Source organism: Macaca mulatta, chromosome 17 (assembly GCF_049350105.2).
Source record: "Macaca mulatta isolate MMU2019108-1 chromosome 17, T2T-MMU8v2.0, whole genome shotgun sequence".
Taxonomy (NCBI): domain Eukaryota; kingdom Metazoa; phylum Chordata; class Mammalia; order Primates; family Cercopithecidae; genus Macaca; species Macaca mulatta.
Genome location: NC_133422.1, coordinates 86,088,925 through 86,161,013, shown reverse-complemented (window position 1 = coordinate 86,161,013; position 72,089 = coordinate 86,088,925). Strand labels below are relative to the sequence as shown.

The 72,089-nt window shown below is 37.3% G+C and overlaps 1 protein-coding gene and 4 non-coding genes across 5 annotated transcripts; all 5 read right to left on the bottom strand.

The window, feature by feature from the left end:
• Nucleotides 1-37,487: 37,487 nt before the first annotated feature.
• On the bottom strand, nt 37,488-37,558 carry MIR20A (microRNA mir-20a). The gene has a single exon (NR_032079.1). It is a non-coding gene; the product is annotated as a microRNA mir-20a (primary transcript).
• A 92-nt stretch (nt 37,559-37,650) lies between these two features.
• MIR19A (microRNA mir-19a) lies at nt 37,651-37,732 on the bottom strand. The gene has a single exon (NR_032078.1). It is a non-coding gene; the product is annotated as a microRNA mir-19a (primary transcript).
• Nucleotides 37,733-37,801: 69 nt separating this feature from the next.
• MIR18A (microRNA mir-18a) lies at nt 37,802-37,872 on the bottom strand. Its single transcript, NR_032077.1, has one exon. It is a non-coding gene; the product is annotated as a microRNA mir-18a (primary transcript).
• Nucleotides 37,873-37,934: 62 nt separating this feature from the next.
• MIR17 (microRNA mir-17) lies at nt 37,935-38,018 on the bottom strand. The gene has a single exon (NR_032076.1). It is a non-coding gene; the product is annotated as a microRNA mir-17 (primary transcript).
• A 789-nt stretch (nt 38,019-38,807) lies between these two features.
• On the bottom strand, nt 38,808-44,300 carry LOC144336292 (uncharacterized). The gene is made up of 2 exons (XM_077974263.1): nt 40,698-44,300; nt 38,808-38,937 (listed from the first exon to the last, which is right to left on the bottom strand). Exon 1 carries the CDS (start codon nt 41,472-41,474, stop codon nt 40,776-40,778), a length of 699 nt encoding a protein of 232 aa, XP_077830389.1. The 5' UTR covers nt 41,475-44,300; the 3' UTR covers nt 38,808-38,937; nt 40,698-40,775.
• Nucleotides 44,301-72,089: the final 27,789 nt, after the last annotated feature.

Genomic DNA, 72,089 nt, shown 5'->3' with positions numbered 1-72,089 from the left:
AGTTCCCTTTACTTTTATCTAAATTCACTCTTCTTCCTACATAAACCCTCTGTTTCTTCTGGAGGCACAAAAATCCACCACTTATCTTCCCTAAAATGTACCTTGCTTATTTAAACTTGAAGCATCACTTAAGCCTGGAATACTTCCTTCTTGCTCTCCACCTCTCTTTTGTTAAAAGCTCCACTCAAGTTACTTACTCATCACAAGGACTTTTCCAGTCATGCAATTCCACACTATTGTCTTCCACCTCTGGGTTCCTATCACATGTTATTGTGCCAGTTACTATGTACTGATTAATTGTATGTCATTATTTAAGTAAACATGCAGTTATGGTTTGTTTCCTTAAGAAAATCTTAAGCTGCTCCAGACTCTGCACAGGATCTAGTGCGTAACAGGAATTCAGCAAACGTTTTCTAAATTAGTGCTTGAAAGAAAGGCCAGGGGCAGCATCTTGAAAAGCTCACAAATGCATATAGGAGACTCAGATGTAGACCACCTTGTTAGGAAGTACACTAATGGGGATGGATACTTATATTCCTATTCATTCCACTTGAGTACAACTATGAAGGTTGACTGATGATAATGTAACAATGATACCATGTGTTATATTTGATCTTCAGGAATGTGAGAGCAGATAACCAGGCTTAAACTATTAAAGTTATTTTTTCTACTAGTCTAATAGCCCCTGAATTATTGCTAATACAACAAAACTGGACTAACAAGCTAAAAAAAATTATGTTGATAAAAGTACAATTTAAAAATTAAAACCATATCTGTATTCATTATTCACTTCTAAATATAAATCATTGCATTCACTCTGACCAATATTTATTGAGCATTGCTATGTATTATGCAAATCAAAATATTGATTACCTGACCTATGGCACACTAACCATGGAAATTAAACATAGAATGATCTCTATTGCTCTTTATGCAGATAGAGCATAAATATTCTGAAGAGAAATATCTACAACACACACATTGTACCAGCCTGCTTTATTTTCTTAAATCCATATCAACATAAATAAACACAACAGCACTTTAAGAAACTTTCTTTTTCTCCTTTTTTCTGAGACACAGTATTGCTCTGTCACCCAGGCTAGAGGGCAGTGGCATGATCTCAGCTCACTGCAGCCTTCATTTCCCACACTCAAGTGATCCTTCTTCCTCAGCCTCCCAAGTTGCTGGGACTACAGGCCTGCACCACTACACCAGATAACCCTTTTTTTTTTTTTTTTTTTTTTTTTAAGTAGAGACTAGGTCTCCCTATGTTGCTCAGGCTGGTCTTGAACTGCTGAACTCAAGTAATGTTCCCACCTCAGCCTCCCAAAGTACTGGAATTACAAGTATGAACCACCAAGCCTAGCAAGAAACTTTGTCTACAAAGGAACATGTGTTTTCAAACTGTGCCTAGGCTTTCACTAATTAACATATTCTTCTCTCAGAAAAAATGTGTAATATATGTTACAAACTTCAGAATTCAAAACACACTCCTTGTATTCTCTTGTCCTTATTCTCACTTCGGAGATGTTACATACAGAAAATTTGGAAAAACAATCATACTAGCTCTCCCCAATATCACCTCTGCTCATACATTTAATACAGCGAATGTTTCCTCAGAATCCAAAAAGCATTACCTAAACCATTGATTCAGAGCAAACCCCACTGACTTCTGTATCAACTCTCAGTATGCCCTGAATCACTTCAATGATACACTGAAACATCAAAGCACTTATATACATGCCAGGCTCTATTCCAAGCCCAGAATTAGGGATGCAGAGCTGGATCAAATTCTGTCCCTGCCCTCAAAAAAATGTACAATTCTGAAAACTAGAAAGGCACAAAAACAAATAGGGACCATAAAAGGTTACAGATGTCCTAATCAGAGTACTCAAAGAAAGGCTACAACACCTTCACAAAGCACAAAACCTGAGAAGTAAGCTGTGTTTCTTGTGTGATTGCTTAACGTCTGATGTTCTTAATATTTCAAAATGTATAGAAATCTTTAAGAACATATATCTCCTTATAATAAGTCATTTATATAAGGGGGAATGTTGAAAATCATAGGGTTTGGAAAGTACAGACTCATGTTTTCACTCATAGCACTTATAAAAACAGTCCACATACCACATCATCAATATGATGGAAAGGAATGTAGTCAATAAAAATCACATTTTAAATGTTTCTAAAAACTTGAGGGCTGTCAGATGAGAAAACAAAGATTAGAAACATATACAGTCCCAGCTAGTCAGAAGGCTGAGGTGGGAGGACTTCTCAATGTAGCTGACTCTGTCTCAAAAAAAAAAAAAAAATAGAAAAGAAAAGAAAAAGAAGTGTACATAAAGTATAATAGATGCTGCACTATAAACTGCATAGAAAAAAAGCGGTGATAAAAATATACTAAAAATGCTAATTGGTTGTTTCTAGTTTATTACTTTTTTTTATACTTTCAAGTATTTTCCAAATTTACAGTTAAAATCTGAAAATGGACATTTTATGCAAATAAAATTCTACAGTCTTTAAAAAAATTCACCTTTCCCAATATTATAGAAAGAAAAGGCAGCATATACAAAGATGAGTGGAAGAAAAATGCACTAAAATAAAGGCTAGCACTTGCCTTCCATCCCCATCACAAGAGATTTTAGTGGGAGCTTATAACTGCTCATTGTGCAGATTAGTATATTTCTAATTAGTATATTTCTAACAAAGATGAACCCTTATATCCAAATTAATTAGTATGCCTTAATTCGATTTCAGGAGCTGAAGTCAGTGGGCAGTACTAGTTAAGTGGAAGCCCACCAGGCCCTTCAGATTATTAAACAATGTGAACTCCCCCTCTCCCTTTCTTGCCTGTGGTTTCCTCCACTGCTCATGTCCCTTGCTCCTATTCACTCAGCCTCAGCATTTCCCCGTCATCCAGCTACTTGGCTGCCTAGGAGTCAGTGAGGTAGGTGACAGAGAGGGGGTAAAACCAACTCAGTCTAGACAGCCAGTGGTGGAAATATAAATAGTGCATATGAACAATTATTCTAGAAGGGCCAAAGAGACCACAGGATAAGTGTTATTGACATTTTCATACTGTTTGTATGTTAATTTGGATAGTGCTATAAGTAAAATAAAATATTGTCCTTGCACTTTATTACTACATGACTAAAAAATCTTCAAACAAAAATAACGACGGGGAGGGAAAATTATCAGCCCTTGGATATAATCTAAATTTTCCTGCATTTTCAGTACTCTGTGACCTTGAGCCATTCACCAAGCTCTCAGAGCTTCTGGTTTCCCTAGAGAGACTGAGCTAAATGGTCTGTTATGTCTCTTGCAGCTGTGAAAGTCTACAAACTTTAATAAGAGAGATAGTTATTGCTTTTAAACAAGGGCTCTTGAAAAACAATAAGCAGAAAAAATTTAATTGCTCAAAATGAATTAAGGCATTTATTCTCGCTATTTAGGTAGATTTTTAAAATATCATATATAATTAATTTTTTAGTCTTCATATTCTACAAGTATAAAAAGACAGCCCCCAAATTATATATAAATCTAAATAAGATAGACAGCCTTAGGGATAAAACAGAAAATAAGCTTAGCTCTGCAACAGAATGATGGGGATGGTTTTGCCTCATGATTTGGGTAATTTAGGAATTAAGACAATTTCACATAATGTAAAAGTTAAGACTATTTTATTGTATTTATTAGTAATCACATTTTGTTTTACCACTTACTATATATACTAGAGTCTGTGGTAAGTGTTTTAACACTCATTTTTTCATTTGATCCACATTACAGCTTGCAGGTACAATTATCATCCCCGTACACATGAAAGAAATCAATACTCAAATAGGTTAAATGATTTGCCTGAGATCACAAAGCCAGTGAGTGGCAGAACCAGATCCAGAACACAGGTCTGGGTTTACAGATTAACCAGAAAAATAAATGAGAGTAAAAATGTTAAAGCAACTTTTCTTTGATGAAACTTTAACATTATTAAATAAAACATTTTATCCAAGGTCTTAATAATTGTGAGAATCAGAAATGTAAAATAAAAAGTTCCATGGACCAAGTTGAACTTTCTCCATATTTCAGTGAAAACTAACCAAAATTTAAAAAATAATCTTCTCAGCTTTTCTTTAAGAGCCGGTGGTGGGCAGGGAGGGAGGGGGAGATTTGCCTGTGCCCCTAACTACTTCCACTCTGCGCAATGACACACCACAGTCCCTTACTCAACCTACCATTCCAGATCGTTCTTGAGCTGAGTCCAAACCTAGTTCTTTAGAATTGTTTTCCACCATTCCCTTTTACATGAACTTCATTCAAGCCAAACTGAATAATTTCTTCTTCTCATCTTTGTGCCTTTGCCTAAGCCGTTCGTTCCTAGACTTTTATTCCCAGTCCCTAAACATGTCTCAAATTAAAACCATTGTTCATGAAACCAGCTTGTCTTATATGAAAGCCATGATCCTCTCCTCAATTCTCATCTCACTTCTCTTGTATGGCATTTATCACCTCATTATTGGGTATTATATTTCATGTCTTGATTTATCACCTCTGCTACAGTAAAGTCCTTGTATACAGACTCAGTGAAGAGTTCGTTTGTGTATCATCAAGGCATTTAGTACAAGAGGGAATGTGTTTGGTTTAGAATATAACTATTTGTTCTCAGATAATCAGAAAGTTTAAATATGGTTGTTTTGTTTTAAGGTCCAGTAGCATGTAACAGAACTGGAACTCCTTCCCCTCTCTCTCTCTCTCTCCTTCCCCTTTCTCTCTCTCTCTCTCTCCTTCCCCTTCCTCTCCCTCTCTCTCTCTCCCCCCTTCCCCTTCCTCTCCCTCTCTCTCTCTCTCTCTCTCCTTCCCCTTCCTCTCCCTCTCTCTCTCTCTCTCTCCTTCCCTTTCCTCTCCCTCTCTCTCTCTCTCCCCCCTTCCCCTTCCCCTCTCTCTCTCCTTCCCCTTCCTCTCTCTCTCTCTCTCCTTCCCCCTCTCTCTCCTTCCTCTCTCTCTCTCTCCTTCCCCTCTCTCTCTCTCTTTCCCCTTCCTCTCTCTCTCTCTCTCCTTCCCCTCTCTCTCTCTCTCCTTCCCCTCTCTCTCTCTCTCCTTCCCCTTCCTCTCTCTCTCTCTCTCCTTCTCCTTCCTCTCTCTCTCTCCTTTCCCTTCCTCTCTCTCTCTCCTTTCCCTTCCTCTCTCTCTCTCTCCTTCCCCTTCCTTTCTCTCTTTGTTCCCTCTCTCTCCCTCCCCTCCTCCCCCCACCACTTCTCTGTCTTCCCCACTTCCCCTCTCTCCCTTAAAGAAAAGCTGAGAAGATTTTTTTTAAATATTGGGTTAATTCTCACTGAAATATGGAGAAAGTCGACATGCACCATGAAACTTTTCATTTTATAATTCTGATTCTTATGACAGTTATTAAGACCTTGGATAAAACATTAAATATGTTAAAGTTTCATCAAAGAAAAATCACTTGAACATGTTTACTCTCATTTATTTTTCTGGTTAATCTGTAAAACTCAAGGTAAAACTGCGGTAGTGCCTGCACAGTAAAAATATCTATGCATAAATTATTTTGAAAATTAAATCTTTTTTTCTTACTATAAGATTTTAATTACAAGCAGAAAACATTGATCAAATGAACTTTCAATGTACTCACAGAATTTATCTGTCCTCACACCCATGAAGTTCTATTGTGGGGAGTCCATAGCCAGTAGTTAGGGCTCACAAAAACAAAACAAAACAAAAAAAAACCCAAAACTATGTTATCAAACAGTGCCTTGACTCTGTTTTCTGCTTACAGTATGTTCATTTTTGCCTGCCTGCCTGCTTCACTTCCCTAGAAGCCTCTTCAACAGCTGAATCCATCAGACTTTTACTCCCCAGATAGCAATGCTCTCATCATTAAAAAAAAGAAAACCATCTTATCCAAATGTCTTGGTTTTCACACCTTCACCACAATATCACTGGTACTTATTCCTCTTTTAATATATGTAGTCAATCATTGTCGTCAATTCTCCCTCCCAAAGTTTTCTGAGATTTACACTTTCTGTTTCTTACTTCCTTCAGCCTAATTCAAGCTTCAACTTCATAGGCCATTCATTCTGCAAAGACTTCTGTGAGCTACAATATGAAACTTTCCACTTCAGAGAACGTGATGATTAAATACAAAAGAGTTGCAAATATTTCCTAAGGAAGTTAAAAGATCTCAGGTGCCTCCACATTGTTGAATGTAGAGATTTATAATCTATTCATTAATATTTTAATGAAATGGAGAATTAAAACATGAATAAGGTATATATTTACAATTTTATCTTAAGTTAGTGTACCTGATATACTTCATAATATGTTGCTTGTCCCTAACGTATTCCACATTTTTACTGTTTGTAGTATATCTAACATCTGTGGCCACAGAGGGTAAATGCTTATCAGTTGAAAATCCCAGATTCTGATGATTACACACATATTCTTCTAGTAGTTGTTTTTGGAATTGTTACCAACTTATTGGTTTTCATTTTTTCCTCCCCAGATCATTGTTCCTAAATTAGAGTTTGGCAGATGGTACAGATTACTTGTTTTTCCAGATGTTCTAAATTTTCTTAATGTGAAAGCTGCTTTACAATTGAGAAAGTAATAAACATTCTTAACTAGCTTCAAAAACGTGTTCGATTTTGATGAGATTAAGCAGCAACTGGAGATTACGCTCCAAGACTCAAAACTACTTTGCTGTGCTTAAACTTTTTAAATGCCTCATTTTCTCTGACATCCCAGTACCACAATCGTATCACAACCATTACCCGATAAATACATTGTATAGCTGTACAGACGAGCTACACTATAAAAAGGTTCCTCTTTGCCTTTCTTAGCAACAGAATAGATACTATATAATAACGAATGAACAGCTTTAGAGGAAATCATGTACTTGGTCTAAAACAACATTTTCCAGAAAGCTGTTCAGAGCCATGCATCTTAGTTCCTGTGCTTTTCAGCACTTTCTTGGTGAAATATTCTGAAGATTCTACCCTCTACTCTGAGAAAAGACAACCTAGATTCCATTTTATTAAGTTAACTGTGTAAATAAGAAACAATTTTCAATGAAATGTCTCACTCTGCAAAAAAAATAAAGGCCTGGTGTCAAGTCATTTTATTTTTGTTAAATATGACAAAATTGATAGGAGGACAATAGTACCTATTACAGAATCTACACATGTGTAGGTTGGTGTTTACTGTGTTTATCATGTACTAGATATTTGGCATTAATACATTTGGTTTATCTTCACTAAAACCCATGAATCACATATTATACTCTCTACATTTTTTAGATGTTAAACGATGCACAAGTATGTAAGTAGTCCAAGGTCACACGGCTTGTCAATGGAGGAGCCAGGACTCAAACCCAGGTAGTCTGATTCCAGAAGCCATGTTCTTTACAATCTAGATGATAACAACAGCCAGTAAAGGGTAATCACTAATATTAGTACACTTCGGAATTCACAAATAAAATAAGATGGTGAGTTAAATTCTGGAAATGTGAAAGGGAGGAACCAGAAATGGAAGTCAAGCATGGGATAAATTGTATGATATGCCTAAAATATTAACGAAAAAACGGCTCTACAGAGATCTAAGAATTCTTTGGTAATACAAAGCTCTCAAAAAGTTAATACTGCAATACTAATATGCTGCTAGCTAAGCCACATATTTCATTCCTATGTCATCAAAATTGTGAAGCAAGCCTTCTGGATGATTTTCTATGGGAAAAGAACTTCAAGTTTAGAACTAAAATTGGTGCAAAAATAGTTTCTTTACAGAATTTCACTTATAAAAATCACTCTCCATCAAATATTAATAGGATCCATCTAATGTGAATAGAAGGGTTGCCCCTTGCTACGTTAGATCTGAGCTCACCTATATTGGAGCCACTAGCCGCAGCAGCTACTGAGCACTTCTAGTCCAATGGACACATGCTGTAAGTATTAAATTAACACTGGGTGTTGAAGACTTAAGACCAACAAAAGAAAAGCACATAAAATATCTCATCAGTAATTTTTATATTATGTCATTGAAATAATATTTGAGGCATATTATATTAAATATATTATTAATATTAATTACCCACCCCTTTTTATTCTTTTTTCACGTGGCTACTAGAAAATTTAAATTTAGGTATGTGGCTCATATTATATTTCTATTGGAACACTTTAGATCTTTTAAGTGCACACAGTGAGGTCGTTGTAATATGTATTCATATTACCTAGTCTGAAGCATATGTTAGTATTAAAACTTTCCTTCTCAATTCATATCTGATAAAACTTTTAATTTCTGATAAAATACACTATATTTACTCAAATGTATTTTTTGTTATCAACTTCTGCAATGAACAGTTAAAAGACAGTTATCTTATTTTTGGTATCACACTTGCAAGACAGTTGCAAAGCACTGGAGCCACCAACTGTTCAAAAGTGGCAATACCCAGGTAATTGACTCTTACAGAACAAGAAATAAGTATCTGTAAGAAACACAATTCTGTGAAGGAAAAAATGTTGAATAACATGTAGACAATGTGTATTATTTATATTTTAAAGCAATGTGATTTATCCATTGAGGAAAAATACATTGGCTCACATGTCAGTAAGTTCTGTTTGGAAAATAGATGGAAATATTTGATGATAAAAGAATACTGATAAGTACATTAAAAACTGTATAAAAATCAAAAAAATTCTAACAAATATTGAGTAATATATAGTTATGCTATTTGAAAATTTTAATTAGCAGAAATCAGAAAATAACATTTGATATTTTACATAACAGGAAATAAAGCAGATTATGCATATTTTTAAATGAATGCTTATAAGTTTGAGAACTTTTTTAAGATTAAAAAAAATGGATCCATGTCTATGGGATATGATGCTTTAAGGCCCCTTCTAATATAGTAGTGTTGCTAATGACAATTATGACTGTTATCAGTTCCCCCAAATTCTAGCTGGTGCTTCATTTAGGACTCATAGCCACTCCATGTGGCACCTGAGGCCTAATGAGCCCTCTTGGCTCCCATGAGAGATGCAGAATCCCTTGACTGTCTTGGTGGAAAATTTTTTAAGTAGCTTGATCTGAAGAATAAGGAGATACATGCTTTCTACCAGGGGCTGAAAGATAGAGGGAAAACAACAAACTTAGCAAACGTAAACCTTCAAATGTTAAACCTTAGGGCAGAGTCCCTGTAATAGAATTCACGTCATCCAGTTTGTCTTTCATGGTGTTTGACAAGCCTAAAAAGGATGTCACCACAGTTCTGGGGAATTTTCTACAAAGAAGGGCAGGCCATTACTCTTATCTGTAGTAGCTATGGCCAAAGAGAAACCTGAAATTCTCCAGGATCATCCAGATATGAACTACTGCCAAACACTACTCTTATTTTTTGCTAAGAAAATGAACTTTATAGATGTGGTGAAATCTGAAAGAAATGTCCCAATTGCTGTGCTTAGAGAATATCAAAATGAAACATGATGGCATTAGACAAGGTTTGCAAGAAGAGGTAGCCTGAGTTCACAAGCCTGTATAGGAGAAAGGCATGAAAACTTAAGCAACTTTATTTTGAAATATACATACCTTTAGGCAAACCTAATAATTTCAACATTTAAAGAAATTTTTGCTGTTTTAATAATACTGTACAACCTTATGTTGTCCCTTGTGGACTCAAATCAAGTTTCTGGGAAATTTAACATTTTAGGTTTTCTAATTCTGGCTTGAATTATATGAAAAATAAATCTTCCTTTAGAAAGTTTCTTAGAACTATCAGTTAGTTGCTAACGGTCTATATTCAAAAGTACTTAGTATGTTTAAAACTGGATGCCATCTCAAAAATCATCTTCTGATTTAATGTATTTTAAATGTGTCATTTGAAACATCTTGTTTTAAAATTTTTAACTTATAGTGTCATTTTGCAGTAAGAATTATTCTTACAAAAAAAACAGTAGCTTATGGGTAGCCAATACATGTGAAAGTTTTGCAACATATAACAAGTTACCCATCAATACAATTTCAAATGGAAAAACAATAAAGTATTGAAGTAGACTTTACAGGTGGAATAGAGAGCCCAGGCTTCTTGTGTCATACAGAGGAGTAGAGATTTGATTTCTACCCTAATGAAAATTACAGACTAGTTGTAGAGACAACACTGACACCTATAGCACCCGAATGAAAATTATGGAAAAAGTGTGGGTGTTAAACTTCGTAATTAGTGCCAACCACTTCAGAGAACTTTGATGCAGCAGAGAAGTTTTGCACTAAAGGGGAGAGGCTGTGAGGGCTCTAAAGAATATATATATATAATGAATATATATATATTATATATATATGAATGTTATATGAATATATATATTCATTATATATAGATGAATATATATATTTTATATATAATGAATATATATAAAATGAATATATGTGTGTGTGTGTGTGTATATATATATATATATATCAGATAAATACAAGAGAAAGAGAAAGACATTCCAAGAAATGGGAACAAAATGAGAGTAGAAAAACAGAAATTTGATTTGCCTGTTGGATAATGAGTACAAGAGTTTGACTATTCTAGAAGGAATGTTGAGAAATAGTAAAATGACAAAAATAATATTGAATGATTATCCTTAAATGGAGTCAGGATCTCAACACAGCCAATCTGGCTGTAGCACCTGTGTAATTTCCACCATATTAAATATAACCAATAGGTTGAAAAAGTCAAAAGGGAAAATCAGTGTCCCAGAAGGAAGAGGAAGGCAAAGTGTCAACCTTTTTGCCAGGGCAAAAATGAAACATGACTTGTTCATTCATTTATTTACCAAATGTTCTTGACCATCTACCATGGAAAGCTTCTATGCTCCACATCAGAAAAACGCAAGTGAAAAAGATACACTCCCTGCCATCAAAGAATTCACAGACCCACTGAGGAGACACACAAGTAAATAGGCATTGTTTCATTTTCAGAAAGGAGGAAGGCTACTACTTCCTCAAAGACAATGTTCTCTCTTTTCTTTCTTTCCCCTTCCTTCACTTCTTTACCTCTCTCCCTTTCTTCCTCCAACCCTCTCTCTTATCCTTTCCCCTTCTCTTCCTTCTTTCCTCTCTTGCTTTTTCTTTTCTCAGTACTTGCCTCAAGTAGTATATTAAGTTGCAGGAAAAACAATGTATTACAAAATTCTTTATACAAATGCAAAAGCAAGTTTTCAAGCAGTGATGTCTTGTAGTGACAAGATGTAAATTTGAAAATGTAATATTTAAACCAAAATTTGAGAAGGTGATTCTGAAGAGATACTATTATTGATATTAGAAGAATAGATGTGGCCCTCAGAAGCTTGCTATTTGTCACTACTTCTTTATTGCAAAGTCCTCTGTATAGTAAAAATTGATACCATTAGGAGTATACCAATTTTCTAAAATATGCATTAGTACATAAGTAACATGAATAATACTAATTTAATCACTAAGAGGGAATTTAAGATATTTCCTGTGCAGGAATCAATATTCTAAAGTCAATAATAAAAGCATTTACTATAGGAAGTATAGTTATTCATTGAACACTATTATTCACAAACCAGAAGCATAGATCATATTCAAAAATAATATTTGTTCTGAAAGTTGACAATTTTACATTCAGCTAAGTAAAATTATCAACCGTTCCAAAATGATAGAGTACATGTTTACCACTTTGGTATCTCAAGGAGATATGCCATATATCTCAAACAAATTGAACATCCTCTTATATTTATATAAATATCAAAACTTTCTGCTAATAGTATCCCCCTTTGCCTTCCGCTGTGATGTAAGCTTCCTGAGGCCTCCCCAGAAGTGGAGCGGATGTTGGTTCCATGATTTCTGTAAAGCCTGCAAAACCATGAGCCAATTTAACCTCTTTTCTTTAAAAAAAAAAATTCTAATGGAAACTATAACAAAAAAATTATTATAGTGTCTTTCCAAGTACCTTATTTGAAATTGTTGTCATTCTAGAAACAGTCATTAAATGTTATTAAAATCATTGAATTCAGTCATGTATGTACTTAAGCATAATCAAAACAAATTATAATATTTGCATATTTTAAATTTAAATTAATTTTAGTAATTGTTATTTTTCCAACTTACAATAGGATGAAAACATATTAACAGTGCAGTCCGCTCCTGGTTTTGTCCATGTTGAGGCTCGCTATTGTTCTGCCTGACTCTGCTTTTTCTGCATGTAAACTCCTCTGCCCTCTCCACATTGTGGAAGACACGGCCACCCACAGCTCAGGAACCTCAACTGAAAGACCTAACACTTCCCCAACAGTTGTGGAAGCAGAGTCTCGTGAATTCTTGTGTCAAATGCTTATCCCACTCCCCATCATTCTCACTCAGACTGGTCAGATACCCACTCTCATGACCAGAGATGATAGGGATGATCTCTGTCTCACTCATTCCCCACATCTAAATGGAGTTCTCTTACCAGAAATCAAGTAGGAAAAGTACAGATATATCCACAGTCTACCTAGGAAAAACACATCCTTTTTGTTTGAGACGGAGTCTGGCTCTGTCGCCCAGGCTGGAGAGCAGTGGCGCAATCTCGGCTCACTGCAAGCTCCGCCTCCCGGGTTCACGCCATTCTCCTGCCTCAGCCTCCCGAGTAGCTGGGACTACAGGCGCCCGCCACCACGCTCCGCTAATGTTTTGTATTTTTAGTAGAGACCGCGTTTCACCACGTTAGCCAGGATGGTCTCAATCTCCTGACCTTGTGATCTGCCCTCCTCAGCCTCCCAAAGCAAGCACAACACAAGGACTGTGATCACAGTGAAGATTACGTCGCATCTTGTATCCTAGGTTTAAAATGTAATCAGTTTAGGTTTTCTTCCCTTAACCTGAAAGAATACTTGGGCAGGCCCGTGATTTCTGTGGTTACTCAGAAGATAAAAAGTTCTTCAGTTAATGGTAAACACAGTTTCAACTTAAACATTGGAATGTCCAGTATAAAATTAACCACAATTTGAAACTCATCAAGAGTTCTGTTATCCTAAGCTTGGAGCTTCTCTCTCTGGAGCCTTGCCATGGGGAAGCTGAGGTGAGGAGAAGTGGGAGGAAAGAGGGTATGTACTTTGGCTCTCTGCCTTCACCCTTTTTCTCTTCAGAGAGTCCATGACAGACTGTCTCCTACAGTGCCCCCTACAGGCAGATGTCTATTCCACATTGTCTTCTGCTGCCACTGTTTCCTTACTTTTAGGCCTATATGTGTTCTTCTTCTTCTCCTTTTTTTTTTTTTTTTTTTGTTTTTTTTGTTTTTTGTAGAAAGAGGGACTTGCTATGTTGCCCAGGCTGGCCTTGAACTCCTAGCCTCAAGCAATGCTCCTGCCTTAGCCTCCCAACTCACTGGATCCCAGGTGTAAACCACTGCAGCTGGCTGCTATCTTCGTTTTTTTCTGCTGAGGTTTCTTGGCTCTTATTGGACAAGATCCATGACATCCTACACATGTCCCACCTCTGCACCGTCTGTGCATATTTGTTACCTGGCCTCTCCTGGCCAATGCACATAGTAACAACTCTGTCCAGTAAAATCACTTAACCAATTTTACTCGGTAGAGCCCTTTTCCTTCTAATTCCGCATATGTCAGCTTCGTGAGGGCAGAAAGCTTAAACAGGTTTGTTTACTGCTCCATCCTCAGCACATGGACTAACAAGTGTCATGTAACAGGCACTCCATGTTGAATGCATGAATATGAAGTTGGGATCATCTGCTCTCATTTAGATATCCTGATTTTGATCACTGATGGCTCTGTCAGAAGAGAGACAGGAAAGATCCAGTTTTAGCATTATTTTAGACACACACAAACAATTCCCACATTTCCTCTGCCTAATATAGTAAATACAATTACCCCACTTATAACCGAAAATGTGCTTACACTTCCCCAGAGGATAGCAACACAAAATCAAATCCAGTTACTCTGTAAGATGGTATGCCCAGGATCTCTAGAGAGGCACATTTTTCTTATTCTGATGAGTATGTGACTTGTCATGTGTGGCAAAGGTTGACTAAATTGTAAGTTTAATCACCCTGTGTTCTGGTTATCTATTGTTGAGTCACAGGCTACTCCAAAACTGGTGGCTTAAATCAATGACATTTATTCTGTTCATAAATTTGCAATTTGGGCAGGACTTGGTGGGGACATGTTATCTCTGCTCCTGCTGGAGTTAGCTGAAACAGCTTGAAAGCTGATGGCTGGCATCATCTGAAGACTCAGTTATTAACATTTTGTTGATGCTGACTCACAGTAGGACCTCTGCTGCGGTCATGACCAAAATCCTAGCACACAGGTTCTTCATATGGATACTTAGCTTCCTCAGAGCATGGTGGCTTGGTTCCAAGGGTAAGCACCTTAAGAGAATCAAGGAGAAGCCACATCTCTTTTATCTCAAAAGTCACACAGTGTCACTTTTTTCATGGCCACTGACCTACCTAGATTCAAAGAGAAAATATAGACCTGTACACCTACTGATGGACAAGTGTCAACATTGCACCATAATAAGAGCACAAAGGATGGGATATAGATTATTGTGATCACCTTTGGAAAACACACTCTTCTACATTCCAAAATACCAAACATGCAGTGATGAAGACAGGCAAAATTAACCAGTATTTGAAAAAAGTGAAAGTAAGACAATAATGGTTTCACACCTTATACCACCACCCTGTGGCCAGGAACAGCAAGGCCCATATTTCTGATCATTGTTTCTCAGCCTGCCAACCTTGGGCCACCAGTTGTACTTCCGCAAACTCCTCGCCACCCTCCACCCCACTACAGCCTTGTTTGAGAGGAGTTTAGGGAATAAATCTCCATCTTTAACAGCTCTCTTTTTGTTGGTGGTGGTTCTGAAGCTCTGAGAATGGACTTAAGACACAAGTGAAAGAAATTAATCAATACAGTATTACCTAAAATCTGAATTGCTGTTCCATTAGTTTTCTCTTAGTTCCACCAATTAAAATGCTGGTCCACGGCCTGTTTGTCCTCAGAAATGCGTGTTGCCTTTTTGCTCTTCTAAATTTGGTGGGCTCTTCCTCAGGTTCCTATGCCATCTACCTTTTGTTGGAAGCAAGGAGTGAGGGTACTCCTCCCTCTGCCTTGGGTAGAATCTCTGACCAGTAGCTGCATTTCCTTCATGACCCTATCACCTGGGTTTCAGGAACACTCCATTCTCCCTTTCTTCCTCCATTGTAGGGAAATGGCGCCCTACCCCCTGATGTTGCTAATATCTGGGTTGACATACCATCCCATCTGACTTCTCTCAACTATTCCACCACCTAAACTAAGTCCATGGTTAAATGCCCTCTGTTTCAAAACCTTAAAGTTACTCTAGTGTTATTTAAGTATTCAAGTATTATTTTAGCTATTCTATCTCTGTTACAGTTTTTGTGTATTTGTAGCTGAATCTACAAATTTTTACAAATCAAATTAAGTCTATGTCATGTCCTCAGGCCTTTTAAAATGTGGCTTCTCCCATTTAAAGTAAGCTGAGAATGTATTAATTTATTCACTTTCAGACAAGACAGGTATTTACTGAACACATTACAAACTATACACATTTAATAAATAATTCAGTTCTCACAACTCAGTGAAGTTGGGAAATCACCCTGCTCTTATAGTGAAAAACAACTGAGACTCAGATAAGTTAATAAAATAGATTATCCAGAGGTTTTTTTTTATTATTATTATTCTCATTGCAATACACTATGTCACTGCATTTCTTATTTTCACTCATTGGTCTTTATCCTGGTTTGAAATTAGCCATTGGAATTTGGTAATAAATTTTTGGGTGTTTAGTGAGCTCCTCCAAAGTCGTTATTAATGGTCTTGATAAGTATTTTTTTCATTGATGCTTTGATAAATCAAAGCTTTTGACTCAGAGTTTGTTACTATAAGAATCCAATTGGTGTTAAGGTAAGGAAGGGGAGATAAGGCATTTCAGGATAGGTGGACACAAGCAAATCACCAATAATTATTTCAATTTTTCGCTGTTTGCATACTAATCTCAAAAAATTAATTTGTAGAAAGAACATCTACAAATAAATAAATATTAGCATTGAAATAAACCTGTTACTTGCTTACACAGCAGGTCTGTCATTAGGAAGAAAATACACTGAATTCATAATATCCTCATTATTATAACTATATTGTCAGCTACTCTCATGTCACAAAAATGTTTCTTCATAAAGTGATGGTTTTGTTGAAGCTACATATGCATTGAGCTAGATGAACAGCATCAAAGTTTATTTGGTATCACCTTGAAACATGTTTGCAGGCTCAGAAACACACATCTTTTATGTATATGTGTATTCCATCACACTCTTACATGTAGACTAATTTTGTGACAATTTGAGTTTTTCTGAGTTTCTTTTGGGGAAAAATATAGAAAAATAAAAGTTTGAATGTGAAGACAGAACCAAAGAAATGTAAACAACTGAAAGTGAAAATAACAGGTCTCTATCATAGGCAGGACTCTAAGATGTCCCCCAGTATTCCCTATCGCAGGTGTACTCACACTACATAATCCTCAGAACTTTAAATTGGATCTTTTATGCCTGTGATTAGGTTAGGTTAAATGATACCGTTAACACTGAGATGGAGAGATCCTCTTGAAGGGGGAGACCTCATCAAACGAACCCTTTAAAGCACAGAGTTTTCTCTGGCTGCTCATAGAAGGGGAAGTTGAAGAGATTCAAAGGGGAAGTTGGAGAGATTCAAAGAGCATTTTAGTTGCTGAGATGGAAGGCCCTTCTTGGTAAGGAAGAGAGAGTAGTCTCTAGGAGCTTAAAGTTGGTCCCAGCTGATAGCCAGCAGGGAAACAGGGATTTTGATCCCACAACTGCAAAGAGCTAAATTATCCCAGTGACAACAACGAATTAGGGAAAGAACCCTCAACTCCACGTGAAAATGTAGCTGGCTGACACCCTGATGTTAACCTGAGCAGAATCCAGCCTTGATTTGCCTGCACTTCTGACCCACAGAACTGAACTAAATGGATGTTGTTACATGTTGCTCAATATGCAGTCATCCATTACCTAGCAGTAGAAAATGAATACACCTCCAAAGGTGGTCAAACAGATCCCTTTCCGCGCACTGGGAAAGCATGGGTTGACAAAACATAGAGGAGCTTTTGGGCACAGACTTGTCCAACAGAAGTCATGCTGTACACTGAACAACTCCCGTGGGTTCACGAAGTATTCAGATTTATGGAGCACTGAGGTTTTATCATTCAGCTTTAGTACTTTAAAAGCATGTATAGTGTCCAAACTCATCAGGCACATTGGATCTGGGCAAAACTCCAAGAATTGTATGAGTTTGAAGCTCAGTTCCTCTCAGCATTTCGGTCCATAATCATGTTTGTAAGCAGATGGTAATCCAAGACATTGTATGATAGAAAAACTCTATCCTCAATATTTTCTCTCTAAATCCAATCAATTCCCTAAGATGTGTAATAGTCAAGGAAAATGGTAAACTATATTTTGTAGAATAAGCTGGCATTCTTATTTTTGTACTTATTGACCAGTAAATGGATTTGAATTTTTGAGAATTCTTGTCTGCAAACTGGCAATTTACAAATACCTGAAAAGCACAAACATAATCACAAAAACATAAAAAAAGTGTTAAAGACCATGCTGATAATTATTTTCTTACAAAGATAATTGTAAAGGATATTGTTAAATTGTTTTGGGCAAATACGACATTCCTGAGAAGTTGGGCATAAAAAAGTATTTTTAATAACGTTAATTGCTACTGAACATATTAAATTTTAGAGATGGAGTTTATTGGCAGCTTTTACCATTTGCCTTTATCTCTTTAATTATTATGTGATTTGAGTATTTATTTAGGGAGTGAAGGTAACCTTATTAATAACATCATACTTCTGTAATACAGTATGTGTTGTATTGGTTTGCTCTAGAGTGTTAGTATCTGAAAATGATGAAAAAGAGACATAGCTATTACATACTTACTCTTAGCACTGCCTGATGGACTGAGTAGGGCATGAACATACTTTTGCTGCAATGAGACTAAGTACAGATTTTAAATTTATTGATGTCTTGAATACTAGATTTTATATACTGCAATGCCATCTCAATCATGAATCAAAATGTGGTATGTGGACCATGTGAGATGATTTTATAGATAGCACACCTAAGAACATTTTTACTTAAGTAGGTATTTCTTTGAATGTGTATTAACGTGTCTGTCCTTTCTATTTAAAGAAAATGGTACGTGTTGAGTAAAGTATTTATGTGAAGTAAAGCCATGACACTATTTTCTAAAATATCAAATATATTTAAGTAAAAATGAAATGAAATATAATAAAATGATGATTATTTTAGGTGTTAGGGGGTACGGCAAAAATTGTCAAAGTAGTTTAAACATTTAAAATATGCTTTCTTTCCAGTTTTTTCCCTCAATTTGATTCCCAATTCTAGTATTAATTATAACCCTTTACTTTTCTAAAATATGTTTACAAAAAGCATTAATGTCAGCAATTAAATATATTTATTTTAGAATTTAAAGGTATTTACTTTTAGTTGTTCAAATACTTTTTCTAAATGATACATAAACTACTTTCTGCTATATAAAGGTTCTAAATCCAAATTTCTCCACATCTTGTGATATGTGTTTTAAAATACAATTAAGATAATCTGTTTTCAACCTTTGCTTCATAGTTTTGAAATATATTTTTTTAATTTAGTCGATAAAATAGTTGATCAACAATTAAACACTTTTATAATCACTGCTTTTGTATGCATATTTTAGAATTTTAGTATATACATGTTTATATTAAAAATGGTTTTAGCATATTTATATAAAGGATTTTTATATGTGTTATACAGTTAGTTGTTAGTGGTTATAACTAAAACTAGTATCTGCCAGTTTGTTCAGTATTTGTGATATAACAGAAAATACTGATGTTTTGTAAATTGTCCATGGTCAGTATAAAACAGAACTAAGTCACAGTGCTTTTTAAGATGAACAAAAATACTATTTCATTATGAAATATTTTGCACACCTCCAAATTATATTAGAATTTTCCCATTCTACCCTTAGGGCCTCTATATTATCTGAATCCTCCCCAGATCATCAGCAATGAAAATGGATAATGTTTTATCCTGTACTCTGCTCATTTAGTGTTAGTTACTACTGCTCTTGCCTCTGTCTATATCTTACTGTGTGATTGACACCAAAAGCAATCTTAGGATGGAGAAGCAGAGTCTTCTTATTTAGGCGCACCCTGGAATGCATTATAATTACATACTCAAGGGAACTTGTGCTGAACACAATTTTACATTTACATTATGGGCTCTGCCTACAGGCAATGACAGTCACGAGTAATGAGATGAAGCCAAAGATTTCTGCAAACTCTTCTCTCTGGAAAAAAAAAAAAAGGGAGGAGTAGGCTCAAGGGAAAGAAATCCTGCTGTAAAAGTTGCATGTCAGAAATAAAATATTTAATTTGAAAGAAATATGAGAAAGAAGACTGTTTTAGTTAGGGAACAGGTTAAGCTGATATAACAAAAAGGCCAAGAATATAATAGCTAGAAGGAAAAAAAAAAAGAATTTTATTCTCTCACATATCAGTCCAGAGGAAGGCAGGGGATTCAGGGCAAGCAGGAGACTCTGCTTCCCAAGGGTACAGTAAGGAACCCAGGTTTTCTATGTAGGGCTCTTTGAACCCCTCAAGAGCTTCCTCTTGACTACATATTAAAAACTGGCTCACCAGCACTGTGTCTATCCAAAACTAAGGAAAGGAGAAAAAAGAGAGCAGGGAGCAAGACTGGGGTGTTGCATGTATCAGTTCCCCTTACATTCCATTGTCAAGAACCCAGCCTTACATATCTACACAGAAAACTTGGAAACTATAGTGTCTTGCAGGGCAAGCACTCAGCAAGAACTTGAGGAGCTTTATTATTAAAGGAAAACAGAGAAAGTATATTAAAGAAAGACTAGAACTCTCTGCCTTTGGCCTCGAGCCCCCAAGGATCCCCATGCACCATCTTCCCATACAGAGAACACAGCAGGTTCTCTCCTAAAAATGCAATTAAAGCTTGTCCAGTTATTGTTCCCCATTCAAAATCTGAGATCTTTATTTCTCTCCACCTGATCTAAAACTGGCTCTTCAAAAATTAGTAATTTATTATATAATATACGAGTTACTTACAATCCCATATATCTCAATGCAACATGGTGAAGTAGGATAAAGAAATTGAATAAACACTCCATTCTGGAAGAAAGACTAGGAAACACAGTAATCACTATGACATTGTTTGGCAGGAATTCAAAAGGCTTCCTTCCGAATTCCTTGGTTAGGCTCTGGTTCTGATCTCTGGAAGGAACTACTTTGTCTACCTCACCCCACCCCCATGGCCACTGGGTTTACCCCTTGTGAGTCATTCTTGTCCATTATCCATTTTCTACTGTGGTGTCACCTTATATCAGTCTGGGTCTAATCAGAAGAGAAACCACAGAGTAATTTGAACAAGGAAAGTTTAATATAAATTACTAACTATAACAGGGATTTGTAATCATGAGGATTTGTCTAATAAGAATAAAAGATAACTAAATAATAGGAATTGTTCATATAATGAGCAGTCACCATCCTTAGGGCTGAGATAGAACTCCAAGAAGCCCCCCAGGGACTGAAATGTAGACCTCAGGGGAGAGACCACAGCTCACTGAATGTCAGAGAAGCCACTGCAGGGTTGACTCAGTGAAATTTACCAGAAATCCACCCTCTAGGATGCTAAAAATAGCTCTTCATGAGGTGGTGTCTTGCTATAGGAACATCACTAGGAACCTGCCTGAGGAATCTGCTGCCTCTTGGTACAGCTGATTGCCATACTCCGTAGGAACCAAGCAATGGAGAAGCCACACATGCTACAAGAGCCTGTCAGTTGAGCACACCAAAGCCGGAAAGAAAACCTTTCCTTCTGTAATCTCTTTCCAGCACCTTGTATTGACAGAGTTTAACACTGTACCAACTGGCAGGAGAAAAATATTTAAAGGGTAACCTCCATTTCTGCACTGCAGGCCATAAAAGATGAATTTATTAGAGTCGATAGGCATAAGATGGTAACTGGCACACATCTGAAGTGAATGGTTGGGAGTTACCCTGTTGGTGACCGCATGGCTTTTGTAGCATGCTTTCTGCTGGTACAGTTTCCAGTTGGAGATCGCTGGGTCAGTCACGTTTGTGATTTCCTTGGCAAATAAATTAGGAGCCAAATTTAGTAGGCTCCTAGTCTCCTTGTTTCCAGTCATGTCCATGTTAAAGAGGCTTCAAAGATTTCCTTGGCAAACAAATAGGAGCCAAATTTAGTAGGCTCCTAGTCTCCTTGTTTCCAGTCATGTCCATGTTAAAGAGGCTTCAAAGATCAGATCTTGTTACAGTTCTTAAGCTTTCGGACTCTATTTTCTGGTTGTTATGTTCAGTATACCCAGCTCTCCCTTAATTTAGAGTGGCTACCTAGAGGCCATCTCAAAAAAGAAGACTTAGGTGGGAATGCAATGCCCTCAGTCTATTGTTGTGGGGCTGGCTCCCACTTTCTGGCTGAGAACATATACAGGAGGCTCTTGCCTGAGGGACAATGTCATCTCCTGTGGTTTGGAGCTACAGAAGTTGGCTTTGCCAAACCTGAAAGCCCCCTAATGCTGTCAAATTAAAAAATTAGGAATTTATACTATATACCCTCCATTTTAACTATATTCCCTTTCACTTCTGCTTGCAAAGTGACTAATTCTCATCTGACAATCATTGTCAAACCTGCCACATCTGTTTCTTTACTAACTACTTTCCAATCAATCAGTCATTACCTCATATTGTAAGTTTATGTTATAGCAGCACCTGATTTCAGGTAATAATGTCTGCATTAGTTTGCTATACACTGTCATAAATAACAGCAATTCAAACAATAAGTGCGCATTTCTCTCACATAATAGTCTAGATGTAGGCAGGCTGCCTCCAGGAGGTGTACTGGTCACCTTTAATATACCAAGACTAGCCGACCACTTAGGAGACAAGCTGACTGCCTTGACTCAGACTTTAACTCTTAAGGGAGCAACAATATGTCCTTAAGCAGACACCTTCCTTAGATACGAGTCTGCTGTCTCTGCCCACAGTTTTACCATCTCAAGTCGTACAGAACATCAGATTCAGCATCATACCTCATATATCACTCAAACCAAGAGACTCAACTTTACAGCAAAGAAGTTGGGGCCACTGATACATTGTCCAATGGTCTTAAATACTACACCTCACTGAGAAATCTAATAATGATGGTAATAATAATAATAAACATAATAACCTGTTTAAGGCCCAGATAAGTTCCAGCTCAAGGGGACAACACTTGATGGGTTGGGATACTCCAACATGAAGCATGTGTGCTAAATCAATGGCCAATATATGGTGCTGTAACTCTGAAACTAGAATACACGTTGCTCAGAACATGAGGTGAAAATAGGATTTCACCAAGAAATCCTCAGAACGTGAGGTGAAAGCAAGATTTTATCAAAGGGTGAAAGTAGGACTGACCTCTCGAACCATTATTCCTTGTGATCTATTTGCAGAATTTGTGCTTTTTGACTCTGAAACTTTATGTCAGCCTTATTTGACGTCCTGGTCTGGAAGCAGGGTGGGATGAGAAATGCTTCTATCAGGACACAAGGGTTACACTGAACTTGATGCTGCAATTACCACCTGGTAACTCTGGCCCCTTAATACTGGGAACAAATTGGCCAAAAAAGAAAGTTATTGTAATGCTGAATGTAATTCTGATCACCACGAGCTGGTGTACAACGAGGTGAGTGAAGAGAATATATTGAGTGCAGGGGCTTCACAAGGCTGTTACTTTGTGCCTTTATGCCCACTGACCAGGACAAATGGGCAATCATAGCAACTGTAGGCCAAGTAGGATATGGCAAGTAAGGGGTCTCTCAGGGTTGAGGGCCTGGATGATTCCATCAAGCAAGCAACCAAGATCAGCTGAGATGCTAGCTGAGCGATAGGGAGATCTAGAGATTTTAAAAACATGGCAGAGGAAGGAAATGTTGAATATCAATGACAGAGGTAGGAATAGCTGCAGTAATAGGAACATAATATTTTCCAGTAACCTTCTTAATACTAAGTGCTTGCCAAGATTGCGGCCAGCCTCAACTTGAAGGGAACTCTGCGAATGAATGCAGGATATGAGCAGATCTGAGTGGTGGAAGCAGAAAGCGCGCTGTTAAACACTATTGTACACCATTTTAAATCTCCATGATCACACCTCTTATTCCAGCCCCTTCTTAGGCAACGTGTTCTAGCCAAACTGACCATGGTTTACAGTGCACCCAGATAATGTCTCACCTTGGATTTGTGCTGTATCTCTCTCTCTCTGCTCAAGGAAACTCGATAGATACAAATGTATGTGTGCAATCCAAAGTGTGGGGTAGTTAACACTGGGGAACCATTTTCACCAGTAGGGGGATGAGAACCAAAGGAAAAAATGATATCCCCTTTTCAGTCCTAGGTATAAGGATTGTCAGAAGGTTTCATTGGATGGAACACCAGACAACTATAGCAGTGACTATAACTTGGTAACTCTTCCTATTTCACATTCCCTCTCCCTTATTCCTGCTTCTGTGATAAGTTCTAAACTACTTGCATATAGGTATTTGACTCAGATTTGATTATCAAGGCAAACTTATTTAAGGTAGGAGGATCTGTTCCAAAAGGTCATCTAGGAATCAAGGTTCCTTTCACCCTGTTGTTCTCCCAACCTCCCAAGTTCCACTCTGCTCCTCTGCATAAAGCCAAGTTCCTAGCACCAGGTCCGTATTTCACCTCAAAAAATAGTGAAAAAGAAATTGAGGAAGACAAGCACATTACTTCAAATAAAGTGACCTGGAAGTTGCACACTTTTTTTGAGAGAGAGGGTCTTGCTCTGTCACCCATGCTGGAGTGCAGTGGCATGAACAGGGCTCACTCCAGGTTCAACTTCCCCAGGCTCAAGCAATCCTCCCACCTCAGCCTCCCAAGCAGTGGGGACCACAGGCACGTATCACCACACTCAGCTATTTTTTGTAGAGATGGGGTCTTGCCATTTTGCCCATGCTGGTCTCAAACTCGTGAGCTCAAGCCAATCCTCCCACATCGGTCTCCCAAAGTGCTGGGATTACAGGTATGAGCCACTGCACACATTTCTAATCACTTTTTAAAAATTCTCTTTAGCAATAAGTCACATAGCCACTCTACTGCAAAGGAACCTGTAGTCTAGCTGGATAGCCCTGTGCCCAGGTAAACCTCTGTTGATCCTGTTCCTAAACGAAGAATGGGAGAAATGGATATCGACAGCAGTCTCTGCCACAAAAACATATAGAAAATGCAGTAGTATACATTGAAGAATTTTTAAAACTTGTTCCCTCTACCACCAAGTAATAATCGCTAGGTATCTGGTCATATAAATATGCTTCAACATTTTTTCTGACACTAATTCTGCCATTTTCAACCAACACACTCTATATTTGCCATCTGTTTCATTTTCCTTGTATTATCCACACCTGTTTTGCCTGTTCACTTAAGAGAACTTTGTCATTTTTATTACTTATTATGATTGTTTTATGTATTAAGACTAATAATGCTACTTCTCATGTTTACTTCACATTTTGGTGTATTTTAATTTGGTTCTGCTATTTTTAATTATTTGGGGGCTCAGTATACAATGATGGCTGTTTAAGGTCTATTCATTTTGTCCCATTGATTTATCTTGATTAATGCCAGGGCATTCCATTTTATTAGTGTAACTTCAGAAAACATTCAATAGCTAGTCTTTATGTTATTTAACATCTACTCATCTTCTCACCTGTTTGTTCTTCCAGAAGGATACTAGAATTATTTTTCTCCAAGACCAAAAGTAAATTCCAGACTTATTATAGCAGTGTTAGCAGAGTAACATAGTATGGGAAGGGTGACATAGTAGTTTTCTCACACACAAAACCTGCCTAGAGTGCATAAACTCTATTTATGCACCTTTTTTGAATTTTATTAAAAGTTTATGAAAAAGTGAAGTATAAATTTTTACCTTTCACTCTGCATATGTCAAGATTTTCTTCTAGGTGCTTTATACTTAATAATATCTTGCAGTCTTTGTATTGAGCAAATTGTATTTGTTAGTATCAAGAAAAACAATGGTTTTTACATTTTATTTTTGTGTTAAATTACCTCACTGCAGTCTCTATTAGTATTAATTTTTCTAATAATTCTTTGGGTTTTCAAAGACAGTATTTTTGGATGTTAGCAATAGTTATGCCAATTATTTCTGCATTCTATTTAATTGAGTTTCTTAACACTACCAAAGCAGAGCTAAATCATGGTGGGGACAGCAGCTATTTAAGTATACTATTATCTTTGTTATTTGTATTATTTGTATGTAGTTCTTTTGCATCTGTCATGAGATTACCATTATGTTTTTGCTTATTTCTCAGATTTTGATGCTACTTTAAGGAAATGCATTAGGAAGTTTTTACTTTTTCCTAAGAGTTTATAATATCATTTGAATTGGCTCATACTTCAGAAATTTAAAATAAATACCCCAGATTCTCTAGGCCTAATGTCTTCCATAGAATTATTTAATTACATCTTAAAATATTTTTTGGTAACTCGCTTAACAGTTTCCATGTTTTCTGAATCATTTTGGTAATATAATTTCTCCAGAAATCAGTGATTATATAAAGATGACTGTATGTTTTTTAGCATTATTTTTTTTAAACTACAGGTTTAAAATCAAATACCAAAAAATAAAGTACAGAAGAAAAAATGACTGAAAATTTCACTACAGATTAACACTGCAACAAACCTTTTTGCATGTATTTCTCCCAGTCTTTCTGGTGTGAGTATTTTATGTAATTCTCTCCCTAGTTTTCATAAAAATTATACTCATTTTAAACTATTTTTTCTGATTGTAGCAGGAATGTGATTATTCTATAACTTTGGGAAAGGTATAAACTCAAAATATTAAAACTCCAAATTTTTCTGTTCAGTGATAACTAACGTTAATATTTTTTGCTATTTCCTTGAATTTTGTTAGCATAGTTATCGAAATGTGTAAGCTGGATTGAAAGGCAATATAGCAGTTAAGAGAACTGGTGCTAGAGCCAAACTACCTAGATTTAAATCCTGGTTCCCCTGTTTTATCAGCTTTGTGAACTTGGTCCGCTCTCTCTCTCTCTCTGTTTCCTTATCTGTAAAATGGCAATAATTATCAAAGCAATTACCTCAGACTGGAGTTACGGTTTCTGCCCAATAAAATTGCCTCCATGTTGCCTAATGCAGTTCTGCAGCAGGGCAGATTTGTCTATTACTACTTTGTTTCTACTAAGAAACTAAACCAGTAGGGACAGCAGTGATTCAGAGGAGGCAGCAGCATAATTGGCTGGGTTTTTCTTAGCAGTATCCATTATTACTGTCAATAGGGATCAAACCACCGTCTCCTCTTGCTGTATTGTGAACTCAGAATTTAGGGTTCTTGTTGGCAACAAACACTGTTTCTTAATCCCATCTAACTACCACCTCCTCTTCTAATCCACACACTACTAAGTGATTCTGGACCAAGCACTCCCAGTGCCTTCTGTCTCTAATCTCTTGTACACATAGTTACAATGAATTTCAGCCCACATATTCAGGGCAGGGGTAACGGCTTTTTTTTTTTTTTCTATGCTGGTCTTTGGACATCAGGCCATGAATGTCACTCTATGTTGTCTCTTGTTCAAACTGGAGACCTTCTCAAGCATGACTTTCAGGCATACAGAGATCTTTATTATGCAATCATTTAAATGTGCTGTATTGTTTATGCACATGTTTTTCATTTTCCAGTGAGGGATATAGTTGAAATCCAGAAGTCAAGTAAATTCCTTGTTTTTCTTCCTTTTATGAGACTAAGAGCTGAAAAAAATGGAAGAAAGGACATGAGGTTAAGGGAGATATCTGGGGAAAATCTTCAGGTAATATTTAAAAGTACATTGCTACATATACATCCTTACTCTGGTCTTTGGGCATAGGTTCATGAGATTAAAAAATATTTGAAAGACCTTTATTTAATGCTCAAACTAACATGGCTTCAAGATAAGTACCTTGTCAAGATAAGTACCTTACAAATTCCTTTGAATTTGAGGTGACTAGGAAATAAGAGACACTGTTATGAAAATAGACCAATAAATAGGCAGTTAAGTTTAGGGGGCAGTAACTTAATAAATCTGCCAGAAAATAACTTGGCCTTTCGCAACTGTTTCAAATTGTGCTATTATTTAAAATAATTACTTTTGCCCCTGAGTTTTCCCCCATATGAATGTAAAACATCCAATTGAAACTCAAAATGTATTCTGACTACCTAGATAGGTCTACAAATTCTTAAAGTAAGAATAGATAGGGTTAATAATTACTAAATTCTTAACCGTGTACATATCATTGATGAGAGATACAAATATGGTGGGGAGGGGAGAAAATGGAAGCAAGCAAACATGCATTATTGCAATTCCAACAATTCCTCAAAAAAAAAAACAAAACAAAAAAACAAAAAAAAACCCCCAAATCTACTAAAGATCTATGAAGAGTGAAGCTGTGATGTCATTAAACACCTAAAATATTATTCGTTTTATTCCCTATGATCATGTATAGTGATCAAATTTGCTAGATAATTGCTTAACTCCACTTCAGTTTACCTTTGTAAACAAGGTCATTGAGTCAACATAAAAGACTCAAACAGTTTCAAAAGTGGAACATTTTGAAAGCATTTTGTTTGCTAATACAAATATACCTTATGGTTAACTATTTAGTAGAAATTGATTTCCTCAAACTTGGTCCAATTATTTGATGAGTCTAAGACAGAACAGCGTCAGTAGCACTTAGGCTGTTACAACATGGTTAATGTGTAAAAACCAATCATTAATCTCGTAATTTCTTCAGCATCTTTGTAGCATGTGCTCTGTGCTTAGCATTGTTATTTTTTTAAAAGTGGGCAAAGGTCATGGCTAACTCATTCTCAACAATAAGCATTATATAACATGCCCACTTAATTGCTGCAACGTAACCTCATTGAATTACCAAACTTTAACACTTTACTGGTAGTCTTTTTCATTTTAAAGCTCATCGCTACTTCCATAGCCTAGATCCTATCATTATCCAGAATTGGGTATGTGTAAGAAACCTATAATTTAAAACTGAATTACATGACTGTTAAATGGATTGCTGTCCCTAATTTTTTTATAAACCAAATCAATACAAAGTAATAACCCTATACAAAATATGAAAATTACTTTTAGATGGCATCCCTTTGGAGACAGACCTATGATTAAAATATTAGACTTTAAATATCAGCAGGATTGCATGTCTTTAAAGTGAATAAAATGTGCTTAGGGTCTTTGATATTCTAATATTCCATCATCATTTTAAGAAGGCACAGTACTTTATAGCAGTGAGATGTCTCAACTCCTATATAAACAAGAAAACCAAGAATTTATTCTGATAGTAATATCAACCAGGACTGAATGGTTTCACTTGGTACTAAACTGTACATTCCATTTTTGGGTGGAAAAAATATTAAATATTAGATCCCTCATACTAAGGATCAACATACTGTGACAAAAATTCTTTTAAAGCAACCTAATTATTGTATTTGTGTATGCTAAACTAGATGGAGTAACGAGACTCTTCTAATTACCTACATGTCATAATGTGTATCAAGCACACACAGTACTGCAGCAGTTATTTCGCCCTCTGAACTCACTTTCTGAGTACTGGTTACCACTTCATTTTATGAATTCTCATTTTGCAGACATGAGACTCATCTGAAAATCACCTGCAATCTTCTTGAGCACACACATGCTTTGTTACAGGGTCATGCCTGTCTATTTTCATAGACATTCATCAGTTCACTCTGAAGCTTACTTCCCAAAGAGTGATCTGGTGAAGAACATAAAAGCCAAAAAGTGAAGATTGCAGTCCCGAGGTACGACTGATTTCTAATTTCCTAACTTATAAAGAAAACAAACAAAACCAAACCTAATTTGAGATCTGTTCTGAACTCTTTTATCATACTATGACCCACTAATAAAGTTCCCAGAGCTGACCAGAACCACTATCCCACCCCAGCCAGCCATTCATTGCCACTGTTACATATGGATTTGCAAATAACCCTTTCTTTTCTTTATATCCACTGCCTCATTCCCTGCTTTACACACACTATTGTCTTTATACTCTCCACCAAAGTAAGCATAATCTTCAGCCTCTACCTCTAAACAAAATTTGGCATCAGGAGACTGAGAAATTTAAGAATGGCATGGAAATATCTACTGCAGCACATCAAAGAATAGGTGAATTTTAACATGATGTTTAGGATAAATCTCCAATTCATTCAACAGCAATCTATTGAATGCCTACTTTGCAGTCATTTTGGGGAATACAAGTAAGATTTGTTCCTTGTTCAAGGAGCAGAGGTATAATAGAAGCTCTTACTGCTGGGCCAGAGTATCAAGGGCCAGGACTTCCCATTGACCATGGGCAAACCACCAGTTGTCTACATTTCCAATGACTAAAAATAACCAGGGCTTGCATGTTATAAAATTTAAGTAAAACTGACTTGAAATACAAACTACTTAAAATTTTTCTGTGCTTAATTTTAATTAAAAATGTTCTTATTTCTGTCTCCTCCTTTTTGTCTTTTGCTTTGTGGGCTGTTTTCCTAGCCTTTTTCCTGGTGATTTCAAAGTATAGTCTTTTATTCTGCTAGTGGTCACTTTGAAATACCATTTTTGTACTCTAACTAAGTAGAGGATAAATTGCTTATTTTTACCTGTATTTAAAAGCTCATTTTCCAGTTCTGGCTAATTTTGAAGTTTTAGACCCTGATGGTCTCTTTACATTGTGTCATTTCTAAAAGCAATTCTTTAATGTTTATTCATATTGGTTAACAAAATTTCACTTATTTTGTCATTCTGAAGGTTGACTGATAAGGACCTACATTTTCTAGAATGTTTGCAAGAAGGATATTATAAGCTCTTCTCGTCTGAGAAAATGTTTTCTTTAAAACCTTTATAAACTGGCACTTAAATACCGTAGGAAAACATTCAGACAGTTCGAGTATGTTCTATTTTTTCTCATTGGATTAAGTATTTTCCTTAACTCATTCATTTCACTTATGCTGTCTGAAAACAACTCTAAGTAGTTATGTATGCCTGGCACTATAACCATGTCCAAAACCAACACAATTCCTTAAGACAGGCAGAATGACCTCCAACAGTATCCAAGTCCTAATCCTAGAACCTGCAAATGTGAAACGTTACAAGCAAAGGGGAATTAAGACTGCCAATCAGCTTACCTTAAAATAAATTACTTCTAAATATTTGGGTGGGCTCAATATTAATCACAAGGGTCCTTAAAAGTGGAAGAGGGAGATAAGAGAGGTCTGTGTGATGCAGACGCCACCTGCTGCTGCTAGATTTGAAGATGGAGTAAGAGACCGTGAACCAAAGAGGAATAGTCTTCAGAAGCTGGAAAAGACCAAAAAAACCTTGCCTCCCCTAAAGACTCCAGGGACTAATACAGCCCTGCTAACACCTTAATTGTAACCTAGTGGGACCTGTGTCAACACTCCTGACCTACAGAACTTTAAGTTTTTAAGCCATTAAAAGTTCGTGGCCTTTGGGAGCCCGAGATGGGCAGATCACAAGGTCAGGAGTTTGAGACCAGCCTGGCCAACATGGTGAAACACTCTCTCTACTAAAAATACCAAAATTAGCCTTGCGTGGTGGCACATGCCTGTAATCCCAGCTACTGGGGAGGATGAGGCAGAATCGCTTGAACCCAGGAGGCAGAGGTTGCAGTGAGATGAGATTGCGTCACTGAACTCCAGCCTGGGTGACAGAGCAAGACTCCGTCTCAAACAAAAAAAAAATTGTATTTGTTGAAAGCAGTAACGTTAACGAATTCAAAATAACAAAATATCCAAATACATAAAAGTACAAATTGTAGTTAAGTAATTTGAATAAAACATGGCAGATTAACTGAATAGGGGAGAGCAGTCAGAAAAGGCTTTGAGGAAGTAATGTTTTAGCCGCGATCTAGAAGCAGCAGCTGCATCGGCCCTGCCAAGTGCAGTTGGACGATGTTTGCCGCTCAGACTTGTGCTCAAGCTATCAACTTTATGAAAATACTCTTGCTTCCCCTCTACCCTCACTAAAATCTGTGCCCCCAAATGTTAATATTGTACTCTCATCTTTCAGTGATCCATGCCACCAACCTGCCTAGGTATCCTGCGTGCTTCAGGGAGGGAAGACTTTCAGTGGTACTGTCAACAGACATGGTACACAAGGCTCAAGCCTGAATGTGACTTTGTCCCTCAGACCAAGTTCAGGTGGGCAGAGTGGAGAACAAAATTCACTTTGAAGGTTGAAGAAAGGTTTATTTTCCAGCTGGATGTGAATGTGATAGCTATGACAGCTACCTTTTTGACCAAGATGGGAAAGCCTACCCAAGCTTACAATTTTGGGGGAAAGACACACACTTAACTTGCCTAAGCTGTTAATGGAGGAAACTGGTACTTGAACCCAGAATTCTCCATCCTAAACATTACATTACACTGTTAAGACTTCTTAATAGTTATTTAAGCTTCTCAACCAATTAGCCAAGTACTACATGACTCAAAACGAATAGAATTCAAGTTTTAGTTTACATTTGTTTCCTAAAATTAATCTGAGGTGCCTTTCTCAACTTCCCTTTACCATCATCCATCTTCTCATGTCACATACAAACATGAAGTAACTGGCATAAACATCTTTTCTAACTTTGAAATTTAGATGCAGTCTTAAGAGTATGAGAAAGTACCATTTTGACAATTATTTTGAGGGTAAGACTAGAAAACTGTGGACTGTAACTTTTCAACACAGAATCAAGGGACTTTTAGATGAAAGCCTTAGACGAGAATCTAAATGCTGAAGACAACCAATGTCTAAAGACATGGCTTGTACCTTGTGCACCTTACTTGTTCAGAATGATGGTGGCCACTGTTGACAAGAGCCAACCAAGGAAATCCAGGTATAGCACAAAGACAACTACACACCTGGCCTGTTAGGTGCTGTTACCAAAACAAAGTATCACTGGAGAAGAAAAGGAGAAGTTACTGAAATTGGAGAGAAAGGAAAAGCCTGTGAATTTAGAAATAAATGTGGGGTTGGAACACATATTTTTTCAGCCAGCTGTAAAACTGAGTAATGACTGCATGAAACAAAGTTTACTGAGTCTCTTACCTGCATATAAATTCTAAGGTGTTTTGTTCTTCTTCTGCTTTCTTATAGCTCATCATTTCCAATAATTCAGGGTAGCAGATAATATTCTTATGCACAGCAAAATCAACAGGTATTTCTCAAAGTACTTGTCTGCGCAGCATCCTACCCCACAAAGATTCTAGTCTAATGCAGCTAGATTAAGGTTCCAGGTCTTTATGTCTTAATAATTTTAAGACAACTGGTTAAGAATCTTTTCATAATCACTTTAGAATTCCTATCACCACCTTACAGGAGCCCAATTTTCATCTACTCTTGGAACATTCACTAGTCTCATCGTTACCCCAACCTGCTGAATAGTGTGGTATTCAATCTGGATCAGTACATCTCAACAAGTGCAGAATTGATGTTGTCAAAGTTTTTTTTCAATGTTTTTCAGTCTACATAAGTTGAAGTCAACATTAAATGTACTAAAAACTTCACAGTACATGTGCTTTTATAAACAAATGTATGACAATTAGTACATGCTCACCTCTACTGAACGTACTCACAAATCTAGGTCTTAAGAGAAAAGTAAACATGCAGTTATTAAGGATGTATATTCAACCTGAGATCTAATTACTAAACACTTAGGAATATACTAACATTTCATTTTGGGGAACTTACTACCAAACTCAAGTCTTTGTTATTTACCTTTATAGCCTGTTAAATACTTGTCCCATCAGTGACCAATGCATTTATGTTGGCATTTACTTAAGTCAGCCCTATGTATCTGTGGTTGCTGCATCCAACCACAAACAGATTGAAAATAGGAAAAAAAATTTCACAAAGTCCCCAAAAGCCAGACCTGAATTTGCCACACACAAATACTATACTGAATCTACATGAATATTGTCTAGGGTATTTTATCAGGTTATTATACAAGCAATATATAGACAGCTTAAAGCACACCTTATGACGTGTATAGATTTACATGAAAATACTGCACCATTTTATATAAGGGACTTGAGCATCTGAAGAATTTGGTATGCACTGAGAGTCCTACCAATCCCTCCATCGATACTGAGGATCAACTACGCTACAAGTCTGCATGAGCCTAGAATTCTTGTGTTACTGTCCATAGGCAGGCACAACCTCGTACCTTATTTAAAAAGTATTTACAATGATTCTTTGAATTTTTAGAGCTGCTGAGAACATACCGTTCTCATTTAATGTTTTAGAGTTAGTACAGACCGATTAACAAATATTCAACCCAGGAGCCAATAAGTATTTGACATTTATTAGAAGCAGGAGTTTAAGACTTTTCATATACTTTGGCCTCCTCTCTTAAACTTCCATATTATCAACTGGCCAAAAAACACACAAAAAACAAAAGAACTCCCATCTTAATAACATGTGTATAATATAAACAAAATGAAGATGCCTCAGACTTACCAAGATTTAAGGAAACTCAAGTGTGATCTGAGAACTTGTCAGATTCCACAAAAATACTAGGCAGAGGATAACCTTTTAAAATTGACATATTTTAATCCAGAGTCCATTTACCACCTTTCCATTCTGCTTGAAAATGAACTTCTGACCTCATATGTACACATTTCACAGGTAATGAAGGTTAAATAAGAGAATCCAGACAAACAACTTTGGTCCTTGTCTCCATTTCCCCAATTAATTATTAAGTAACAACTTTTAGACCATCTATAGCGACAAAACAAAAACGCCATCAAAACTGCGATAATAACCTTGAAGTTTTTATTTCAATATGCTCGTTCCAGACAATTTCTTAACAGCTTTAAAATGCAGTATTTTATTTATTAACATTAAATGCACTACAACTCCAACAGCCAGACCAAACTGTAAATACAGAATTAGGCACATCTCAATGTTGTGTCTGTGTTTACATTATTGGATAAAGAGAATTAAGCATTCTTCAACTTTTCTATGGGTCTTATTTATGGAATATGTGCATTTTCCTAATGACCCTTTAAAATACCACATATGGAATTTAATCTATCAAGGCAGAAAACTACATTAATTTCGACTTTAGTAAGAATGTAACTCATACAACCACTAAGCTAAAGAATAATCTGAAATCTCAAGTGGGCATGATGATCTTATTTCATCAAACATCAAAGCCTGGCTCTGTGTATATTAAGCTCTCCTTACCTTTACTGCTCAGTTGAGACTCTTAATTCTCTAAAGCTAGACAAACTATGCAGAAGTGTCAATTCAACAGTGTATCATCAAATACATGATAAACTTTAATGTGACACTGAGTTGTTCTCCAGAAGTTGCAGGTTACATTTTGTCAGGAGTCAGTGTGTCTTCAAACTACAGGAGAAAACCCAAGTCTGGCTTGTAGTTAGGTTTGCCTGTAAAATGAAGATCTCAAAAGTTTTCAGTAAAATCACCAATAGTTTGCAAGCAGCTTTAAAAAGAATTCCTAAAATGTTAAGTGCTTTCTTTCCAAATATAGGCTAAAAATAGAAAGTTGTACATGCAAACGCCAAAAAAAAAAAAAAAAAAAAAAAGTTGACCCATTTTTTTTTCCCCCTCCAAATAGTTAAGGCTATCTATTAAACCTGAAGCAACATGACCTCTTAAGTATCAAGCAACTTCAAGGTTAAAGCATTTTAAGAACAAGAGTCAAAACTGTTTTTTCTCAGGTCAGAGATGAGGCCATTATTAACTTGTTCACTCATCCAAATTTCAAAATGGCTAAATTAATAACGTGAATCTTTTTATACAATACTTACATGGCTTTTTGTTGGCATTCCTAAGAAAATCTTAATAGAACCAAGAATGTAAAATTAGACTCACATTCTAAAGCCAGAAACAAATCAAAAGCAATACCTATTAAACTCTATAAAACCACTGATCACTACCAATCCCACAACAAAACATACACATTTATTAGCTTGCTGATTAGATTTAAATCTCAGTTCAAGACCAAGTAAGTTCTGAACACAATGAATACTACAGTTTCAGTATCTAGGGAGAAAAGCCATTTAAGTCTTTGTTATTGTAACATATTTGACTACATTTTAGACTATTTAAGGAATCATGAAGCAGGCTTCCTATCACACTGTTCCATTTTTTTAAAAATTGCTAGTATATTTCCCCAAAAGCTTTAAAGTAAAATGACATAGTCTGACAAATGTAAAACAAAATACTTTCCTCACTTATAACCACAGCACACCATTTTGCAAACTACCAGAACATGTTGTATGATGATTTTTTTTTTTTTTTTTTTCTGGAGACGAAGTCTCACTCTTCCGCCCAGGCTGGAGTGCAGTGGCAGGATCTCAGCTCATGAAACCTCCGCCTCCCCGGTTCAAGTGATTCTCCTGTGTCAGCCTCCAGAGTATAGCTGGGATTACAGGCGCACGCCACTGCACCTGGCTAATTTTTTATATTTTTAGTAGAGACAGCGTTTGACCATGACGGCCAGGTTGGTCTCCAACTCCTGACCTCAGGTAATCCGCCTGCCTCAGCCTCCCAAGGTGCTAGGATTATAGGTGTGAGCCACCGTGTCCAGCCGCAACTTTTTAAGCATAGTTTTAAAGCTGTGTTTGTCACCAAAATAACCAAAAGACACAATTATTAGGTCTCCTTCAATTCAAAATGCTTAAGAACTCTGCTAATGTACAATTTGATTTCCATTTTATAAATCACTGTTCATTTCACATCCTGCAAATCTTTTCATCAACTCCAGAATGATGGAATTCTTACCTTTCTATTCAGGAATCCAAGATTAAGTTCCTTAAATTTTTTTAAGAACACGTTACAGGTAAAAACTTTTGTTAGACTTCACACAATATTTTTAAAAGCTGATTTCTAGATTTATTGGGTGGTCTAACCTAGTGTTATGGAAGTTTATTTCTTATTACTAAGATAGCCTCTTTTACTCCAAAATACAATGACATTTCTCAAACCTTATTTTTTAAACATCAAGTTTGCCTGTACTTCGGCTTGTGTCCAATTTTACCACTTGGTTCTTTTAAATTTATTATTCAGGTATTCCACATTTTTTGACACATATACACATAGGTTAGAGACAAAACACACGAAGAAAAGAGAGAAGGTAGAAATGCTGGATAAAACACTAACTGCCGCTTCTTAGTTTCCACTTCAGTGACTAAGTCAAGTAAGCCTGGAATCAACTATCACTGTTGCCAAAGTCTGGCTTATGTAGGGAGTAGGGAACATAAATGTTAACTACAGACTTAGAAATAAATGAGTATCTGAATCTCGCCCCACCGCTGCACTCTTGGCATTTAGGAAGAGTGTACACATACATTTATCTGTTACTCTATTTAGCATGAGTGTGTTTTTTCTAACTCCCATTTTTTTAAGTTGCAGATGCTAAAAGCAGTCTGAGGACCTTGGTCATTTACAGCTTATTAATCACTGACAATCAAAGAAAAACTAGTATACGAGCATTTAACAGTTACACATCAGTTACTCATGTATTGGTAAAGAAGTACTTGCTTAATAGAAACAAACTGTACCCACCCTAAATTCCATGCTTAAAAAAACCCATCTTTACACATTGCTTTAAACAGAGCAGCATTCCCTCTAAATTAAAAAACTTGAGTAATATATGCGCAACATAGATTAACTTTTAGATTAAGTAAAATATCCTGGAATAACACTAACTCCAAAGAAAGCAAAAAGGTATATTCTAACTTTACAGATGATCATCATGTATAGAGTATGTTTAAGCACATCGCAATACTTAACAGCCAAATAAATCTAACAACAAAAAATATAACCAGAATTTATACTGCCAAATCTGACACGCAAACCAAAAAGTGAAATGTTTTTGGATGAAAACAAGATGTATTTAAACAAAAAGTTACACATTTTCTTTAATATTTCATATTTCTTGAACATTTAACAGTGGAAGTCGGAATCTTCAGTAATATTTAATTTTCAAAATCTTCTGGTCACAATCCCCACCAAACTCAACAGGCCGGGACAAGTGCAATACCATACAGAAACACAGCATTGCAACCGATCCCAACCTGTGTAGAAAGGGGTTTGAGTTTCCCTTACTTTTCTACAGACTTTTCACTACCACAGTCAGTTTTGCATGGATTTGCACAGCAGAATATCACACAGCTGGATGCAAACCTGCAAAACTAACCATAGAACAGTGTTCAGTAACAGGACAGTTTGATTGGGCGACAGGCCGAAGCTGGAGTTCTACAGCTAGCAGTACTTTAAGTGCTCATAATGCAGTAGATAACTAAACACTACCTGCACTATAAGCACTTTAGTGCTACAGAAGCTGTCACATCAGATACACCAGGCAGATTCTACATCGACACAATAAAAGTACACAAAATTAGTAAAAATCATTCATTTGAAGGAAATAGCAGGCCACCATCAGTTTTGCATAGATTTGCACAACTACATTCTTCTTGTAGTGCAACTATGCAAAACTAACAGAGGACTGCAAACAAAAACTATTAAAACACCTATATACTTGCTTGACTTGAATTATTGGATGAATACATAACTTCTTATGCCAGAAGGAGCACTTAGGGCAGTAGATGCTAATCTACTTCACTATCTGCACTAGATGCACCTTAGAACAAAAAGCACTCAACAGCAGCAGGCCCTGCACTTTAAAGCCCAACTTGGCTTCCCGAGGCAACTGTCACCATAATGCTACAAGTGCCTTCACTGCAGTAGATGCACATATCACTACCTGCACTGTAAGCACTTTGACATTATTCTGACTGGTCACAATCTTCAGTTTTACAAGGTGATGTTCTCTTTATTCCTGCTAAATTTGAAACAGATAATTAGAATTAACGCCTCCAACTCTAACAACTATAAACCATACAAATTCAGCATAATCCCTAATGGGTAAGAGAAAATTAGTTTAATTATCTCAAAGATATGAGGTTCATTTAGACACGTATTTATGCCTTAAGAATTCTTTACAGAAGGCAATCATAACCAACCATCCAACTAGCACTGGAAGTGGTGGCTCTTCCAATGGCTGGCCTCTCCCAAATGGATTGATACATAGAGAAAAAACAAAACAAAACAAAACAAAACAAAATGAGACTGCAAATAAATGAGAACTAATTTTGGAACATTTAAGGGCAATTTAGTCCATGTGTACCTTTTAGAGGAAGTCTTCACATCCACGTGGCAAAACATTTTCCTCTTCTTCTGGCTTCCACTTAGCGAATACTTGATGAAATGATTAACAAAATTACTGTTCAGACTACATTTCAAGTGTTACCAGTCAATTGTAGCAGAATTTAAACATCCTGTTTAAATCTATCATCCCAGGTTATATCTACTTTATCACCCAAAAGGATCTAAAATTGTATTTCGTAAACTGCATAAGCCAGTTTGCAAAGATGTACAGAGATATTTACACTGTAATTTTACTAACTTAAAATTAACAAATCCGTACTTAATGAGCTAGTTTTTCAGAAAAAGTAAATTGTCTAAAGGAAGAAACACCTACTTTTACTAAGAACCCAATCCTATAATATTTTTTCAACTTTACTATAATAGCAAGAGAAATTTGTTTTTAAGAAAAGTTCAAGAAAATCAGAATACACTTACCCATTCCATTAAACTTCCTTTTCAGCAAGTATCCTCAGAAAAGCTACTGGTGCAGTTAGCTCCACGTGTATGACTGGAGTAGGGGAAAATAAGGAAAAAAAGATAAACATGATTTGCTCAAAATTACCACCATCGTCCAAATCTGTATTTGCTATTTTCCAACGTCCTAATTAGCAATTAATTTCACCCATTTGCAAAACTGAGAGTAAGAGTCGGGCAATATTAGCAGGATTTAAAAAACCAATAGGTATAGTTGAAAAATGCGTAAGAGAATAAAGTTGAAAAACCCTTAGCTATCAGATACATGTCTTAATAAGCTTCTAAAATACTTGATTATGATCAGCAGCAATCATTGACTGCACTGTACAGCTCCAGTAAAAGGAAAAAAAAAGCAGCCCAGGGACTATTCTTCACCACCCCTCCCCCAATCAAGACCTCGTGGCTGCAAGCCGGGATAAAGAGTTGTTTCTCCAACTGCTGTGGTCCTGATGGCATGCCGTTAATTTTCTCTTCTGGTGATATTACAACGACGAGCCTGCCTTTTTCAGTTCCTTTTCCCTTTGCTGCAGTTTAGGAACAGAAGACCGGGCAGGAACACCCGAGACTGCAAAGTGCCCGCCACGCTCATGGAGCCCGGGCCGGCAGCACATGTCGCACAAGGGAGAGCGCGGCCCTGCGATTCACCGCGTAGCCGCCAGGGGGCGGCGGGTCAGAGTCGGGCCTCGCCGGACGCGGCAACCCCCCCCCACCACCACCCCGTTTCCCGGCGGCAGCCGCGCGGCGACCGGCGGCGCCGAGGCCCGAGTGCGGCGGGGACGCGGGCGCGCCGCCCCTCCTTTGTGTCCCCCAGGCCCCCCCGATCCCGGCCCAGAGGGGCGGGGGCTCCACGGCCGCGGTGCCCGTCGCACGCGGCCCGAGGCCTAAGCCGGGAACAATCGGCGGCGGCGCGCAGTCGCCGCCATGTCCCCCGCCCTCACCCCCGCGCAGCCCGCCCCGCAGGAACATGGCGGCGGGGACGCCGCTCCCGCCGAGCCGGGCCGGCCCTCCCGCGCCACACACCCAGCGAGCGGCAGGGCGCAGGCGGCTCCACGCCGCAGCCGAGGCCGACTCCGGCCTCCTCCGAGGGCCACGGCGAGGAAGTTGTGGGCCCCGCCCCGAGGCTGCCCACGCGGGCTAACAAAGCCCACGCGGAGCGGGGGTGGCGCCCAGGCCGCTCCGAGCTCCGCGCCCCTCCGCCCACCCTCGCGCGTACAAAGTTTGGGGAACCGCGGGCTCCCGCCCACGCCACGCCACCCGCTGGCGCGCAGGTACCTCGTGGGCGCGCCCCCTCCCGGCCCGCGGCCTGCCCCATGTGCCGCCGCCGCCACCGCTTTGTTCTGGAGGCGCTTTAACTCTCGCCCTCGGGAGAAACTTTCCTACCCGGAGACCCCACGCCCCGCGCGCGCCCCGGGCCCCGGAGAAGGCACGGGCCTCGCACGTCCTCTCCCCGAGGGGCCATTGTGTGCGCCGTCCGCCCACCCGCCTTCGGGTCGGCCCAGGCAGGGTCCGCGCGGGTCCCGGGCGCGGCCGCCACGCGCACGCCGCCCCCTCCCACCCTCCCGCCCCGGCCCTGCCGTGCCCTCTGGCGGCCCGCGGGCGAGCGAAGGGGCAGCCAGATGCGGCTGCCACACGCCGGGGCGGCCAACGGCCCGAGACCCGCCCCGGCCACGCCGCCGCCGCCACGCTGCCCCGGGCCAGTCCGCCCCGGGCCGCTCCGCCCCGCCCGCCCGCCCGCCAGACCCGGACCGCACACAACAGGTTTCCCTCCGTCGCCGGAGGGGCGGGCAGACTCACCAGGAGGAGTAGCAGCCACCATCTTCGTCTGGCCGGCCGCGGGCGCCTGCTCCCGCCTCCCCGCCCGCCTGCGCTTTACTACGACCGGAGGCCCCAGGCCGGGGGTGCGGCCGGCCGGCCCGCCCCGCGAGGAGAGCTTCGCGGAGGGGCGCGAGCCGCGGCGGCGCTGCGGGGGTCGTCCCCACCCCCTCGGCCTCGCCCGAGGGCGCGAAGTGGCGCGAAGGCGCAGGTCGGGCGGCGGCGGCGGCACCTCGAAGGACCATGTGGGTGAATGAAGGGCGGCGGCTCCCGCCTCAACGTAAATACGGACAAGCCCCACTCCCTCATTAGCATAAAAAACAAAGTACTTCCGACCTCCCCGCCCGCCCGCCAATCACCGCAGGCCCCGCCCACGGCAGCTCGTTCTTGGCGGCCGGGAGAGCGGGAGCCGGGAGCCGCTGGCGGCGCCGCGCAGCCTTCCCCGGGCCGCGCTCCCCCGTGGCCCGCCCACCGCCGCCCGCCTCGCGGAGCGCCTCGCCCGGACACCTCGCGCCACGCCTCCGGCACGCCCTCCGTTAACAAGCTCTGCGCGCGTGCAGACCCCCGCGCGCCGCACACCCTCCTGGAAGCGCACGCTTCCCGGGGCTTCCTGGGAGCCCTGCTCTCCCTGGGACTCGACGTGTACGCGATGCGATCACAGTTTATTACTTTACTGGCCCTTGGTGGGTTTCCGAGGTAATTAGGGGCCTGCTCCATGCCATCCGGAACCAGAGAAGTAAAATCCAGTGACTTTAACATCGAAACGGAATTACTCGCTGCAAAGATCGTTTGAGACCCAGAAATAAATACATTACACCGACACTCTTGTGAATGCACACATCGTGGCAATGTGTTTCCTTAACTGGCCGCGTGTAAACCAAAACGCATGCCTGAGCAGAGGTTTCACAGCTGCAGTACCTGAGCCTCCCCTCTCATGCCCAGCTGCATTTAGTAAGAACTCTGGGTTCTCCAGTAGAAATAGTATAGCTCGGAAAGAACCTCATAAACAACCACAAAGCTGAGAAAAGAAGCCCAATCAGGAGCACCTCCTTCTTCACATTGTGGTTCAGGAAATTCCGGAATTCTCAGAAACATAATTGTTAAAACTGAGGATTCATAACATTTACGAGAAATACAGCAATTTTAAATAGGTTTAAATCTAGTAAGTAGCCACTGCAAAGCACATATCACTAGTTCGTGATTGTACAAGTCAACTGTAAAACACATGTCTTTAATGTCCCAATGTTAAAATTTTTGGCATTCAAACCTTGACAGTATTGCCGTTTACTGTCTTTTTGACTCATTTTATCATGCTTTGCTTAAATCCAATTGTCAAACTAGTGATGACATAAAAATAGTGGATTAAAGTTTTGTTTTTGCTACTCTTTTTTTAATTAAGGGTCTAGTTTCTAGACATTCCTTGCTTTGTAAATCAAAATAAGTGGCAAAATCTGAAATTTTACAATATCTAATATTTCTGTAATGTAGTCATTTATGAACCTTTCAAAGAGGAAAAAACTGCTAATTTTATTACAAGTCTAATTTTACATTACTTCTTGTCGGCATTGACTAATATGTCAATGCCTTTTTCTTTAAAACTTTATCTTCTGTTTTAAATTAGAATGGTTGAGGCGGGGGGGATGTTGTGAGTAAGATTGTTCATCACACTCTCTGAATCATGGGAAATCCCACCTATGTACAGGTTTCTTAGCAGGAGTTATTCATCTCATAGTTTCCTTCCAATTAAAGTCAACGTTGAAATACTACTAGCTTTAAAAAGCTGTTTTTAGATATCTAACAATATTTCTGTGGAAATCTGACATACAAGCAACTATTTTCTGTGACTACAGTATAAGGAATAATTCTTAATATATATACATTTTTTATGGTAATCAGGATTTTGGAAGGCGCAAATTCATTTAAACCTACTGACTTGGAAATTCCAGAAAGTTTCAGAATTAGTAGGTTGCATTTTATTTTTAAGGGTTTCGCTCACACTTCCTTTCAAAATTAATAAATTATCTTAAGTACAATTAGAATAATTGAAAACTTTTTAATCCCAAATGAATTTGAAGCTTAGCCAACTTGATGTTTTTTGGAAGTCACTACTAATGAGAAACCTATCTTCCTCGATTTTAGGGGCCACACTTGGTTATACTTTCTAACTAAAGGAAAGATTTTTGTGGTTATGATTTTGAAGATCACAAAAATATGTGAACTGCTAACAAATGCCTTCTGCAACTAAGGAATGTAAAAATAAAGCAATCTGAAATGCCAAAGTGAGACACACAGCCTTCTCAAGTCAGCTAAAACACAGTACTGTTTTACACAATCCAGAACATTCAGAACGTTTCAGATAAAATGGAAAGCTCAGTTCGACGTCAGAGCAGTTCCATACAGCCCTCAGTTTACATGGTATATAGAAAGTAGAGAATAACTGTATTTTTTACTTTTTACCCATGTATTTCAGTCTTATAGATGTTATGAATTAAGAAGATCTGAAAAGTTCTTGACCTTCTAAATAATATTGAGGATTTTATTTCCTACCTTTATTGTTTAACTATGTCAGTATCAACTGAGTTAAATGTGTTGAATTTTTGAAAGATAAATTCAGTTAAAATGTTATGTTTTAGCATAATTATAGGGTTTAAGAAACTAATAAAACAATAATCACATTCACATTATAGATGTGAAAACATAGGAATGATGCAGGAATCTAAGTTAAAGACAACTCCTAGTGTTATTTTAAACCTGTATTTATATATAATTTAAATAGTAATTCAGAGAGTCTAAAAATTTTCTAAGCAATTAAGTATATTTCATATTTTTGCAAATTGGCATTTTTAACATAGATGCCTATAATTATGTATTATTTTCCCAAAGCATTTGTATTTTATGGAAAAGGGATACAAATTTAAACACCACGTTGAGTTCAGAAAGTGAACTGGTTATAAACCCAGAATATTTTGGACTCTTTTGTAATGTAGCAAACAGTAATCAATGACACACATTCAATGATGTAATTTGAGATTTTTTTACAATATATAGTTATAAATGTCTGAAAAGCACAGTCTAGTCCTGCTATATTAATTATGTTTTCTATTTAAACTATTCAGTCCACTTTAGCAATTATGTATTATGTGTCTGCTATGCTTGCACTGGTCATAAGTTATAAGGAAGGATAAGACAGAACCCATGCCCATGAAAAGTTCAGGAGCTCCAGAATATTATTGATTACCACGAATCTTTCACAAATAAGCTGAAGGTTTCATGTCTTCAACCTTTTTTTTTATTTGTTCCGATGTCTAATCCAATTATTCTTCTGATGGCAGGTTATTTTACATCCTTAATTTAGAATTTAGAGCAACTGCATTTTGTTTGTTAGTAGATAATCCTGCATAACATGAATATATGAATTAATCCCTACAAATGGCATTCCAAGGTGCTGCTAATGACAATAAATTTGTAGTGAACACATAGACCATAATCATTTAACCTGATCGACTTAAGGTATTGGAATTAAGAAATTATAAATTATAGAGGGAAAAGTAAACGTGTGTGGTTTTGAATAAAGAAGCAATTTGAAGAAAATACTCTCTTTTTGTATCTTTGAAATTGTTACTGTGGTACTGTGTAGAACCAGATGGGGATAATTATTATTTAATTAAGAAAAACAGACATAATAGGTATTATTTGTCACAATAAAGAGGATACAGTCTCTACCCTTAAGGAAGTTTGCTATGCATTGATGTCTATCAGTATATATAAAGTGGTATGACTTTTATAAAACTAATACATTTTGAATTTAAACACTTAAAGGCAATATATTGTTATGGTACATCGTAGTAAAGTGTTTCACTAGTTTTTCATTTGTTTTTACTGGAAGAATGAAACATCAAAATTGGAAATGGCTTATTTTCAATTTCTTGTTCTTAACTCAGTGGTTCCCAGCCCAGCTGTACTTTACAATCAACCAAGAGCCTTTGAAACATGCAAATATGTGACCCTTACTTACAGATATTCTAATTTAGGTGGTAAGAAGTGGGGCCAAAATCCTTTTTAAAAAATTCCCTATTCATGCTTATATGAATCAGGACTGACAAGCTCTGGTACTTAGTTCTTGAATGATACAAAAATGTTTGATTAATCATTACTATTAGCTGATCAATCCTGTTAAGTGTTGTGCCTGTTTGTATCGGTATCACATATGTATGTTATTAATTAACACATAAGGAAGCAATGAGAAACTGGCCTAGGATATTGCAACTCCTTCATCAAAGAGTTATGGGCATAAAGGTTAAAAAAAAGAGAGAAAGAAAACCTTCAGAAATAATTCTGAAAACTTAATGCCTTAAACTGTAGTAACCTTATTTTGGAAGACACATTGGTAATTTAGAGTGCTGTTATAGCTTTGCTATCTGAGGTTGAAGTTTAATTCAACTAACAAATATACTTAATCATGGAAAAATTATTCCTCGCATGGATTGTGTTATGTTTGAAAAAATTTCTCTGGAGTGGACATGTTTAGATATGATAAACTGAATTTGTTCTCAATCATTTAGCAGTGAAAAAGGGCTATGTAGAAATCACCTGGATCATCTACAATTTTTTTTAAAATAATAAAAGACAACAAGAAGAAGTGTCCAGGGCAGAGAAATTGCCAGATAGTAATGCTTTTAGTTAATTTCATTCAATTTGCTAAACTCTTCTTAGGTTTTTTGTTTGTTTGTTTGTTTGTTTAAATATTCTTGCTTTCAAATGTAAGATTTAACTTCAGTTTTCCCAGAAGAAACAAGTTGATTCAGCCTATCATCTGGCTTTTTTCTGCTAGATAATAGTTCTAGAAACAACTTAAGATACTGATTATATAATTTTCTCTTTAAGATTGCTCAAAATAACACACATTTGACAGTTGTCATAGTTTCACAAAACTACACTTAAGTACCAATGTTCATCTTAACCATCAAGCCTAATAATTTCTATGTATATCAAGATGACGAAAATTTATTTTTATTTTGTGTAAATTGTGATGGGTTATTTATATCTTTAATAATTTGCCTTTCTGGGGGCACTTTAAAAGTTGTATAGTGATGTGTTCAGATGGAATATTTATGAAGGTTCAATTGCTGTATTTCTAAAAGAGTGCAAAGAATAAATAAACTGATAAAATTATAAAAACTCAGAAGTATTATTTACATGAGACTACAGTGAAGGAAATACACATTTGACAAATTTTGCAAACCAGTGCACCCTAGTTCCCCTAAATACCAGTTAATTAAGCCTTTCCCCTATGCGGGCAGTACATTTTAATATACCAGCTTATTTTTCACATACTCATGTTCAAAACAAATAAGTATATTACAAAGTTTTGACCAGGTAAAACCAAGACTGAATTTGAACCATAATGATAAATCGTGTCTGAAACGATAAAACTGTAAGGACAAATTAACATTATGGAGAATCAGTGGGAGCTCTGTACTGCAATTGTCCGGAGATAAATCAGTACCCACCCAAGTCACAGAAATCATCCTTGAGAATGTGAATGATTTTCTTTGTTCTCTGAGAATATATGCATAATGGCATTGTGTTAGTAAGAAGACCAGCTATGTCTGACATATTTGCTTATAGGAATCTTCCAAAGTTATCTGGGTATAAATTAAAAAGCAAATATTTGATTTAGCCATACATGCTTACATGTGCCCAGTGTTAACATTTCCTTGCAATATATTTAGAGCAAATTGTTCTCCTTCTCTGGCTGGGATGTCATGGTAGCTATTATTAAGAGCCACAAGTAAAATTTATCCAATAAAGTGTTTAAAGCCAAGTCAAGATAGGAAAGGATGAGGAAAGCTGAAGCTTATGAGTCATACAAACCCAAGCAGGATATTGAAACAAGGGGGAAGATGGAGCCCAAAGGACGGGAATAGGGTATAGAAAATAGCCTAGGAAGGTGGGTGCTGGAAATATTCTGTATTGTGCTCTGAGTGGTTACATAGATGTAAACGAAAGTCACCATTACGCACTTATAATTGGTGTACTTTATGCCATTTTTTTCTACGTGTGTTACTTCTCAATTTCAAAATAATACTGACAGCAATAACACCAAGGAGGAAGAAATCAGTGTAAGAACCCAAGGCAAAGAGAAGGGCAGGGATTAATGAGATACACACAAGGACAATGTAGTTAAATTCTTACATATTTGCTGTCGCTGGCTTTTATGTGTTCTTTGCAATTAAGGAGTCATTAGCAGAATGGACAAATCATCACAGTTAATATTTAAGAAACTACTTACTAATGCCCAGCAGTCAGAAGAGGTGGCTTTTACAATACCAAATATTTAAGAAAAGACTAATCTCTAACATTAGCCAAGGGAATTCTCTTTTGCAATATTACGTAGTTAAGAGATGATTGACATCTTACATTATCCAGGTGAGCTGGATGTTTTAATATACATTGTTTAGATCCTCATTGAACATTAGCTGTAGCAGTTGGTTATTTTAATAATCAGTGTTTATTTTTTAATCTAATCTTTAAAGAAAGATTAGTGCCTAATGTTGGTAAAAAAGATTGGACTATTTTAAAGTCTAATACATGTTCGCTTAAAATAATTGCCACACAGTGTGTACTCAAAAATTGTTTGTTGAAATAATTATTGAATATGAAAATCCTATCTAAAGAATTATGAGTGCAATTACCATTCTATGAATGTATCCTTAGAGACATATTTAATAAATATGTCTTGTAATCTTATCTGAAACGGGAGACACATTTGGGTTTAATTTACACTCATGTAGTATTATACAAAGGGGCTTAGTTGAAGCCTTGGTAAGAACCAGTGGGATGTCAGAGATCAGAAAATACCAGAATAAAGAGATGAGTGAGATACTGATACGAGACTCTGTTAAGATTGTCAGGCTTTTGAGTTACAAAATCAGGAGTGAGTTGAGACCAAGGAATAAAATATTAATAATGGCTGGGGGTAAGGGTTATAATCAAAATGGTGGGGAAGCAGAAAGATATAAACAGGATATAAACACTCTGAATCAGAGAAACAGAAACAGAGATGAAGCTCTGAACAAATTACTGGTATCATCAGTGGGTCTTAAGAAAACACATTTTATCTGGGAAAGCTCAGTGATTTCCAAAGCATCTCTGGCCCTGAGCAGAAAGTTTTCTGTCTTAAAGAGCATTAGACACTGCCTTCCTCCATTGTCCATGTGTCATTTCAGTTATTCTAATATCAAAGTGACTACTTCACAGGCCAATAAGGGATTTCAGCTGTGTGGGCTAGATATAGGTTGATTCATTAAATTTCTAGGGCACTATATATTGTATCACATATCCCTGACATAAAACCTACAACAGGAAACTTCCAGATTCAAAAATGGTGGTGTAGACACAAGCTGGCTTTGCTTTCCCCCATGGAAAACCAAAAACAAATATACAGCACTGACATTGTCACTAGGAATATCCCAGAACTCACATATGAAGATGAGTCAGTTCCTGGGGTCACAAAAAAAAGTAAAAACAAGCAAACAACCAACAACAACAACAACAACAACTCTCCAACCAGACTGTAAGAGAATCAGATTTTCACATATGCAACACTCCTTATCCCAAGCTGATTGGCACCAGTGTGCAAAAACTTGTCCCTGACTCATGTTTTCTACACTAGAAAAAGTGAAATTGAGGTGGACAAGCAGCTTCCCCACCATCTTTTCTTTGGCAGGAGACCTCTCCTTGCCTCAAACCACAGGAAGCGTCATGATTGCCTAAAGAGAGATATATCTCCAAGGACAGCCAGAGGCAATAGGTGGAAACTAGACTAGCATCTCCACCCCTGGAAACTGCCTTGTAGCTCAACCAAAGGAGAGGCCAAATTAGAATGGCTGTTCAGCAGCACCATGCTGTAGTGGATACATTCCACAGGTCCCCTGAGCACAAACCCCTAGCAAGTCTTTCAAAACTACAGAGATATCCCCTCTGGGACCTTTCCCACTCTGAATGGGCAGTGTTCTGATTATTTGCCATAGCTGTGGCAAACCTGGGCTTTAGGCACCATTTAGCACCAAAAAGGAGGTAGTGACTTAGTATGGGAAAACATAAGAAACTCAAGAGGTAAATTATGAAGAATCTCTAAGCAAACATATTCAATGAAAAACAAAACAAGACTGGGCACAGTGGCTCATGGCTGTAATCCCAGCACTTTAAGAGGCCAAAGCAGGAGGATCACTTGAACCCAGGAGTTCAAGATCATCTTGGGCCACATGGTGAGAACCTACCTTTACAAAAAATGAAAATTAGTCAGGTGTAGTGGCATGTGACTGTAGTCTCAGCTTCTCTTGAGGCTGGAGTGTAAGGATCACTTGAGCCTGGTAGGCTGAGTCTGCAGTGAAACATGATTGTACCACTGAACTCCTGCCCGAATGATGGAGCAAGACCCTATTTATTTTTGTTAAAAAATCAAAACAAGACAGACGAGAAGACTGAAATAAATAACTAGTTTTTCAATGCAAAGTCATAGATGTACATCCATAAGAAACGATAACAAATAGGGAACTATGACCTTCCCAAATGAACAAAGCAAGGAGCCAGTGACTGACCCTAACAAGAGAGCAATATGTGAGCTCTCTCACTAAAAATTAAAAATAGCAGTTTAAAAAACTTAGTGATATCCAAGGTAACACAGAAAAACAATTCAGAAATGTATTAGATAAATTTAACCAACAGGTTGAAATAATAATAATTTTTAAAACCCAGAAATCTTGGAAGTGAGAAATACATTCTCTGAGCTGAAGAACTCATTGAGTTGAGGTTGAGTTGAGGTTCTCAACAGCAGAGTGGATCAAGCAGAGGAAAGAATAAGTGAAACTAAATACAGGTTATTTGAAATTATGCAATCAGAAGAGAAGAAAATAGAATGAAAAGGAATGTAGATTGCTTATAAGATAAAGAAAATTACCTCAAAGGACCAAATATAAAAAGTGTTAGTGTTCAAGAGGGAGTTGAGCAAGAACAAGGGGTAGAAAGCTTAATTTAAAAATAATAATAACAGAAAACATTCCAAAACTTAGAAAAGATATAAATATCCAGGTACAGGAAGTTCAGAGTACACCAAACAGGTTTGACCCAAATAAGTCTACTCTAAGGCATATAATAATCAAACACTCAAATGTCAAAGGCAAAGAAATGATCCTAAAAGCAGCAAGATTATAAAAGCAAATAACATGTAAAGGAATTCCAATTCATCTGGCAATAGACTTCTTAAGGGAAAGCATACAAGCCAGGAAGAATGACACTTTCAACATCCTGAAAGAAAAAAAAAAACCTGTCAGCCAAGAATACTTTGTCCAGCAAATCTATTTTTCAACTATGAAGGAGAGATAAAGTCTTCCCCAGACAAACAAAAGCTACAATAATTCATCACCACTAGAGCAATATTACAAGAAATGCTAAAGGGAGTTTTACAATCCAAAAGGAAAAAAAAAATACTAATGCCCAGAAATAATTTTGAAGGTTTAAAACCCACTGGTAAAATTAAGTACAGAGACAACCCCAGAATATTCTAATACTACAGTTGTTGTGTGCAGTCCACTCAGAACTCTAGTATTAGGCGTAAAAGACAAATCTATCAAAAGCAATAATAGCTACAGAAACAAGTTAAGAGAGATAGGCATTATAAAATATGCAAATTGAGACAATTGAAAGTCAAAAAGTGGCAAGGATAAAGTTAAAGTGTAGAGTTTTCTTTTTAAGCTTTGTTTGTTTGTTTTTTGTGTGTGTGTAATGTAAGATAAGTTGTCATCTCTTTAAAATAACTTGTTTTATCTATATGTTGTTTTTGTAAACCTCATGGTAACCACAATGCAAAAACCTATACTACATACACTAAAAATAAAAACTAATGAGTTAAAAAATACTACTAAAGGAAATCACTTAACCATAAAGGAAGATAGCAAGAAAGGAAGGAAGAGAGGAGTTACAAACCAATCAGAAAATAGGCAATGAAATGGCAGTAGCAAGTCCTTATTTATTACACTGAATGTGAATAGACTCAATTCTCCAACTAAAACGCATAGAGTAGCTGAATGGACAAAGAAACAGACCTGACTATATGCTGCCTAGGAGAAACCTACCTTACCTGTAGAGAAACACATAGACTAACACATAGAGAAACGATGGAAAAAGTTTTCCAGGCAAGTAGAAACAAAAAAGATCAAGAGTAACTCTGTTTGTATCAGATAAAATAGACTATAAGTCAAAGATTGCAAAAAGAGACAAAGGCGTTCACTAAATAATGATAAAGAGGTCAATACAGCAAGAGGGTATAACAATTATAAATGTCTATGCACCCAAAACGGGAGCTTCCATGTATATAAAACAAGCATTAATAGACCTAAAGGGAGATATATACTACAATACAATCATAGTAGTGGAGTTCAACATCTCACTCTCAATAATGGACAGAGTACATAGACAGAAAATCAACAAAGAAACATCACAGTTAAAACTGCACACTAGACCAAATAGATACTCTTAGAACATTTTTCCCAACTGCTGTAGAATACATATTATTTCCATAAGCACATGAAACATTCTCCAGAGTGGAACATATTTTAGGCCACAAAATAAGCCTCAATAAATTTTAAAAAGTAGAAATGATATCAAATAGCTCTTTTTTTTTGACTGCAAAAAGTAAAACTAGCAATCAATAACAAAACTAATCTTTGAAACTACACAAACACACAGAAATTAAACAACATGCTCCCAAATGACCAATGGGTCAATGAAGAAAGTAAGAAGAAAATTTAAAAATTTCTTGGAACAAATGAAAATGAAAATATAACACACCAAAATCAATGGAATACAGCAAAAGCAGTACTATGATGGAAGTTTATAGCAATAAATGCCTACATTAAAAAAGCTGAAAGACTTCAAATAAATGACCTAACAATGTACCTCAAGGAATTAGAAAAACACAAACAAACCTAGCCCCAAAATTGAAAGAAAAAAATAATAAAGATCAGAGCATAAATAAATAAAATTGAGATAAAAAACACAAATTAATGAAACAAAAAGTTGGTTTTATGAAAAGATAAAATCCATAAACTTTTAGCTAGACTAAAAAAGAAAAGAGAGAGAAATAAATAAACAAAAATGAGTGAAATACGACACAAAAAGGAGAAACAACAACCGAGAGACCACAAAAATATAAAGAATTATGAGACTACTACAAACAACCATATGCCAACAAATTGAAAGACCTAGAAGACATGGATAAATTCTGAAACACATAAAACCTACCAAGATTAAAACCTGAAGAAACAGAAAAATTTTACACACCAGTAATGAGTAATGAGATCAAAGTCATAATAAAAAGTCTCCCACCAAAGAAAAGCCTAGGATGTGATGGCATCACTACAGAATTCTACCAAATATTTAAAGAAGATATAATAGCAATTCTCCTCAAACTCATCAAAATAAATTTAACAGGAGAGAATACTTCCAAATATATTCTATGAGGCCAGCAATACCCTGATTAAAAAAAAAAATAAAAACCTCAAGGACACAACAAAAACCTAATACTACAGGCCAATATCCCTAATGAACATAGATGCAAAAATTCTCAATAAAATTGCAGCAAACAAAATTCAACACATTAAAAATACCATTTACCTGATCAAATGGGATGCATCCAATGGATGCAAGGATAATTCACTATAATCAAATCTGTAAATGTGATACATCACATTAACAGAACAGAGAACAAAAACCATATGATCATTTTGATAGATGCAGAAAAGGTATTCAATAGATCCATCATCCCTTTGTAATACAAACTGTTAACAAACTTTGTATAGACAGAACATACTTCAAAATAATAAAGGTTATGTATGACAAACATATAGCCAACGTAATACTGAATGGAGAAAAATTGAAAGCCTTTCCTCTAAGATCTAGACCAAGACAAGGATGCTCACCTTCACCAGTTTTATTCAACACAATACTGGAAGTCCTGCCTAGAGCAATTAAGCAAGAGAAAGAAACAGCATCCAAATTGGAAAGGAAGAAGTCAAATTAGCTTTGAATGCAATGACCTGATCTTGTATTTAGTGAAACCTAGAGACTTCACCAAAAAAGTGGTTAGAACTGACAAATAAATTTAGTAAAGTTGCAGTATATACCATCAAGGCTAGGTGCAGTGGCTCACGTCTGTAATCCCAGCACTTTGGGAGACAGAGACAGGCAGATCACTTGAGGCCAGGAGTTTGAGACCATCCTGGCCAACATGGTGAAACCCTGTCTCCACTAAAAACAGAAAAATTACAGGGGCATGGTGGCATGTGCCTGTAGTCTCAGTTACTCGGGAGGCTGAGACAGGAGTATCTCTTGAACGTGGGAGGCAGAGGTTGCAGCAAACTGAGACTGCACCACTGCGCTCCAGGCTCAGCAACAGAGCGAGACTGTCTCAAAAAAAAAAAAAAAAAAATATCAGCGTACAAAAATCAGTAGCCTTTGTATACACTAACAGTAATAAATCTGTAAAAGGAATCAAGAAAGCAACCCCATTTACAATAGCTACAAAGAACATAAAATACTAGCAGGTAACCAAAGTTGTGAAAGATCTGAACAAGGAAAACTATAAAACAGTGATGAAAGAAATTGAAGAAGAAACAACAACAAAAAAGGATATTTTATGCTAATTGTTTGGTAGAATTATTAATATTGTTAAAATGACAGTAGTACCCAAAGCAATTTACAGATTCAATGCAATTTGTATGAGAATACTGATGACATTCTTCACAGAAATGGAAAAAAGATCTGAAAACGTAAATAGAACCACATAAGACCTCCGATAGCCAAAGCAATTCAGAGCAAAAAGAACAAAGATGGAGGCATCACACTACCTGACTTCAGAATAAACTACAAAGCTGTGGTAACCAAACTATCATGGTATTAAAAAAAAAGCTGGCGTAAAAACAGACACATAGACCAATGGAACATAATATGGGACCTAGATATAAGTCCATACATTTAAAGCCAACCCATTTTTTGACAAAGGCACCAGGAACACTCAGCGAGGAAAGAAGACTCTCTTCAATAAATCGTGCTGGGCAAACAATAATCAAATGCAGTAGAATTAAACTAGACCCCTATCTCTCACCATATACAAACATGAAATCACAATGAATTAAAGACTAAAACCTACGACCTGAAACTAGGAAACTACTAGAAGAAAACATTGGAAAAATGTTACAGGGCACTGGTCTGGACACAGAATTTTTGTGTAAGACCTTAAAAGCACAAACTACAAAGCCGAAAATAGACTAGACCCCTATCTCTCACCATATACAAACATGAAATCACAATGAATTAAAGACTAAAATCTAAGACCTGAAACTAGGAAACTACTAGAAGAAAACATTGGAAAAATGCTACAGGACATTGGTCTGGACACAGAATTTTTGTATAAGACCTTAAAAGCACAAACTACCAAGCCAAAAATAGATATGGGAATACATTAAGCTAAAAAGCTTCTGCACAGAAAAAGAAACAATGAAAACAGTGAAAAGAAAACCCACAGAATAGAGAAAATATTTGCAACCTATCCATCTGACAAGGGATTAACGACCAGAATACATAAGGAGCTCAAACAACTCAATGGCAAAAAGCCAAATAATCTGATTAAAAAATAGGCAAAAGATTTCAATAGACATTTCTCAAAAGAAGATAAAGAAATGGCCCACAGGTATACAAAAACACGCTCAACATCATTAATCCCAGAAATGCAAATCAAAACCACAATGAGATATTATCTCACCACAGTTAGAATGGCTTTTATCAGAAAGACAGGGAATAACAGATGCTGATGAGGATGTGGAGAAAGGGAAGTCCTCATACATTGTTGGTGGAAATGTAAATACACTGTTGGTGGAAATCAGGCTGGGCACAGTGGCTCATTCCTGCAATCCCAGCACTTTGGGAGGCTGAGGCAGGTGAATTGCATGAGCACAAGAGTTCAAGACCAGCCTGGTTGACATGGCAAGCCCACATCTCTACCCAAAATACAAAAATTAGCCAGGTGTGGTGGCATGCACTTGTAGTCCTAGCTACTCAGGAGTCTGAGGCAGGAGGATCAATTGAGCCCAGGAGTTTGAGGCTGCAGTGAACCGTTTTCGTGCCACTGCACTCTAGCCTGGGAGACAGAGTGAAACTGTCAAACACTAAAAATAAAAAAAAAAAAAAAAAGAAAAAGAAAATAGAAAATAAACCAATATATCAAAGAGATTTGCATTCCCTTATTTATTACAGCACTGATACAGTTTGGCTCTGTGTACCCACCAAAATTTCATCTTGAATTGTAATCCCCACATGTCAAGGAAGGAAGCTGGTGGGAGGTGATTGGATCATAGAGGTCATTTTCCTCATCCTGTTCTTGTGATGGTGAATGAGTTCTTATGAGATCTGACGGTTTAAAAGTGGCAGTTTCCCTTCTGCTCTCTCTCTCCTGTTGCCTTGTGAAGAAGGTGCCTTGCTTCCCCTTCGCCTTCTGCCATAATTGTAAGTTTCCTGAGGCCTCGACAGCTACGTGGAAATGTGGAAATTACCCAGCGTCAGGCAGTATCTTTATAGCAGTGTGAAAATGGACTAATACAAGCACTATTCACAATTGCCAAAATATGAAATTAAACAAAGCGTCCATCAATGGATGAACAGATTAAGAAAATGTTGTAAATATGCACAATGGAATATTATTCAACCATAAATAAGATTAAAATCTTGTCGTTTGCAGAATATGGATGGAACTGGAGGTCATTATGTTAAGTGAAACAAGCCAAGTACAACAGACAAACACTGCATGTTCTCACACATTTGTGGGAGCTAAAAACGTGAATCTCTGGCTGGGCACGGTGGCTTACGCCTGTAATCCCAGCACTCTGGGAGGCCAAGGTGGGCGGATCACCTGAGGTTGGGAGTTCGAGACCATCCTGACCAATATGGAGAAACTCCGTCTCTATTAAAAATACAAATTGGCCGGGCATGGTGGCACATGCCTGTAATCCCAGCTACTTGGGAGGCTGAAGCAGGAGAATCGCTTGAACCCAGGAGGCAGAGGTTGTGGTGAGCCAAGTTCGCGCCATTGCACTCCAGGCTGGGCAACAAGAGCTAAACTCCATCTCAAAAAAAAAAAAAAAAACCCAAAAAAAAAGTGAATCTCATGAGGATAGAGAGCAGATTGGTAGTTACCAGAAGCTAGGAAGGGTAGAAAAAAGAAGGGGATGAATAGAGGTTCATTAATGGGTACAAATGTACACTAATGTACACTTTGCAGAACTAAGACCTGGTAGACCTGGTGTTCAATAGATGAGTAGGTGACTATAATTAACAGCAATGGATTCTAAAGCAAGATGTGGTGGTTTATGCCTGTAATCTCAGCACTTTGGGAAACCGAGGTGGGAGAATGGCTTAAAGCCAGGAGTTTGAGACCAGCCCGGGTAACAAAGCAAGATCCCACCTTAAAACAAAACAAAACAAAACAAAATATTAATCAATTGTACTTTCAAAAATAGATACAGGGGAATAATTCAAACACTCCTAGAGTAAAGAAAAGATAGATATTTAAGGTGATGGATATCCCAGTTGGCCTGATCTGATTATATGAATGTATCAAATTATCACCTTTAGCCAAAAAATGTATAGATCTAAGTCAATAAAAAATAAATTATGTAAAAGTTTTTTTTTAATTTAAAAACACTAAAGTAGATATGGGATAGAAATGAGCATTTCTAGCCAACACAGTTGACTAGAACACTGAACAGTCTTACAAAATTGTAGCAGATTATACTGTAACCATTGATCAACTGAATGATGTGTTAATATAACCATTCATTCACGTGTATGTGTTTGTGAAGCTAAGTGGATGCATTCTCTAATTGAAGAAGCTGATACAGAGATAGTGATAACCACATATTGTATGCATGATGAAAACAGAAATCAATAATCATTATCTGTGAATTATATCTAGTTCATCAAACTGGGGTCATGGGGAATGCAAAGCTGATACTAGGATGAGAAGAGTGCCCCTACCCTTGCCCCCCTGCCAAAAGGCCTGCCCTCCCCTGTAGAACAGTGGAAATCAGGTGAGGACGACAGCATGAAAAAAGTCAGTGCAAAGCACCAGCAATCATAACAGTGTCTGGTAAAAACCGATAGAGAGGTAAAATTCTGTTCCACCTAGGAGTTTCTTAAATATTTCCTTTTCAGGGAGTGTACTAACCACTGGCAATCCTAAATCAGTAAGGAGTAGTAGGTACATGAAGTTGAGACTAAAAGTGTTTTAAGAAACTAACAGTGACTGGACTCTAAGCTGAGCCATCAGGTGTCACTTTTGATAAAACTCCCCTTTATTTGTTCTATTCCTTCTTTGACCCTAGAGGCTGGATCCCCTCCAGCTTCTACTACTGAGCTCAGATAAGATTAAATGATACATTTTAGCAATACTTTACAGGTAGACACTATTACATTGGATACTTTTTAGATGACATTTGAATAATGTCAGCTAAGCTAGAATTAGAGACTTAGAGATTCAAAACACTCTGTATAGTTTTTCATTGTCATTTTCATTTTTCAGAAATATCTTGTGGTTTTTTAAATCAAAAAAACTGCCAAGCTAGGTATAAGGGTATTACTACCTTTATATGGGATTCTTGGTTATTAGAAATTTGTCATATTAATATATTAAAGAAAAATTAACTAAGTCCTTACATTTCCAAGGCACCAAACCCTCCTTCATTAAACATTTAGAAAAAATAATAAAAATGTACTCATTTCAAAAAATCTAACTTCCTTCAGTTCCAACAGACATCCAAAGAATAGCAAAGTTGCTATTGTTCTGATTACTAGTAAAAGACAAGGATTATCCTCACATTGCCATTTCTAGATAATAGAAAATTGAGAATATAACATAAATTAAGTAATCTCTTTCTGTTTCTCCTGAAGTCTCAAGCGCATCTTAAAACTTTCTCAGGAGTTTCGTAAGATATTTGGCATTTCCATAGCTCTTTGTGAGAGCAGGGAAGGCACAACATATTTCAATGTTTGAAGAATAAAATTTAGAGCCATAGAGATCAGTGTGGGGGTTTTATACCTTTACCTTCTATAATCCTGGACAACCTTCTACCTCTCAGTTTCCTCATTTTAAAAAAGCATAACAGGCTGGGCACGGTGGCTCACGCCTGTAATCCCAGCACTTTGGGAGACTGAGGCGGGTGGATCACGAGGTTAGGGGTTCGAGACTAGCCTGGCCAACATGGTGAAACCCCCGTATCTACTAAAAACACAAAAAATTAGCCAGGTGTGGCGGCACATGCCTGTAATCCCAGCTACTCAGGAGGCTGAGGCAGGAGAATTTCTTGAACCAGAGAGGTGGAGGTTGCAGTGAGCCAGATTGCGTCACTACACTCCAGCCTGGGCGACAGAGCAAGACTCCGTCTTGAAAAACAAAAAATAATAATAAAATAATAATAAAAGCAGAAAATTAATAATATCTATTTCATTGATTATTTCTAAGAATTAAAGAAGATAAAAATGTCAGTGGTTGAGTGTCATAAAGGTATACAAAGACTCAATAAATATTAGTTATTATTAATAATGGAAATTTAGGCCGGGCGCGGTGGCTCAAGCCTGTAATCCCAGCACTTTGGGAGGCCGAGACGGGCGGATCACGAGGTCAGGAGATCGAGACCATCCTGGCTAACACGGTGAAACCCCGTCTCTACTAAAAATACAAAAAACTAGCCGGGCGAGGTGGCGGCGCCTGTAGTCCCAGCTACTCGGGAGGCTGAGGCAGGAGAATGGCGGGAACCTGGGAGGCGGAGCTTGCAGTGAGCTGAGATCCAGCCACTGCACTCCAGCCTGGGCGACAGAGCGAGACTCCGTCTCAAAAAAAAAAAAATAAATAATGGAAATTTAAAATATATTGTAAGATCACAACATGTAGCTTTATATTGTTGAATGGATACAATCATATAGTCATATATATTGAATCAGTTTCACAATATTCCATTTTCTATGAATAAATTGTAATCAAAGATGCTATAGCAATATTTTCACCATAAACATGTCCGTTCTACCATCAAAGTACTAGAGATCTCTCCATATAGGCTCAAGTCTACATACCCAACCACACATACACACACATTCAGCAGATGCAGAACTGAATAAATTACGTGTTTTTGAAGCAAAATACGTTTACACCTAGTTATGCAATTAGCACAAAGGAAAAGAGAAACTTAATCTTTTACAAAGTCTTTTCTCCCTGGTTTGAGATTTATGGGAATAAATAATAAACTTTAAAATCACCTCTAAACTGATACACTTGCTCTGTATCGAATATGGTGTTGTCTTCCTCTGGAGCATGATAGAACGTGTTGTTCTGTTTTCTTTTTTCATTCGGCTAAATCCAGTATTCAATAATGAATGAACAAATGACTGAATGAATTCATTTATGTCTTATATCATTCAACAAATATCATTTCAGTAAGATACAGAAATGTATATCATAGACAGCTTGTTTTCAAAGTCCCGAAATATCCATATGATGTACATGTGTGTAAGTATCATATAGGAAAACACAATACCTTGCAGTGAGAAGATGCTGGATACAGGGGTTCTTTGTACATGTCTATACATTTTTTAAAAACGTACTGAAAGTGGATTTTCACTGATTTTCTATCATTTCGGTATTGTTTGTACAGAGAACTGAGGTTAAGAGCGATGTCAGCGTTTGTCCATGGATGGGTGAAGGGAAAGCAGGACCAAGGCAGAGAACACTAATTTCTTTCCATATTTATTTAACAGCATAGTGGTCTCATCCAAAAATATCTTGAGGTTCTTTTTTACCAGGAGCTGTCTCTAACCCCCACCTCTATCCCAATAATTGTAGCCAGGTCCTGTTTTCCCATGTTCTTTGTTGAATACATTTAAAACTGCAAATGTCCCCAACTTTTTCCTTGTTCACAATTTTTAAGCACTTATCTTAAAATATTCCATTTAATTTCATATTTTATCTATTATTTACTTGCTGCCTGTCTTTCTCAACTAGAAGATAAGACAGTCATCTTTTTTTAGATTCTTTACAACCTAAAGATTCTGGTTTATTGGCTCCTCTTTTTCTTAATCCCAACTTTATTTTACTCAAAGTCATTTCTACTCCAGTCTCCCTATCACCCTTCTCATCAGCTCCGCCCTTTGCCAAATAAGGTCATAAAGGATAAAAAACAGAACAAAATATCTGAGTGTAATTTAAGTTAAATCTTCTTAAAGTTAATTCATTTTAAGTGGTATATGTATGTGCATGAAAGAAAAATCTCGACGATGGAAACACGTCAGTTAATTGTCATAATTACACAGTGTGTTATTTCCATTGGATCCTCTGATTTTCCAAGGGTTAAAGTATTTATTCAATGAAACAATCAAAGACAAGAACAACCCTGATAGGATGCAGAAATCTGAATTAACAAGGCTTTTAACTGTCTTTTTGTATTGATAGACCCCTAATTAAGTATTTTTAGAAGCATAGCACTTTTACCAATCAAAAGCCTTTAATAGTCTTCTAAAATGAACTGTGTATATAATCAGAGATCTTTGCAAACCTTGCTTACAAACCATTAGTAAGCAGGCCATCAACCACAGTGTCAATACATTTTAAAAGAGGCTTTAGAAAACACCAATTTTATAATTCCCTTTAGTGGTTTACACTGAGGGAAACATATAATCTTTTTCTAAGGCTTCAAAACTGTAGAAAGTAACATAGCTCAGAAGCACACTTTGGTAGGTGCCTAATTACTATGACTGACTTTTAATTCCTTGCATGGATGACATACCACAAAACTATCTACCAAAGAAGCAGGATGGATTCAAGTATTATATTTAAAACTACCAGAGAAAAACCCTTGATTTTATTTTGATCCAGAAAGTCTGTATATACACATATGCATATTTTTGGCATGCTTGTTAAATTGTAAGTTTCTGATGGACAAGGACAAATGAAAAACATTTTTAAATTGGAAAAGTAAGAAACTGAAGGCAATTCTAAAAATAATTAAACAATTGAAAAAATCTTTTGAAAACAATCCACTTTAAAAAGGTAAGGATGACTTACCGTAAACGTGATATTGTCTCAGTCAAAATTTGTAGAATCATTTTTTTCTCAGATTAAAAATGTAGCTCGAAACTTGAAAGCCAAAGGAAGAAAACAGAAAGCTTCAGGAATGCTTGCAAAACTGAATACATGGGATGAGATATATACATTCTCCATTAATGTAGACAATATCTCCGACATAACAGTTGACTGTACTTACTCTAAATAGGCATGGCCTAGGACAGAAGGATTCCTACCTCTGATTTTTGGAGTTTGGGGTAGGGAGTAGAGAAAGGAAGGGTTTCAGACAAACTCTAACTTTTGAGGGAAACATGGTGCCAGTGGCTTGTGGGTTATAGTTACCCAGATGCCTATTAATCAGGGTGTGACTCTAGCCATTCTATTAAGAATAACCTCTTTGGCAGGACCTAAAATGAGATCAGTACTCCTCTGGAAATTATATATAGCATGCTCCTTTTCCATCGGAAACTTACACTTTAACAAGCATGCCAAAAATACACATCCACACACAGGAGCACACACACACGTGCATGCTTGCAGAGACTAACTTTCTGGATCAAAATAAAGGTATTTTTGACTTCTGGATGCAACTTGTAAATTTACCCTGCTTCTTTGGTAAAGATCGTTTTATGTATGTCTTTGATGCAAAAACTTTAAGAGCCTTAATGATTAGAATGATTAGTTGGATTCTGTAGTATTGATTTTTAAAGAGAGTTAAAAAGTACAGTCATCGAAAATTCTCTCGTAACTCCTAAGTCTTCCAGAGCATCTGTTAAAATCCCTCCTATTAATCACAGCTTTTTTGGGTGAGAGATTATCTCCTTAAGATTCCTACTAAAATTCATCTGTTGGTAGGGTAACACAGTAACTCATGAGCATATGTTACACATTCATGCTATTAACCCCACTGAAATATTCATGTTAATTTAGCTTTTTAACTACTTTATCCAAACATAAAACAGAATCTGAAGAACTACAACAGCAAATAGTTAAGTGTTGATGCGGGAGAACTTTGAGGAGGAAGAATTTTGGAGATCATGAATTAAGGGCACTTGACCAGCCAGGAAACAGCTCTAAAATATTTATTATGGAATTAAAAGAAGTAGTAAGAGAGAAAGAGAATACAAATAATGATTTTTCAAAGAGGAATTGCGGGCATGGGGAACGGAAGACACAATGTTAGTTTAATTTATGGTTTGCCTATGATTAGCTTGCATACTTGAGTAAGGAGTAGGGCAGATTTAATATTGCTACACTAGACTTAAGGTATCTCTTGTTTAAGCCAAAATGTTTCAGATATGCCTTGTTTTTAAAAAAATTATGTGGTTTATAAAGAATATCATTATTATAACTCTCTCTGTGCCATTTAGTAAGCACGAGGCTAAAATGTTTCTATTGTTTTCATGATTAACTTTTCTAATAGTTAATTAATTAAATGAGAAAATAGCTAGCTTAAACACGTTTTCTTATACTTACTAGATTAATCATACTCCTCTTTTTCCTCCGCAAAATATCCTGACCTGAGACCGCAGAGTATACACTAGAATTAGTAGGCTTCCTTTCAGTATGCACTAGCTTTCCGCTCCCCCCACGATCAGAGTTGGGGTCTAGCCAAATGTCAGTTATGTTTGCTCCCAAACCGGTTTAAGTTAGTTGTTATTGGAATTATGTAATTGCATTAAATGCTACATAAACTGATGAAATAAGCGTTGGAAGAAATTTTTTTTTCTAGGAAAATGGAGTTGAATGTTTTAGAAAGACTCTCTACAGACAATATGATTTTTTTAAATGCTATTAAATTAGGTGTGTGTGAAAACTATAGAAGACTTTGAGGAAGATAGACCAAAAACCCATAAAGACTCCCATATTATTTTGCTAAAGTTTTATTTTTGATATTTTCACTTTTAATGAAGCCAATATTAGATATCTCAGGAGATAAGCATGATGTGTAGGCCAGGCAAGGTGGCTCATGCCTACAGTACCAGAACTTTGGGAAGCTGAGTCAGGCCATCTGGTTGAGACCAGGAGTTTGAGACCAGCCTGGGCAACATAGGGAGATATTGTCATTACAAAAATTAGCTGAGCATGGCTGCATGTGCATACGGTTCCAGCTTCTCAGGAGGCTGAGGTGGGAGGATTGATTGAGCTTGGAAAGTTGAGGCTGCAGTGAGCGGAGATTGTGCCACTGCACTGCAGCCTGGGTGACAGCATGAGACCCTGTCTCCTGTCTCAAAAAAAAAAAGAAAAAAAGAAAAAGAAAAACAAGTATGGTGTGTATGTGAAACATATGATATGAACTAATTAAAACAATTCTCATTAATGAACCTGTACTTGAGGAACAGGCCTTGGTCCTGCATCAAAGAAATTTCAGAATAAAATGCACACAAATGTGTTTTGTTAATATGCTAATGTGTTTAAAACATGTCATATTAACACAATTAGAATGCAAGTTAGCCATTTTGCATTTGTTTGTGTATGAATGCATACTATTTTCCTTGTTTGTTAATTTACATGTCACAATTTTGTGAGACCTATTTCCAAGCATGCAATAAAACACTAATTATCATAGTATTAGTAAGTTTGTTGGCAGTATCTGATGTCTTCTAAGGAGTTAGATTAATTTGGGTCTTTAAAACAGCATATTGATTTCTTGTACTATTTTTTTTTTAATAGAGGTCACTTTGTAAGACTTGTTGTATGTCTGGCAGAAGGGATGAAGATGGGAATGTTCAGGATATGTGAGGCTGTCTGTGTTTAAATTGTGTTATCAACAATATGGTCCACAGCAGTGTCTCCCACATTAGTCTCTGAACAGATGATACAGTGTTTCCTAACCCATGATGAAATGAGGAAAATAAAAACTATGCAGTTATTTTAAAAGCCTAAATGTATTTCATGTTAAGGACTGTATTTATTCTTAAATATGTCCATTTTATTGTTTTGTATTGAAATTGACTATTTTTTTGAAATTAAGATAATGGAAACTTAAAAAAAAATTTTAATGGGCAAAAAAATTTTGGAGGCTCCATATATCCTATGTTGAAGTTTTCCTTTTTTATTTTCTTTTGATTGATACTTATTCCAATCAGTAGGAGAGAGAAAGGAGCTAATAGCTCTCTTGGAACGGTATATAACCTGTTTTATCTTTCTTATTTATAGGGAATCCTATGGGGAAAAAAACGGTTGTAGGCTCATGGAGATCATCCAGACAGGTGGATTCTTGGCGAAGTTTGAAACCCTTGTTCTGCAATATACAAACTGGAAATATGCAGGCGGCTTTGAACAACTTTGGTTGCTCATGGATGAAGAGGCATGATCAGGCTTTTGCTTTAAGAATGAACATAGGGGCTGGGCATGGTGGCTCATGCCTGTAATCTCAGCATTTTGGGAGACCGAGGTAGGCAGATCACTTGAGGTCTTGAGGTCAAGAGTTCGAGACCAGCCTGGCCAACATGGTGAAACCCCATCTCCACTAAAAATACAAAAAAAAAAAAAAAGTTAGCCGGGTGTGGTGGTGGGCACCTGTATTCTTACCTACTCTGGAGGCTGAGGCAAGAGAATTGCTTGAACCAGGGAGGTACCACTGCCCTCCAGCCTGGGTGACAGAGCGAGACTCTGTCTCAATAATAATAATAATAATAAAGAATGAGTATAGCTATTATTAATAGACAACTATGCTGACCTAGGTACAAGTGAGGAGGAGGGAGAGGATCAAAAGGTAATTATCTGTTCAGTATGAACTTGAACAGAATGAAGTTGAATGAAGAGGCATCCCTGTGGAACCACATCCATCCTCAGTTGGCTGTGGGCACTATTGATAAAGATTATTAATTACACCATTCATATATAAACTAATTATACCAAATATAACACATATCAATGATTTCCATTCTGAGTTGAGAATCTTGAGAAACCAGGCTGGATGGAGGTTAGGCTAAGCTTTCTCGTAGTTCAAAGGATACTTATGAGTTTTTATTGTTCTCCTGGGAATAAAAAATCTAATGTTAATACCAAAAGAAAACAAAACATAACAAAAATGACCTTGGCAATTAGATAAGAGATGCTTAAGCAATTCGTTCACTCAGTCCATACATAACCTTCTTAGAAGAATAACTCTGTAAGAAAAAATATTTATCAAATATTCATATAGTGCTTATATTTTTATAGGTGCTTCGCAACTATTACCTTATTTAATTCTCAAACAATATGATATGAAGCAGGTCTTAGTATTGTTACGGCCCGTATTTTATAGACAAGGAAACTGAGAGAGATTAATTAACTTTCCTGAGGTACAGTTGAGAAGTGGTGGGGCTGAGATTCACACTCAGGCAGTGTGGCTGAAGAGTCTGCACTCCTATTTTCTACACATTGCTGCTTCTTTAGCAAAGGATGTGGTGGTTGTTGTGGCTGCAGTTACAGGCCACATGTTCTTCCTGCCACCACCTTTACCTTTATGTCATTAAGACCCCAGAAAACCCTGATAGTGCTTAATGAGCAGTGTTGTCCCTGACAAACCTGAAGATGGGTCCTTTCCATGACCTTCCCAAGTGATTTCAGTGCACAGTGGCCAGGAGAAGCCAGAGGAAAGCTATTGAGTCATGGCCCCTGGAACAATTATTCTGGTGTAAAAGAGACAGCCAGGAGCCATCCTCCCTTATTTTTTTTTTTTTTTCCTAAACTGTAAAGGGAAGTAGGGAACTACTGTAATTTACTCAACTCACTTTTAAAGTCTGTGGACACGCATATGTACCTGCATCTCTGAGAGTTCTTCTTCTTCTGGCCTGTAACTCTTCATGGTCTCTGGCCAAGGAAAAATGGGAAACCCAATTCTTGCATTAAGGCCAGGATAAGAAAGCCTAAGTCCTAAGATTTCTACATACTTCCAATCCAGATATACAATCATATCATGTACAATAAGTATCTTGCTTCATCCTTCCTAATGTTTATAACACATTGATACGGTTTGGCTGTGTCCCCACCCAAATCTTGTCTTGAATTGTAGCTCCCACAATTCCCACATGTTGTGGGAGGGACCTGGTGGGAGATAATTAAATCATCGGGGCAGTTTCCCCCTTACTGTTCTCCTGTTAGTGAATAAGTCTCATGAGATGTGATGGCTTCCCCTTTGCTTGGCTCTGATTGTCTCTTGTCTGCCGCCATGTGAGACGTGTCTTCTGCCTTCTGCCATAATTGCAAGGCTGCCCCGGTCATGTGGAACTGTGAGTCCATTAAACCTCCTCTTGTTTATGAATTACCCAGTCTCTGGTATGTCTTTATCAGCAGCACGAAAACGGTCTAATACACTCGTTCTCGTGTCTAGTTAGTTATGCAAATATATAGCTATTTCCTCTAATATATTTATGTCAAGAAAATATCCTTTCATTTAACAGCAGTTTTAATTCTCACAGTGACTTAGTAAAATAAACGTTACTATCACTGATTCACAAAAGATGAAACAGGCTCAGAGAAGTGACAGAATTTTATACAAAGTCTCAACAGGTTCAAGTGACTGAGTCAGGAAAGAAACCCAGGTCTGTCCAATTCCATTATACCATACTAACTTTAATATTCAGCTCATGAAGTCAACATGCATAAAGAAACCTGAAAAAGAATCATTTATGACCTACACCTCTACTATAGGAGTGGGTTACAATATTACTAGATATCTAGTCACCTTTCTCCACTGAACACATGGCATGCTGTTGAAATATCCCAGAGATAAGACCTTTTTCTTTCCACTTGTACTGCTCAAGTGGCATGCCACCCTGCTGTACACTCTTTTTATCCCAAACCAGAACTTACCATTATGGAAAGAGGTGCAGCCACAATACCCTAACAACAATTTCTCATAAATATGCTTTTCCTCTTAAGCATACATCCTCTAGAAGACAGACTTGAGAGATCTCTGCAGGTAGCCTAATTGTCGAGCTTTTTCATCTTCGTGGTTAGCATATATGCCAATATCTAGGAAAGAGGGAAAGGGAGATTTCCCTCAGTGAGGTTGGCTGGCAGATGAGAGCAGGGATGGAAGTGTGCACCCCGAAGTGCTCTTGCTTTTCATAGTCAGCCATCAAGGTGATTTAGGAGAGTGGCTCATAAACACCCGCCATCACACTGGTGCCATTCCATACCAATGTTTACACTGGTTACGGCAAAAATAATAAAAAACAAAACAAAACATAACACCAGTGAGTTTTTTTGTCATGTTTGGAGTGTAACGATTTAGTGTTTTAGATTTTATTGTGAGGTGATAGCCATCTTATTTCTGGGGGTTAAAACACCTTTTAAGAAAGGACAATAATGGTGATGACTGGTGAATGGCATTTGTTTTTACCAAATGAATAAAATTAAAATTAAAATTTTAAAATCTGAACAATATTAATTTTAATTTTATTTGATAAAAATTAAAAATGTAAATGAATAAAAGACTGGAGTATGAAATCAAAATGCCTAGGACTGTTCATTCTAGTGTTTCCAAACCTTGATTCTTTTCTCCCCAAACCTTGATTTTAACAACATGAGCATGCCTCTAGTTATTCCAGTGAATGTGAAATTCTTAAAACTCAGTAATTTTAAAGTTTCTTTCTTTCCTTCTTTCTTTCTTTTTCTTTCTTTCTTTTTCTTACTTTCCTTCTTTCTTTTCTTTCTCTCTCTTTCTTTCTTTTTTTCTTTCTTTCTCTCCCTTCCTTCCTTCCCTCCCTCCTTTTCTTTTCTCTTTTCTTTATTTCTTTCTTTCTCTCTCTCTCTCTTTGTCTTTTCCTTCCTTCCTTCCTTTCTTACTTCTTTCCTTCCTTCCTTCCTTCCCTCCCTCCTCCTCTCCCCCTTTTCTTTTCCCTTTCCTTTCCTTTTCCCTTTCCCTTTCTTTTCTTTTCTTTCCTTCTTCCTCTCTCCTTCCTTCCTTCCTTCCTTCCTTCCTTCCTTCCTTCCTTCCTTCCTTTCTCTCTCTCTCTCTCTCTCTCTCTCTCTCCCCCCCCCCCCTTCCTTCCTTCTTTCTTTCCTTTTTTCACAGTCTCAATCTGTTGCCCAGGCTGGAGTGCAGTCGCATGCTCTCAGCTCACTGCAACCTCCACCTCCTGCATTCAAGCAATTCTGCCTCAGCTGGTGTCGAACACCTGACCTCAGGTGATCTGCCCGCCTTGGTCTCCCAAAGTGCAGGGATTACAAGTGTGAGCCACCACATCCAGCCTTAAAATTTATTTCTAAGGAAAGCAGAACTCCATGCCATTCAACACTTTTAAAGTTTAGGGGAGGAAATCAGTCAAACAAAAGTAGTTTGTTCTACACATCTGGTGGCAGGTATGTTATTGGGAAGTTTTCATTTTAAGCTGGAGTTTAATTGGCCAGTTATAGCTGGCTCTCAGCAGTCTGAGAAAGACAGCAGAAATTCCAAGTCTCCCGGGACATGATCCTAGATGCAGGTTCATACACAGTCCATAAGTAACATTCATCTCTTTACATCTACGGTGAGAAAAAAATGTTGTTAAGAAAATCAAAAGGAAGAGAAAATGTATTTTCTATATTAAATGGAAATGGGTCATTATAAAGGTCTTTATCTTCCTAGTCTTCATGTTGACTAGGCTGAGGAGGAGGTGGAACAAGCGGAAGGGGAGGTAGGAGAGGCAGGCATAGTGGTGTAACTTTTATTGAAAAAAAATCTGCATGTAAGTGGACCCCAACAGTTTAAACCCCTTTTGTTCCACAATCAACAGCATATTCATTTCTATTATTTTATTTTTGCATTTCACAATTTTATTGTTTAACCAGTTTCAAATAGATTTCTTTTCAGAGAAATTGTAACCCTAGCATGCTCAGGGGCATCGTCCCCAGCTCTGGCTTGCAGCTTGCCAGGGAGTGTCCTGCTGCTGCCCAGCCCATCACAAGGAGAGGATGTTTGTCTCAGAACCCGTGAGCCTAGAACCTTTCCCCTTACCGCTGCTCTGCCCACTCAGGCCCCTTCTTGTTGTGTGTTCCCTGGCTGGTGCCGCTTGGAGCAACCCCTGTGTCGAGCATGAACCTTAGTTTGGGGTCTACATGTCTGCACAAAAGAGCATCAGCATTGCCGACTCTACAAGGTTATTGTGAAACTTGAAACTTAGCTTTTGGCTATGTTCTGGTTTTTAGAGTGTGGTTTAGGATGATGTGGGCTTTCGTTCTTCAATATACAGTTTTTAATAAGGCAATGCCAATAGGTTTCTGCCACTTATTTTCTCACAGTAGCTAATCAAAGCCATTCACTCTTCCTCAGGACCCAAGGAAACAGTGCCATTCTTCTGGCTAACTTTAATGTGCTGAGGACTTTGCACCTATTAAAGCGGTTCACACACCGAAAGCAACTAGGTTTTAGGACAGAATTTAAGTCCCACAACCAGCATATCAACTTAATTGTAGAGGTTAATATCTTCCATGCAGGAATCTTCTTTCTACAGTGTTCTCCAGAGTGCATGTTTCCTGGCTCACAACACTTTGTTGCTGTTGTTGCTATTGTTTTGATAGTACTTGTTGTTTCTCATAACCTGCCTCTTCTTAACTGATACTGGATTAACAGAACCTTTCCATTTCTTTTGTAAAATAGGCTGACTGATGACAAAGACACTGAGTGTTTAAGAACAGTGGACTCCTCTCTGATAAGTTAGTCAGCTCATTTTTGACCCCAGTAGTTGAGTTATATGCTTATCAACGTACCTTAGGGTTACAACCTTAAATCGTATCACTTCCCAAACCTGTTTATGTTCATTTTAGTTGTTAGTTTAATGATATAATTTAATTAAAAATTATATAAATAATACAAGATAAGTTTGAAAAGAAAATAGATACTTATAGGGAAGCTAAATAGAATATTTTTGAATGTTCTATGAAAGGCAAGTGATAAAATTACTTTTAAATTAGTTGTGCGAGACTGACAGTGGGAAAAAAATTATGAAAACTCAAAAGTCAGTTCTCAGCTGGTTATAGTGTCTTTAACTGTAACTTTGCACTAGTCTTAAGTTCTTGTTCCACTTGAAAGAAACTGAACCTGGAAATTGTACACAATGCATTATGTGAATGGCTTAGGTAAGGAAGTTGACGTAGAACTCCAATCAATGGGTTCATATTTAAAGAAAAGGATTTGACTCTATATCAAAAGATTGGTGAATGAAATGTGGGTGTCTACGTGTATTTGTAAACGTTACGTGTTTTAACTTAAAATACATAGATGTGCTTTTCCATTAACAGACTAACCAATGGTGTTAGTACTATTAGATAAGTGACTTTTACTTTATTTAGATGTTTTTGAATTTCTTGAATTTTAGGGTTTAGTTTGTTTTGCTCACTGCTTTATGTGGAAAGGTGCCTGGCACATAGGCTGTCTATCAATGGTTGTTGCAGGTGTGTGAATGAATGTAATGACTAGGTTCTTCAATTTGGAATAACGAAATGTAAATATAAATATATATAAGGGTGTCCTTCAGACTACCCTAAGAGTCAAAAGTTGAGGGTTGCTGTAGGTGAAGGAGAGGGAGAGGAAGACAATTGTGCTCTTTTGAAGGACCTAATACAACTGAGTGGAGTGGTTTTGTCAAATTGTACCCCACCAGTCTGACATGTATCCTCAGTGTACATCCTCAGCTTTCAAATTCCTCCTGTCTTTTCTTGGCTAAGCTCCACTGCAATTTTGTTAAGAACTACTGCCCTAAACTCTCATCTGTATTGTAATTTTTCTCTGAAACACTTAGATTTAGTTCTTTGTATGTTAGGATTGATATGTCTCTTGGTTTACTTTGAACTTTAACACACACAGTTTATTGCACATCTGATTGTTTATTGGTTGAGAGAAGCTAACGCCAAGAGATTGTTTTGAAATTAATGAGAAATTACCAGCAATTTGCTAATCAGTTATGTGACTTAATTTGATTTCATTATTAATTATGATCTTTATTATGTTGTGAAATATGGTACACATATATAAAACCCAGTGACATTATAAAAAACGAAAACCAAAAAAACTGAAATCTTGCGTGCCTACCATCCAGCTTGAGAGACAAGATAGTACAGGCACCTTTGAAGCCAGCTGAGTGCACACCCTCCTACCTTATGTCCCTTCCCATAGTACCTGAATTTGGTGCTAATCCTTGCCTCACTTTTCTTTATAATTTTAGTGCATTGGGTGTCTTCCTAAGCTATCTGTTGTTTCATTTGCCTGTTTTGGAAATTGAAATCAATGGAATCATATTATATTCCTCTGTTACTTGGTTTTTCATTTAACATTTAGTTTTTTTTTTTTTTTAAGATTCTTTTTCACTGATACCTATAACGATAGTTCATTGATTTTCCATTCCGTAAAGCATTCCAGTATACAAATGTGCTACAGTTTATTTATCGTATCCAGTGTTATTGGACTTTTGACTTATTTATATGTTTTTTGCTACTGTGAGCAACATGGCTACGAGGTTGGACATGCCTCTCCCGCTCAGGTGGAAGAATTTCTCCAGCCGATAGTATTGTGCACAGGGATGGTCATATAGTATGGATATATTAAACTTTACCAAGTAAAGTCAAGTCATTTTCCCACATTGGTTTTAGCAGTTTGCACTCCCACCAGCTGTGTATGTATGTTTAAATTCAACTTTCAAAACAACACAGGCATGTGTAGATTTATCTATACCCTGAAATGCTGCTTAATGGCTGCAGTTGGTATAAAGATGTGTACTTCTTTTAAAGCTTACATTCCCCAAAATAAAAGGAAAGCCAGGGAATATGTATGATTCTGTTTATGTTAATTTGTACTGGTTTATATTGGCTAAATAAGGAAAAAGTAAGTAGTAGACCTGAAAATGAAAGGAAAACATTTTCTTGTTTCTCTTAATTAGGTCTTTGAACTTAATTGCCTAATGTGAAGGGTAAATTCCTAGAATATATGCTATACCATATGTATTATAACACAACCCAGAGTCATTTTGTCTTTATTTTGTAAGAACTTTAATAGAATAAAATTAACAGTTGACTACAGATTTTCTTGAAAATATTTTTGTTAATTCTATAATTATTTTGCTTTCATTTTATGACTATTATACCTTTCCTAATTTAACAGTTTCTTGAAGTAGCATTCCCTCTATTCTGTGAATTGTTTTTGATGTTTTGTGATTTAAGAAATGAAAATATATGCATGTTTTACATTTTAAACAACAAACAACTTTTATTTCCTTATTGTTTCAAATTAGACTTTGGAAATA

Bases quoted from the DNA above. Each gene is read 5' to 3' on its own strand.
- LOC144336292 (XM_077974263.1), bottom strand. From the start codon at position 41,474: ATGTTAAAGTCACTGGATTTTACTTCTCTGGTTCCGGATGGCATGGAG.